General features: G+C 36.5%; 3 protein-coding genes and 1 long non-coding RNA gene across 9 annotated transcripts in view; all 4 read left to right on the top strand.

Moving 5' to 3' along the window:
* Positions 1-1251: 1251 nt before the first annotated feature.
* Positions 1252-6083, top strand: usf1l (upstream transcription factor 1, like). Of its 5 annotated transcripts, none has more exons than XM_019063603.2 (10): positions 1252-1475; positions 2180-2226; positions 2873-2991; positions 3072-3197; positions 3305-3452; positions 4185-4239; positions 4334-4392; positions 4532-4626; positions 4927-5055; positions 5287-6083. In XM_019063603.2, exons 1-10 carry the CDS (start codon positions 1399-1401, stop codon positions 5416-5418), a joined length of 987 nt encoding a protein of 328 aa, XP_018919148.1. In that variant the 5' UTR covers positions 1252-1398; the 3' UTR covers positions 5419-6083. The 5 variants fall into 5 exon arrangements, with proteins under 5 accessions (XP_018919148.1, XP_018919151.1, XP_018919152.1 ...); XM_019063606.2 differs by having other exon boundaries at positions 5332-6083; XM_019063607.2 differs by having other exon boundaries at positions 3320-3452; positions 5332-6083.
* An 11376-nt stretch (positions 6084-17459) lies between these two features.
* LOC109101449 (junctional adhesion molecule A-like) lies at positions 17460-24830 on the top strand. Of its 2 annotated transcripts, none has more exons than XM_042724056.1 (10): positions 17460-17762; positions 19621-19680; positions 19964-20080; positions 20212-20352; positions 20654-20856; positions 21375-21477; positions 23524-23635; positions 23750-23762; positions 23868-23928; positions 24060-24830. In XM_042724056.1, exons 1-9 carry the CDS (start codon positions 17720-17722, stop codon positions 23910-23912), a joined length of 837 nt encoding a protein of 278 aa, XP_042579990.1. In that variant the 5' UTR covers positions 17460-17719; the 3' UTR covers positions 23913-23928; positions 24060-24830. The 2 variants fall into 2 exon arrangements, with proteins under 2 accessions (XP_042579990.1, XP_018970356.1); XM_019114811.2 differs by having other exon boundaries at positions 17465-17762; positions 23524-23631.
* An 858-nt stretch (positions 24831-25688) lies between these two features.
* LOC109101795 (ubiquitin-associated and SH3 domain-containing protein B-like) lies at positions 25689-53320 on the top strand. Its single transcript, XM_042724054.1, has 14 exons — positions 25689-26273; positions 41969-42022; positions 42382-42568; positions 43262-43460; positions 43695-43864; positions 45242-45450; positions 45647-45797; positions 45894-46011; positions 46270-46392; positions 48040-48132; positions 48276-48420; positions 48611-48717; positions 49120-49229; positions 49967-53320. The coding sequence occupies exons 1-14, from the start codon at positions 26146-26148 to the stop codon at positions 50102-50104; spliced, it is 1932 nt and encodes a 643-aa protein (XP_042579988.1). The 5' UTR covers positions 25689-26145; the 3' UTR covers positions 50105-53320.
* Positions 53321-63130: 9810 nt separating this feature from the next.
* LOC109104804 overlaps positions 63131-72089 on the top strand; it is a 34299-nt gene continuing 25340 nt past the window's right edge. The window contains exon 1 of the long non-coding RNA XR_002020298.2: positions 63131-63408. This is a non-coding gene — a long non-coding RNA (uncharacterized LOC109104804). The remainder of the gene's footprint in view (positions 63409-72089) is intronic.

Below are 72089 nucleotides of genomic sequence, written 5' to 3' on the forward strand. Positions count from 1 at the left end.
GTTCTTAAGTCATTTGACGCTCATGTTTTTGGCATGATACAAATGTAATGCGGTAATCAGTAGGCTATTAATTTATTTTGTTGGAAGGTGACTTGTCTTGTTTGTTCTCCAGGTATATAAACAGGATACTGTGGTCAGGATGATGTACTATACTGCCTTTGCTACCTTTTTCCTGTTGGGTAATTTTATTTTTTTACATTCTTATCTTAGTTTTCACCACATGCTCATAGAATTATTTACTCTGTTTGTTTGTTTACTAAACCAGTTACATACATGTATTTCAGTATGATGTATTAACAATGTTATCCTATGAAAATACACAGGAGAAATATCACTGTCTAATCTACTGTATATTATGCCATACAAGTATTGTACCAGTTTTTAAAGGTTAAGTTGGCGTTATCATTTTCTAGGTGTTGCTTCTGCCCAGACTTCCCTTCAGCTTTCATTCTGTTTGACTAAGGACCAAAACCTGGACATGAACTGCAAGTTCACTCCAGCTTCAGACCCCAAGCTCCAGAAGACTTGCTACTATATGACGGAGAATAAGTTGGTTGGCTCTACCAACGCGAGCAACATCCCAGACAGCACCTTCAAAAACCGTGCCACTGTCTCTCTAGTGGAAAACGTGTGTAAGCTGAATTTGAAAGGTTTCTCAGATGACAAACCCAAAAATTACACCTGTTACATCAAACAAACTGCCACCCCAGTGTCAGTCTCTGCAGTCGTGGACAAGAGTAAGTGACATTTATTAGCGTTTAACACTTATTAGGCTAAATCTTGCTTTTATTGACTAAGTAGATTTTGCAGCTGAACTAGTAAATTATAATTGGCAACTTAATTGCTTGGCATTGACAAGGAAGCATACTTCAGTTGTTTTGTTTTTTGCTTTTCCAGGTAAGCTTCAGACTTGTTCTGCCTGGTGTGTCATGCAACACAGCGGAGCAGCACTCCTGCTAGCTTTCCTCACTGTCCCACTGTTGTCAGAGCTTCTTTGAGTCTAGATTGTGTATCTTGATACAACAGCAATCCTTAAACAACAATTTATAAGTCCTTTAGCTTGTACTACAAAGTAATCTGTTTTGTTGATGTGATATTTTGTTTTATTTTTTAATTTATTAATTTTTTTTAGCTCATGTCCATGACAATGTAAACTGATGTGGGATTTTTATTTTAATTTCTTTTAAGTGAACTCACTGTTTGACTGGTTTAAGTATGAATTCTAAAATAAAATAAAGGTTTTATTCGGATTGGGATTGTGTTGGTTTTATGAAAGATGTAATGTTTATTTGTTGCAGCGCTTTACAAACATGTCCTAATAAACTTCTTTCAGTATAAGTAAAATGATGACGCAGTGTATGGCGCCCTCTAGTGACTAACATTAAAACAAACTTGCACATGCGCAAGAAAAGGATATGTCGTCTGAACGTTTGCTGCTATCGACAAACAGGTAGCTCTCTATTAAATATAACTAGGTAATGCTTTTTGGGGGGGGTAAATAATATGGGTTATTTTTTGATTTATACATACAAACTTTTTAGCGGGACGGTTTTCACGCTCTTTTTTTTTTTCTTAAGTTAGCTCAAATGCTAAATGCTAATTTGTGTCATTTCTTGTTTTGCTTCTTGCCGAGTTCGTCGAAGTAATTCTAATGATCGTGGTATAAATATCACAGTTAAAAGTAAATGGACAACATATGTAATCAGTTCGTAAAATGAGCTATGTAACGTTATAGCTTTGCGGGCGGTTTCTCAACACATCGGTGTGATGGGAGTTTTAACGCAACGGCATAAAAATCTATAACACGTCGCCGACGCCACACACCTGCTATGAGTTGTTGGACATTTTTAAGAGCAGTATGTAGCCCAAGCTCAGTTGTGCAAGGTTTTTAAGTATCAAATCTGCTCCTTTGCTTTCCTGTTTTTTTTTTTTTTTTTTACTAGCTATTGTTTTGGAAGTTAATGTTTACGTTTGAGGACCTCGAAGTCTTGACACCAATTTGCTTAAAAATACGAAGCAAGTTTCACCTTCAGTATTAACGTTATACTTAAAGCCTATTTATTTTAAACACCTATGCGGTACTATATTGTAATATAAACATTTCCTAATACTTGGATATAGTCTAGCATTATAATTATACATTCCTTAATTATATATACATTTTTTGTTTCCTTTTTAGAAACCATAATAGTCCTGATCCTGAAGATTCTTCCATACTGCAAGACGGTGAGATGTTCAAATTGAACTGTACATAAGCTGACCATGATTGAACTGTCCCCTTTATCATTATGGGTGGTAGTGTTTAGGGAAATGCACAACATGAAAATGCTTGGGTGAAGGTCAGTCTTTAGTTTCAGTTTTGTTGTGACCGCTTACCGCCTGTATAGCACCATCTAGTGTTAAACACAGTGTATATATAGTACATGCACCTGCACATGAAGATACAAACTTTATATTTTCTCAAGCAAGTAAAAAACCCATCAGTAGATTCAGTAGGGTGGCCATATGTCCTCTTTTCTAAATTGCCTAAAAAGCGTGGGTTTTGGCTTTGTTTTCCTAATGTTTTCATACTTGCTATAGATTATGAGTGAAAAGTTCAATACCATGCAGGCATTGTGCATAATCGAGCAATCGTGGAATGTGAGAAAGGTGGGCTCTTCAACGAATAAGCAAATGCACATAATGTATGTTGACTGTAGAGAGAGCATGTCAATAGGGAAAAAAAAAAAGCCAAAACCCTGACATTACAGGCAATTTAGAAATCCCATCCAGGACATGCCTGGGGAAACGAGGAGGATGATGATCACCCCTGCATTTGCTGATCAAATACCTGATCTCTCTGCTTCACAAAATCTTCTTGTTGCTTTACCAGGTGTTGCTGAAACAGCAGATGACCCACTGGCTATCACAGCCATCCAGTCAGCTGCCGCATTCTCCACAGATCAGCAAATTAAGTATCATCTTGTAAAAACGGAAGGAACAGGGCGGCAGGTATGTGGCACATGCATAGTATGCATAGTAAATACAGATCATCAGATAGGATGAGTAAACCCTTGACCTCCATGGTTCAGGTGACATACCGGGTGATCCACTTGGCTGATGGGCAGGTAGAAGGACAGGCAGATGGGGCTGCAGCAGTCAGCGTGGTGACTGGGTTTCCCTCAGTAACTCAGGCAGCCACACCACCTGTAACCCAGGTATGTTTTTTTTTTCAACAGCAATAGAAATTTGAGCTTGTTGCTGAAACCGTTTTATATTGAAGAGGCAGTTGTGTTAGTAGGTGCTTGTGTGCATGTATTTATAGGCTGTGATCTCGCAGTCTGAGAGTCTAGAGGGAGAGACGTCTGAGACTCAATACTACTATCCTGCCACCATCTCTGACACAACAGCCAGCACCATGGTCACCAATCTCCACACAGCTGATTCGGTACTATCTCAACCAACCTCTGCAGGTAATGCCAAACTACATTTTCAATATCATTTAAATTCTAAAGCTTAGAAAGGACACATTATATCTGATCTACAGTGACAGTAAAGACATATATTGTGTTGCAAAATGTTCAGACATTTCTTTCAAATACAGGTAATTCTTTCTATAGAATCCTGGATAAAAATGTCATGGTTTCAATATTAGGTGGCATAACTGTTTTCAAAATTGATAATAAGAAATGTTGCTTGGAAGTCTCAGTCTAAAATCTCAGTTCGGCTTCGGAACACAATTTAAGATATTTAAGCCTAACGGTTTTCATCCAAAATATTTTAAATTGTGTTCCGAAGACGAACGAAGCTTTCACGGGTTTGGAATGACATGGGGGTAAGTGATTAATGACAATTTTCATTTTGGGATGGAGTATCCCTTTAAAGTTATTTTAAATAGTAGTAGTATTTCACATTTACTGTTTGAATTATATTTTATTTAAATAAATGTCTTTGTGAGCCTTTGCCTTCTTTCATTAAAACAATCTTACCAACCCAAAATGTTAGTGTACTTGATGTGGTTTCTAGGTATTCTCATAGTTTGTTGTAGAAAAGTGTAACAGTGATGGATTTTTTTCTATGAAAGTAGTTTCCTTACAAAAGGTAGCATTAATATATACAGCTAAAAAGTGAAAGTTACATGCTTTTAATTATATTTTATGTCTAATGATGGATAGATTCAGTTGCCTGCCTTCATTTTCTTTCAGGTCAACTCTATGTAATGATGTCACCTCAGGAAGTTCTAGCCACAACACAGCAGAGGTTGTTCTCTCATATCACATACATAAAACCACATGTCCTCTCACAGTATTCTGTCTCTTCTCAACGTCTTCAACGAATCCTATATTCTTCACAGTAAGTCGGGAACACCGCGTGCTTCCAGGGATGACAAGCGGAGGGCTCAACATAATGAAGGTTATTCTGTTTTGTTTGAAATCGGCAGCTGAATCTCATTATCCAATCCCTGCTGCTCTTTTTCATATTAGACAGAAATAGATTTATCTTTAACCGTGTCGTAGAGTTCTGTCTGAATGTAAGTGTTTTTTCCCCTCAGTGGAACGCAGGCGGAGAGACAAGATCAACAACTGGATTGTCCAGCTTTCCAAAACAATTCCTGACTGCAATGTGGATGCAACCAAAAATGGTCAAGTAAGCTTAGTTAGCACAAGCCACCAGCAGTGTCCAGTTTGAACGTTTTATTTAAAGGTATAATGTACAGTGTTACTGTAGAATAACGGGGATGCTATACATTTTTAATATTTAGATTTAGATTTTATTTGTTTTAGTTTTTGTTTTAATTTGTTTAAAATGTATGTTTTTTTTTTTTTTTGAATGCCTTTTATAGTTCCAATTTTTGAGTTTAACTTTTTGTATTTGTACACATTTTTAGTTAAACTAAATGAAAATTTAAATTTGTTGCCTCAGATTGTCTTCTGCTCTTCTGTGTAGAGTAAAGGTGGGATCTTGTCCAAGGCATGTGATTATATCCAAGAGCTGCGTCAGAGCAATGCAAGACTGGAGGAGGAACTTAATACTGTGGATAGACTGAGGATGGACAATCAGCTTCTTAAACAAGAGGTAACTTATCCACTTCAAATGAAAGTGTTAGTTTTTCATTTATTAAAACTGATATTGTAAGCATATTTTCAGAATACTTTAATGAACAGTACAGGATAACTACTAGCTTCCAGTACAACAACTGCTGCTGCTTATAGCATTTCCGAAGTCAAACATATAGCAGTTCTGCACTTTATGTTGGTGGGATTGTTTTAAAGAAATTGGACAACACGGTTTCATTTTCTCATACAGTCGGTCTTTCTCTCTCTTATGCCTGGTCTCCACCTACACACACAGATGGAAGAATGGAAATCAAAGAATCAGATGATCAGAGCCCAGTTAAGACAGCACGGCATAGTGGCAGCATCAATGGACTCTCAGTGAAGAACTGCAGATCAACTATAAGCTTCTCCTGCCCTGGTCTTGTCATTAATTCTGTTTATTCATGTTTGAAATTCTTAGCGTGGACAATCACACTTTTCTCTGTCTTCTTCACTGTTCACTTCACACGCAGCCTTTGATTGTTTCAGATTATTTGCAGAGTGGTCTGGAATCTTAACTGCACTGAAATTGGGTATAACTGTCAGATCTGTATATTTGTAGATCTGTGTCTAAAGAATGACCATACTTTGAAGGACTACTGTGATGGTGTTTGATATGGTTTTTTTTTTTGTTTTTTTTTAAGCATTGAAATGTTTACATTTTGGTTACCTTCATTGCGTTCTTTAAGCAGAATGTTATTGTTTTGTCTATTCAGTCGAAGTTACGCAATGCCTTGACAATCAACTTAGGCCAAAACACCAGCTTTAAAAGTTTATGAAATGTACACTTCCCAGTAAATTTAATTTACACAATGTCTTTACTTAATATTGTTTGATCAAATCTTTATTGAACTTCATGTTAAGTTTCATGACACAAGTTTGATGACGTTTTAAATGTTAACACTGGTAGATTTGTTGATTTATTTAACTCCGTTTGGTGAACAAGCACAAGTGCACCTATTTGGTGACGCTGGATCAGGAATAAAAATACTGTATATCAAAAACAAACAATTACAAATTATTAATCAAGCAGTTGTACTAGTTTGAACCTCATATACTATTATTAACGAGAGTGTGAAAAGGTTGGCTGGAGCAAACAAGCTTCTGGTGAAAACACGAAAAATTACAAGCTGGACATTGTTCTCTTTTGGTGTATGTGCCTAATAATGTGATACATCACATGCAAAGTTTTGTATGCATGTAAATTCATACCTAAATGAAAAATTCTTTTCAATAATGCAAGTAAAAATATTCCAGGTTAAATACAAAGGTTTATATAATGAAAACAAATTATGAATTATAAATCAGAATTTGTGAATTAAACCACACCCTTTGGAAACTTGGGAAGTTAATGTCATACTTTACTTTCAATCTACATTATAACGTACACATTTTAAAATCCTTGTAGGCGTACATACACTAATCAGCCATAACATTAAAACAACCAATCACGTAGGTCCTTCTTGTGGTGCCAAAATAGCTCTGATGCGTCGAGGCATGGACTCTACAAAACCTCTGAACATCTGTGGTATCTGGCACAAAGATTTTAGCAGCAGGTCCTATAAGTCTTGCAAGTTGTGAGATGGGACCTCCATGGACTGGATTTTTTTTGTTCCAGCACATCATACATTCTCAGTCAGATTAGGAGGCCAAGGCAACACATTGAACTCTTTGTCATGTTACTCAAACCATTGAACAATTTTTGCAGCATGGCTACTGCAATTAGGGAACACCACTGTCATAAAGGGGCGTATGTGGTCTGCAATAATGTTCAGGTTGCATTATATTATTATAAAACTTGTCTATATCCTCAAATAATTTTTATAACATTAAAAATGTTTAGCTTTTATTTGCAGTATCTTTTGATAAAGGTAATGGTGAAGAGGAATAGTAAAAAGAAGAATCATATCAAAAATACCATACACTTTTCTTTTGCTTTTATTCACTTGTCAACATTTCTAACCGTATGCTCGAATCACATTTTACACAAATGGATGTCTGGATCGACAACAACTTCTCAAAATATGACTATGAATATAAGCAATAATAATTTCTTGTTTCAGCGAGTTTCTTAGTTTTTGATTATTAAATGATTTAACACCTTTTAACCCTTATCCTCTCCTCCTGTAACAAATCCTTCCTTCCTGGTTCAAAATGATGCTACTGTTTATACTTTTTATTTAGAAAACTTAAAAAATAAAAAAAATAAAAACCTACATAAATAGTAATAATTATATATATATATATATATATATATATATATATATATATATATATATATATATATATATATATATATATAGTAATTATTACTATTTGTGTAGTTGTTTTTTAATTCAATATATTTATTCTCAAAATATTATGACTTTAATCTGGTAATATTATGTACAAATTGTGATTAAAAAAAGAATGGAATAATTTACAAATCTCATAAACTAATATTTTATTCACAATAGAGTATAGATAACATATCAGATGTTGAAAGTGAGACATTTTGAAATGTCATGCCAAATATTGGCTCATTTTGGTTTTCATGAGAGCTACACATTCCAAAAAAGTTGGGACAGGTAGCAATAAGAGGCCGGAAAAGTTAAATGTACATATAAGGAACAGCTGGAGGACCAATTTTCAACTTATTAGGTCAATTGGCAACATGATTGAATATAAAAAGAGCCTCTCAGAGTGGCAGTGTCTCTCAGAAGTCAAGATGGGCAGAGGATCACCAATTCCCCCAATGCTGCCGTGAAAAATAGTGGAGCAATATCAGAAGAAAAGTTTCTCGGTTTACTTTCTTTGCGTCACGCAGCGGGAACGTGTCGCGTTTCTAGCCAATCACACACAGGGTACAGGTAACACAGTAACCTATTAGCCTTTCAGCTTATCTAGTTTTGTAGTCGCCTAACAAATTAACAACTGCAATAAAGTTCTGCTAAAATAATTTAAAACCAGTTACCATTTTAATAAGATAAATAACTAAAATGTCTGTCAGCCATCAGCGATTGACGATGACATCGTCTATTGGCCCAACCCTAGCACATTTACACACCGAGTGGCAGTTATAGGACTTCCGGATTCACCAGAGAATGTGCTCTCAATATGTTATCAACAATATATATAAGTAATAACATTTTACTTTTCAAATCATACTACTCAGTTCACTTCAGTTGTCATTGCACTACAGGCCTTTAGATAACTACAGTATACTTCCATTATACTTTAATCTCACATTTGATCAGATCTACCACCTAAAAAAATTTTATATATAGGCCTAATGCAAGCAAACAAATATAAATCTTTAGCATACATGGGGCAGGCTGGTTGCACAAACATAGCCATTAACCTAAGTACAGTTGCATTTAAGAAGAATACAAGGCCATAAAATATTTTTTTTAATTAACAAATTGTTAGAGATGTTTAAAAACATTTTCTAAACACGGTGCAGGAAGTAAAGAAAGAGATAATTAAAAGAAGCAGTACAGCAACTGGGGGACAACCAAACATTACACATAAAAAAGGACAACAGAAAGCTACAGAAGTGTATGCAGAGTATTTTGGGGAATCCTTCGAGTCATGAGAGCAGGCCAATCTATTGCCTGAAACAAAAGAAGAAACATCACTTCCTATTTCCATTATCACAGCTCTGCTTGAGAGCAGAGTGTTGTTTTTCTGCTAGTTTTTCTAGCTACATTTGAGCTAACTTTGTTTTTGTTATATAGGTAATGAGGACAACAGCCAAGTACCAGCTGTGAGGGGCAGCTTGAGCACAGAGACCCAGAATGTCCCAAGCAAGATCACCGTAAACCACATGCTGGAAAAACAGTATGGTGTATTCATGTTGCAAGAGATAAAACTAAAACTAGAGATACAAAAGCTTGAATTAGAAATAACCAACTTAAAGTTGGAGCTGCAAAAACTTGGACAAGAACCTTAAATTGTATTCAGCATTGCTGCTCTGAACCCAGGACTTTATTTTATGTCATGATTTCAGATGTTTTTAATTTTGCTAATCAAATAATTGATTAACTAGAATGATCTAGCATTTATTAGTACCATGTTCAATATTTTCCATATATATATATATATATATATATATATATATATATATATATATATATATATTACATCCATTTGTCAGAAATAAACATTTAGATCTATTTTCTTCTTCTGCTTCTTCTGCTTTACCTTAAAGTATTTAAATTTGAGTATTTGGAGAATGGAAGCTATATCTAGAATTGAAAATTAGTTATATTGTTTGTATTTCTTACCTTGCAATATGGTGCAGAACAATGGATCTCCAAATTACCCCAAAACAACTTTCAGTAACATTTGATTTGGCATGCCTTGCCTTAAATAAATGTTTTTCTAAAACTGGTATGGATTAAAACTATACTGTTATTATAAATTCTGTTGTCAGTACGTTTATCCATGTAACATTTCAGCAACATTAACTTGTAAACATGCATGCAGTATGTGAAGTAGTCATTCATATTCCACATGATTTAATTGTGATGTTTTCTTTCATCGGCTCTACATGAAGACCATATCACTGTGTAATGGAGGACTGAGGTTTACCAAGGTGACACAAGCAGACATATTATGGCTGTGAGATGTCTGGCAATGGTGAAAATTATTGGTTAAGAAGATCCAAACAAGGTGTGTGCACTTCACAGCAAACAGAGCTCCCTCCTCACCTCACAGTGGCCAGGGAGGAGCTGGAGACCAGGGAGGAGATCGCCAATTTGATGACGAGGGTGGAGCTGGCAGATCAGCTGACCTGGGCAGAAACTGAAGACCAGGGTGGAGCCGGTGGATCGGGTGACCTGGGTGAAGATGAAAACCAGGGCGGAGCCACTGGATCAGTCAGGCAGCCATGGCAGAGCAGAAGACCTCCACAGCGGCACAGGCAGAGCAGAAGAGCTTGAGCTCGAGGAGCATAGTAGTAATGGCGAGATCAAGCCTCATGAAACATTGAAGCTTTTCAGCCAAGTGGTTCTCAAAAGGGTTCATTTCTCGGGGTATCATCTGCTCAAACTACCACCTAGCGGCCTAAGAGTGTAAAATATGCAGATACATTACAGATGACCTGATGTGATCTGTGATACACTGTATTTTCCGCCAGTTAAGGCTTAGAAATAATGGTGTAGGGGGAAAAAAAACCAATTTCCACATAGACTAATCTATTTATATGAATATAATATGTATTTACTAGTGGTATATAATGATTTTATAACATAATATAATATAACTGTGAAATAAACGTATTGGCTTGAAGTGAATGGGTGTGAATCAAGTCTTTGCTCATAATAGGCAGGAGGGACAATATTATTAGGCTACAACTGGAAAGTGGCTGGGTTTAACAGGGCAGGGGAATGTGAATTTACAAGATTTGAACCGCTTCCTAAACCAGTCAGACCAAGCGAGGCTTCGGGCGTTATCAATGACATTGAGTCTAAAGCAATACAAGCATCGATACTCACTTCACTGAAAGCTGCAGGAATCTCTCGACTCGCACTCCGAAGCCTCGGCACAGAATGTAACATCAGCATAGCTCTCTCTAAAAAATGTTTAGGGGGTTCTGGAGTTGCCAGGTTGGATTCTCCTCCACCCCCTCCACAGTGAAGGAGGATCCGCTGAGTTGGAGAGTGAGCTAAAACTCACAGAAGGTCCCTTGAGGACCATAACTGAGTAGTTGTGATTATAAATGTTTAATTGAATCCAGTAAGGAGTGAACTGTGCGGAAAGTGAGTGTGGTATGACAAGTCCAAAAACTCACGGGTGTGGTCCTCAAGGGAAGCCTCACCCTGGCGCATGAGGAGAAGCTGCATACCTGCTAGATCCTAATGGTGAGCTGTTGTGTAATGTTGAGGAGAAGCTGGGGAAAACAGGCAGAGGCTAGGATCTATGAGCAGGGTTTTTAATGAGAAAATAACAAACAAACAGTAGGCCAAAACACAGGGAAACATGGAAAATAACAAGGTACAAAAACTAGAATTACAAAAAACAAAGTAACAGTTGGAACTCCGAAAACTTGGACAAGAACTTTAAATTCCATTCAACATCACTACTCTGAATTCAAGACTGTCATCATTTCAGATGTTTTTAATTTAATTAATTTAATTGTATATACTGTAAGTGATTTACTAGAAAATTCTAGTATAGTCTAGTATTTTTAGTACTATATGTTCAGTATTTTCAACTACAATGTTTTTTAAATCAATCATTTGTCAAACAAAACATCCAGATCTATTTTCATCTGCTTCTAAACATTAAAGCTGGTTCTTCAAGCACCCCCGGGTCTGAAAATGCACAATGCAAATATTTTTACCTTAAAACATTTGAAAAACTATAGGCCTAGTGTCATTAATACTTTTGTTGTCTTCCAGTTTATCGTTATAACTTTGCAGAAGCATTTACTTTTCATTGTGATTGATATGTAAAAAACATGGATACTGTATGAGAAGTAGTTATTCATTTTGCAGTTGTGATGTTGGGGGATGTCATTGCATTGTATCTGTTTTCTTTCGTCAGCTCAATATGAAGGCCATATCACAGTGTAATTGAGGAGGACTAAGGTATATTGAGGTGACACAAGCAGACACTACAGATTATGGATGTGAAATGGCAATGGTGAAAATATACTTGTTAAGAAGTTCCACATGAGTTGTGTGCATTTCACAGCAAACAGAGCTCCCTCCTCACCTGACCTACAGTAAGACAGTAAAAACATAAAGGAATATTCCAGGATAAATCAGGCTTATATTCTATGATAATATGAAATAAAATAGTTCAACAAACTATTTAAATACCATAAATAAAAACGTCCTCCTCAGCCCAAAAACAAACTATCCTGGAACAGCTTGTTCCAAAATGGTTAGATGTGTGTTATCAGGAAATCATACATATTATACAGGTGCATCTCAAATTATTATTATTTTTTTTGTAACTTATTTCAAAAAGTGAAACTTTAATATATTTTAGATTAATTATATGTAAAGTAAAACATTTCAAAAATCAAGTCAAAAATCCAGTATCTCAGAATATTAGAATATTTCCTAAGATCAGTCAAAAAAAGTATTTGCAAAACAGAAAAGTTCAAGTTCTTTAAAGTTTGTTTATTTATGCACTCAATACTTGGTCGGGGCTCCTTTAGCACAAATGACAGCATCAGTGAGGTGTGGCATGGAAGCGATCAGCCTGTGGCACTGCCGAGGCACTATTGAGCCTTCAACTCGTCTGTATTACTGGATCGACTGTTTCTCATCTTTCTCTTGAAAATATCCCATAAATTCCACATGGGGTTCAGGTCAGACATGTTGGTTGGCCAGTCAAGCACAGTAATAACATGGTCAGCAAACCACTTGGAAGTGGTTTTGGCACTGTAGGCAGGTGCTAAGTTCTGCTGGAAAAGGAAATCAGCATCTCCATAATGCTTGTCAGCAGATGAAAGCATAAAGTGCTCCAAAATCTCCTGGTAGCCGGCTGCATTGACTTTGGACTTGATAAAACACAATAGACCAACACCAACAGACGTCACGGAACCCCAAATCATCACTGACTTTGAAAACTTCACACTGGACTTCAAGCAACTTGGATTCTGTGCCTCTCCAGTCTTCCTCCAGACTCCAGACCTTGATGTCCAAATGAAATGGAAAAATGTACTTTTATTTAAAAAGAGGACTTTGGACAACTGTTCTTTTTCTCCTAAGCCCAAGTAAGATGCTTCTGATGTTGTTTCTGTTTCAGAAGTGGCTTGGTAGCCCTTTTCCTGAAGATGTCTGAGCGTGGTGACTCTTGATGCACTGCAGCTTCAGTCCACTCCTTATGAAGCTCTCGCAAGTGTTTGAATCAGCTTTGCTTGACAGTATTCTCAAGCTTGCAGTCATCTATGTTACTTGTTCACCTTTTCCTACCCAATTTCTTCTTTACAATCAACTTTGTATATGCTTTGTAAATATGGACAAACCCTGCGATTGGGTTGTTTTCAACCAACAGTTGGGTAAAATAATACGCTGTAACGCAACCGCTGGGTCAAAAACAACCCAATCGCTGGGTTTATCCATATTTTACCTAGTGCTGGTTTGTATTTAACCCAGCGTTTTTTAGAGTGTGTATGTGAACACCCACATTTACATGAGGGAGGAGGAAGACAGACAGAAACTATTATTCTTAAACACTTGAAGCTTTTATTTGATGGCATATAACTAACAATAACAATAAGTTCCTTCTATAACACTTGATGGACGGAATGAATATTGTTCTTTCAGTGAATTGACATTTTGATTTGAAAAATGGACACAGTGGCAGTAAAAAAAATCATGGGCTACATTTTTGTATTAGCCTATACTGTTCAACAAATAAAGAAAGTCAAGTGTCAGAACAATATGTTGCATAGTTTTTAAAGACAATCTACAATATATATAAACCTAGACATACATCTTTATAGTGTAGGCCAAAGTATAGGGTTTTTTTTGTTATAAAGTTTGTCTTTATACTTTGTATATGAATATAAAATATATTTATGCAAAAGAACTCAATAGTGATTACAAAAAATCTGTGTATGTGTGTGTATTCATTTGTATAAGATGTTGCTGAAATGATTGCCTACAATATGTACTAACAAAATTTTAAAGCAGAAAGCATGCCTCTGTTTTTAGGGTTAAAAAAACACCTCTGAAGCCCAACAGCTATCACTATGGTAACCAGTAACCACACAGCTGATTTAGGCCCTCCCCTATGAGAAATGCCAAACCACATTTACATACTGTGGTTAGTTTTTGTCAGTGAGAAGAGTGCTGCTGGAGTCATGTTGTTCTACTCCGCAGCTATACAATTTTTGGTAGATTTTCTGTCTGTAAAAAAAAAAAAAAAACATATCTAAAAATATTTAAAAAGAACAATCAAATATACTTTTCTTTTATTTTCCAGCACCTGTGTATTTTTCAAAGCATTCACTGACAACATAATTTTTACAACTTCATTTTCTCTGGCTCCACAAGTTTTCCCCAAGAGATGTCATGCAAGACTCTCAGATAAATAATTTCATTTTCCATTCCTAGCATTTTATGTGTTCTTTATGAGTTCCAGCTATTTTTTTTTCTCAGCTAAACACATATGTGGGGACAAGATCAGTTTTATTCATATACTGTAATGTCATAAAAGAGATGTCATGGTTCATGACACAAATTTGTAAAAATAAGACCTTTAAAGTGCGATATTGAATATCATTTTAACAAAGTGTATTAGTTTTTGACTATTAAATAATACATTACCAAAGTCTTATTTAACAAGACCCATAACTCTTCACTCCCCCCCGACAGATTTGTTCCTGAAAATCTTATCTAGAATTTATCTTGCCAAGTATGCATATAAAATTCACAATACGGATGTAAGCCACGGTTTGAACTCCCAAACCGGGTGTATCCTAAGTAGTTTCAAGTAGGGCTCGCTGCAGCCTGCGGTGGACATCCAACCCCGCCCACATCCAAGTGTGACGTCAGAAGTCACGCCCATCCCGACACAACCCCGCCCACGTCCAAGTGTGACGTAAACGAAAGCCACGCCCATATCAAATACGTCTCCTCATGTGATTTCCCCCATAGATATACATGATTTCCCCATCCCCGTACCTGGAAACCCGGAAGTATGTTGAAACAATTTATGGAAGTTAATGGGATCTAAATAAAATAATATTGTCCTTCGTTTTACTAATACACGTTTTCTTATTTTTGTAAAGGATGTCTAGGCTAAAATGGCACAACTTAAATCTAATATATATTTAATATGTCTAATATACGGAGCTGATTTTGTCATCATAACAGCTCCTAAAACGCTTATGTTGATTAAAGTAGGCTTATTGTCAATTAAAACTTTTAAACCTTACCTTGTTCATTTATGTAATGAGATAAATTCACATTTATTAAAAAACAATTTTGACCTACCCAAGGCAAAATTGAAATGCATCAAATTTAAAGGGGACAATTAGATTTTGGTATTGTAAAAGTATGCAAATTTATTGTAAAAGTTGGTATTATATAATTGTCATTTAATTTTCTAAAGGTTTATTCCACTTATCATAAAGTTTTAACATTTGAATGATAGAATCAACAGTTCCCCATATGCAGTAGGCTACACATACTTAGGCTGAATAAAGATTGCATTGATAGATTATATAAGTAACATGACATTGACCTTCAGGCCTTGTTCATCACAACTTGATATGAAACATGTCCAGGTCCTCCACATACTTAAAGATGAATGAAAAAGGCATCCATTGTTTCATTGGGTATTTTTATATTTATTATTTTATAAAAATAATTACATGTACAATTTTACAAAAAATTTTTTAAGTCTCTTCTGCTCACCAAGCCAGCATTTATTTGATCCAAAACACAGCAAAAACAGTAATGTGAAATATTTTTATAATTTAAAAGAACTGCTTTCTATTTGAATGTATTTTAAAATGCAGTTTATTCCTGTGATCAAAGCTGAATTTTCTGCATCATTACTCCAGTCTTCAGTGTATTAACATAATAATAATAAAATGTTTTTTTAGCATCAAATCAGCATATTAGAATGAAGGATCATGTGACTGGAGTAAGTCACCTTTGAAATCACAGGAATAAATTTCATTTTAATAGAAATATAGAAAATTGTTATTTTAAATAGCAAAATATATTACAAAAGCAAAATATTAATACAAATATTTTAAAATTGGACTGTTTTTGCTGTACTTCGGATTAGATAAATGCAGGCTTGATGAGCAGAAGATATTTCTTTAAAAACATTAAAAAATCTCACTGTTCAAAAACTTGACTGGTTGTGTTTAACAAAAGGTATGCTCCAAATATTATAAAGTCTGAGCAGCTGAATGATCAGATAAACAGTTCTTGACATGCAGTACACACACATACATACATAGACTACACAGAGAGATTCCTTGCTTTAATATATCCTCAGATTCTCCCTCCAGGTAGTCTTTGATGGCATTCTGTTGATTTTTACTGTCCATCTGGAGAACGGCAGGCCCTGTCACCTCCCCACAGAATAACCCACGATGACTCTGTACCACGCTGGACCAATGTCCCTTACAAACTTCCACTTTATGTCCTCTTGTCGCTCCTGTTAAAAATAGAGAATACATACGTGTTGGGGGTATATGTGTCCACTAAAAATTATTTACCTCATCCTTCTACATAAACATATTTATGATTTTAAACCACAAAAATCAATCAATATCTAAAGAAATGCTCTCACCATACCTCCAAGCACCACTGCATGGCTTATGTGGTCCTTCAAGTGAACTGTAACAAGTAATTTTCTTCACTGGTGAAACTGCAGGAGGGACCCCTTAACCCGGGAGAACTGCTCTGCATCAGGCTTGGACTGAAAATGTGTAGAATGCTGTAAAACATGACAAACAAACATGATGTGATCTTTTCGTTAACATAGAAGAATACAAAGATAATCTGTGACATACACAGAGTTATCCAGCAAGACATAATGAAATGATGCGGTTGCCCAACCAAGTTACTGTGCATGGGTACTGTGATCAGAGTATATCATTAAAGAGGTTATATGTATGTGAGTGTTTTGTGTGTGTGTGTGTGTGTGTTGGTGGTGGGGGGGGGGGGGACAGGTAAGTACATATGTGTAAGAGGGATGAAGTGTGTGTGTCTGAGTGGGTAAGATGAGTGTTATGTGTGGAGGGGGAGGGTATAAAAAATATTGCACATTGATTCATAATTGATTTTATGTTGTAAGACTTGTGCCTTCTATCTATCTATCTATCTATCTATCTATCTGTCTCTCTATCTATCTACACATGTATGTATGTATATATGTATGTATTTGTGTGTGTGTGTGTACGCATGCATGCCACGAATACATACATGTGTGGATAGATAGACCCCCCAACATAAAAACACTCATCTCAGCCCCCGCCCCCAAACACAAACACACACACACACACACACACACACACACACACACACACAAACAAACACACACACACATATATATACAAGTATATTTGTTGCTAGCAATAACGTGCCTGTGTGAAGTTGAAATTAAAAAATACTGTTGTTTATGCACGTGCACACAAATGACGCACACGTTCTTAAAGTTGTCAACGTTTGGTAAAGACCAAAGATATTTTTTTTTACTTACCGACACGGCAAACAACAGCTTCTTTTTTAGCGGTTGGCAAACAATACAAATTATCTTCTTATTGATGCTTCTTCCTGTTTCAAAATGATTGAGAATGTCACGTATTTTGACATGGGCGTAGTCTGTGACGTCACACTTGGATGTGGGCGGGGTTGGATGTCCACCGCACGCAGGGCCAGGCTGCAGCGAGACGCTCCTCAGTAGTTTGTCTTATTTGCACCTGCGTTTCCTTTGATGACGTCACGCAGCGGTGTACAACCAATCGCACGCAGTCCAGGTAACACAGTATCACCCAGGAGGGCGTTTGGTTTCAACCTTTCGGCTTATCTTGACTCAGCTGGGCTTTGCGAGGGCAAGACAAATACAACACTCCCTAAAAGTTCTCGTCAAGTAATATAAAACCAGGTATTTTTTTTAATTTATTTTTATCATTAAAAGAAGGAATATTTTGGAAGACATTGGAGCATTTCAAAGTGGATATGTTGACCTTCGTCTTTGTTTGCCTCTCTGTCTCAGTCACAGGTAGGAATCCATGTTTTCAGTGTTTGACTAATGTTTACATATCATTTTTATTACGTCCTGTCATTGACTGATGTCTTCTGTGAAATATTCAATCTATACTTTTAATATATATAAAAAACTGTTAGGCCTATATTGCTTAAACATTTCATCAGCGATTTCTCACATTTATTAAATTAAAAATACATTATTATTTGCGTAAAGTGTAATTTAGCGTTTTTTTTTTTAGTATAGGTCTGCAAAAAGAGAAAACATTACTTTAGCCTATATCTGCCAAATGTGACCTTATTTGACCAGTTCCCTAAAGTAATCGTTATTTTGAAAAGGTACTTGTTGAGATGAATGGTATTTCCGAGTAACCACTTGAAGTCGAACCGGTTTTAACTTTAATATAATTACATTCCGAAGCAATGAATCAGTGAACCGAGTCAACTAAAAGCAGTTCGAAATATGATTCGATAATGCGCTTCATGCGTAGCAAAATTGGGCATATCTGCTTTTGCTACGGTAACTAATTGTCCTAACTTAAGTTTTGTATTTAGGTCGAATAGAAACAGCATTTTAAATATCATTGTATTGCTGTTTAAATGTGAAAGAAGGCCATTCACGGCTCGACGGTATCACCTGGTCTGGAGAACCTGTATTTCCACCTTACCCATCCCCCATCCGAAACCCGAGCTCCACAACCAGGAAATTGTGACAGCTGAAACGCAATCAAGAACAAGTGACCAAAAAGAAAGAAATAAACAATTAACAGTAAAGCCACAGTATTTTAATAAGTTAATTTTTTTATATATTTTTCTTATTGAATATTATTAGTAGTCTACCAGTAACACTGAAACCTCTAGGCTAATTCTTGATAGCATCAAGAATGCGCGCATACATACAACACAAGGCACATAAGGCTACTGTTGAGCAGACAGAGAAACTGTGTCATCAAGAATTCAGAGTATTTGAGTATCGTGTTTGTTTATAGTTGTTTCCATCCAGTACACATGGGAAAAACTTTAAGAATGGCAAATAGTCTTACAAAAGTAATTGTTAGAGCGACAAGCAATGTTTGTCAATGAATGTGAATTCGTGGTATATTGGTTGTTTATCAGGTTTTTTTTTTTTTTTTTTTTTTTTTTAGAATAGCATTTGGAAAAGCAGTTGTAACTGCCCTAATGTTATAACGTTTCTGGCTTTCATCTGTTGCATGTCTACATTTGTGGTAAAATAAAGAGTTCAGTTCAGTTTTTTGATGAAACCTCGCGCATTTTGCCAGTGTCACAGTTATTGTTTTAGCAAGTCTGATGGCTTTTTGAAATGGACGACGGACCTATATAATAGACCTATAATTGTTTCTCCTCTTTGTCTTGTGACCCAACATAAGTGCAAGCTTGTCCTTTGCTGTCATGTTTGAAAGTTTTGAAATTTTGAAATGTGTGTTTGAAAATGTTTAAAACACATTTGATATCAATCTGAAACATTTACAGTTGTGCCAACCTGCTAAGGGTGTCCAATGTGTCCATAGAACACATTACACGATTATATGGGATGTGTGTGAACCTACTTTAATACGGTTGAAGAGTAATCGGTTTCCTTTAATGCTAAAAATGTTCAGCATTTGCATAGTTTCACGAATTATGTAAATTTATTTTTGGAGCTCTCTAAATGAACAGGGTTCTATGTCATGTTGCATTAGTTTGATTGTGTTTGTTAGATAGAAAAATAAGTGGTCAGCCTAGATGAAGATGATGTCTGAGCATCATTTCACTCTGGATACAACTGTTAATGCAATTTATAATATGTTTAATGTGATTAAGAATTATTTTTTATTGATGTATTAAGGATTGAGTCCCTCTCTTTCTGTCTACAGGCCTGCATGCGTTTACGGTTACTGTTGCTAATCCCTCAGTAAAAGTGAAAGAGAATGAGGGTAAGTTTCATTTAGCTTTTTCTGTTTGTTTGTTTTTTAAATTATAATTATTTTTATGAGTCAGTAGGCAGCCAGATGTAAATAATAAAGAAAATATAATGTAGTGTCTGCATAGGTTTTGAATAGTAATTAAAGAAAAATAATTTGTGATGTGTTAGAATTTACTGGGGAGCCTTCTCTACTGGCTGACCTAAGGACAGGTCTGCCTATTTTGGGAGATCCTGGTTTAAGCATTCATTTTTTGATGTGAAAAACATTTATGCACAAAGTATTACTTTTTTAGGAGTTGACTTGAAATGTTCCTACTCTGCTGACTTTGGGTCATCACCCAGAGTAGAATGGAAGTTCAGAGATCACAAGGGCTCTCAAACATTGGTCTACTTTGATAACCAGCCAACTGGTATGGATAAAAACTTTACTGTTGTCATCCAGTTTCTTGTTATAACCTTGCAGTAGCATTCTCTTATTGTTTGTTGATGTGTGAAATGTGAATGGAGGAAAATATATAGCATTGTGCTTTTTTTTCATTAGGTAAGTATGTAGGTCGTATCACCAAGTATGAAGGAGGAATTAGATTTAACAAGGTGACCCGAGCAGACACCGGAAACTATGACTGTGAGGTGTCTGGTAATACTGGATATGACGAGAAGACCATCAGACTCACAGTCCTTGGTAAATCATGTTGTATGATAAACATGAAAATGTACTACCTGAGACCTGTCACTGATATACATGTCATCATAAATCACAACAGCAAAAACTTCTGTCTCATCCTCATATCATTCCAAACCTGTATGCATTTATTTTTCTGTTGAACACAAGATATTTAGAAAAAAATTATACATACTATGAAAGTCAGTGGGGTTTGGCCTTGTTTATATTTAACAGTGAATAGCATAGAATATTGCTTTGATGAAATGATATAATACACCAAACAGTCTTGTCATTCTCACTGTAACTCCCTCCACTCCAGTGCCTCCTTCCAAGCCTGTATCCAGAATCCCTACATCAGTCACAACAGGCAGTAATGCCGTCCTCACCTGCTTCGATGTAGATGGTTCCCCTCCATCCACCTATATTTGGTACAAAGACAACACTCCCCTCCCTGTTGATCCAACCAAGTTCCCCAATTTTAAGAACCTTACCTACAAGTTGAACAGTAACACTGGTAACCTGGTGAGTGTTCATCTACAATATTAGAAAATACAGAATAACAAGCATATATAATGAGTGTGTGTTTAATTACACAAGTTTGTTTCTGCGAAAGGATAAAAAATAAAAAAGGATAATTTAGGCTATTTATCTCACAATTCAGACATTTTGCTTGCATTTCAGAATTTATATCTCACAAATCTGTCTTTTTTCCCCTCACACATTGTTGAATTTTTTGACTTTGTCTTGCAATTCTGACTTTAGCAATGGAATTGCAAAGAAAGAAGTCAGAATTAAGAGATGTAAACTCAGAACTGAAAAAAAAAATATAGAAAAAAATTAGAATTTTCACAATTACCTATTTATTTTTATATCCTGTGGTAGAAACAGGCTTTCATGATATATTTATATTCACAACAAATGACGTTTCAAAAATTAAGAACTATATATTTTATAGAATTTAAATGTCACTTTGAATTTGTCATTAGTTTGGTATTGTTTTGGAAGAATATAGATTATATTTTATTTCTTTGTGTGATCAGGAATTTGCCAGTGTGTCTAAGTTGGATACCGGTTCATATTTCTGTGAGGCCAATAATGGAGAAGGCGTCCCTCAGCGTGGAGATGCAGTGCGCATGGAAGTCCGTAAGTCAGGGTTCTTATACAATAGGCAATTTGACTTTTAGTATTTTAAGGGTCTGGATAAGTATGGGAAAAAGAAAACCGTATGGACAAAATTTTTGTGTTTCCAGATTAGTGCCCCTATTCTGTTGTCTTAAATATTCTGTGAAGGGCATTGATGGTTTCAGTTTGCATCATGTTTTTGAAACATTGACCACTGTAGCCAATCACAGACATGTCTGTTGAGTGAGTGAACACAGTGTCCAATCAGATGAGAAGTTAGAGAGTATCCACTCACTATTGTTTGAAGTACTGGAGTTTAAATTCAGTGCTACGGTACCAAGAATCAATAAATTTTACTGGTGTACAGACTGCTGAAATTTTGTTACTGTGACAATATTAGTTTCTAGTATTGTGAGAGTATCAAATTGTGAATTTAGTATTGCGAATTGAACCTTTAATTATTACACCCTTAATTTAATTTAATTTGTTTTTCATTAAGAAATATGGTCTGAAAAATCTACAGAGATGTCTGGAAATTTGAGTCAGAAATTTGCAGAATTTTGAAATGGAATATGTGTTTCCCTGGTATGTAACATTGTCATTGATTTCAAATAATAACTGTACTTAGATTTCACTGCATTATAAAACTTTAAAAGGCTTCTTTGATATTGTCACATTTTATCAGGTGTACCTACTCAAGTTTTTAAAATGCAGTTAAAAATACAAATTAAAAAAAAAAATTCTTTGTAGGACAACAGATCTATGTACAGAAGTTTATATAGAGGAATACCCCATGTTTTGGGGAGTCATTGAAGTTTGCTACTGGAAATTCAGTACTGTTGAAAAATGCTACCTTAAACTTTCTCAAGGCAGAGATGGTAGTCCCATACAGTAGAAGTCTGTCTGACAGCACACAAGAAACTCAATGAATAATTCTTGATGCTGTAGATTTGGTCTCAAGTTATTTTCTTTCACAACTTATTGGTTAGGGGGCTAAAATAAAGGCCTGTTCCAGGGTTTCCAAGGGTCTTTAAAAAGACTTTAGTTGTATCAAATTTAAGGCCATAACAAGTCTTAAATGGTACAATAAAAGTCTTACTTACTACATTCATTCATTCAATCATTCATTCATTCTTCCTTTCTTTCTTTCTTTCTGAATTTCATTTTGTTTGTAATGCCTGAAAGCATTCATGAGTGCAGTGGTTACAGGAGAAAGCACTTGTTTCTGCGTTCCAAAAGTGCCACCTACTGGAAGGGAATGAATTCGCATTTTCAATAAAGCAATCTGCTCTTTTTGTTTAATAGACCGATTTTATTTTTTCCCCGCAGCAATCACTCAGTTGTAAATATGAACCGTTGGATTGGTAAACAGGTTAATATGGCTTAGTAAGATATAATTGCATGTTTTAAATATAATAATTGATACTTTTGACTCATCCCATTTTATCAAATTTGTTTTCGTGAAAACCTGTATTTGAACTGTAAATCATATTTTTACAGTCATTGTTTGATTACATATGTTACAGATAGTGCCCTTTCCCACTCATATGGTGTCTTAAAAGTTGTAAAAAGCCTAAAATTGGATTTTAAAAATCCTGCAGAATACCCTGTGTTCACCCAAGGACAAAAACTATAGCTATAAATAGCTATAACTATAAAGTTGTAATAATTATTCAAATTCTATGAAAATACACATGACAGAAATCACTTTAAGATTATTTTTCCAGGTGAGGAACGATAAGATCATTGTCAGCCAATAAAAATCACTCAAGGATTTAGAGCAGCAGACAACATAACTGCAGTGCATGCTGCTTACAATAAACAACATTATTGTACACTTGTGTGAATGCTGATGTAATTATTTTTAGACTTGGTGCAAACTTAAAGCAAAGCCTTAAATGCCACTCTTTGGCTTGGCTTGAGAATTCTCAATTATTCAAAAAGCAATATTTTTGACTTATGACTTTCTAAAAAGAGAGAACCAAGTATGATTTTTGATCTTTCTGGTACTTACGTCTCTAACAGATGTCTTGATTTAGTTAATTTTGATGTTTTTCTTTGTTATAGGTGATCTAAATGTTGGGGGCATTGTTGCGGGAGTTATTGTGGCTTTGCTGGCAGTTGGATTGCTCCTCTTTGGTCTCTGGTATGCCAAAAAAAAGGGATATCTGCCAAGTAAGTTCTCACTGCATAAGTGTATGTGTTTGAGAAAGAATGAGAGAGAGAGAGGTTAACTATAATAATTAGAAATTCAAAATGATTGACTTATTTGCTTATGTTTTTTTTTCCACAGAAAAAGCAGAAAGGTAAGAGTTGTTTTTCTTATCTGTGGCACATATAATCTCATTTCTGATATATCATACTATATATAAAAAAAATATTATGTAATAAATATATATGATCTCTTGCAGCAAGACAAAACAACAAGCTGTTTATACACAGCCCAGAACAGATGATATGGATGATGGTGATGTAAGTACAATATATCTTAGTTGTGTAAATGATATTAATCAGGATTTTTTTTTTCAATAGTTGATTCTACCAACAGAGTAGTGGTAATGCTAAAATAATCATATTTACACTGTTTTGTGTATCTGTTTCAGGGGGAATTCAGACAGAAATCATCTTTTGTTGTGTAGTCTGTGCTACTCTGCATGAAATGTGGAGATTCAGTGCCTAGATCAAGTTCGTACAAATCAGGATCAGTGTGTATGTGATGAGAAATGCCTTCCTACTCCGCTTTCCATGCTGGTTGACCATAGAAAAATTCAAAAGCTTTAAAGCAGCAGTTGTAAATGTGCAGATTTAATTTTAGGAATCTAGACCTGTGTTTCGGTTTTGTTGAAATGAATAGAAATGTAATTTATTGAACTATGGTTAATCTGTGAGTGGAACACAAACCTAAAGGGTCTAAGGTCAATTCTCTATTAATAGAATTCGCTTTGTTGTTTAGTTATGTGTGGACTAAGATGTCCAATGCTGTTTTAACATGACTCGCACTATGAGATGGAAACTTCTTGGGGAAGAGAAGGTACTATGAATGTTCCCCCATCAGGATATAATGTCCCCTCTCCTTTATATAAACATTTGCTGTACATTGCAGTCATTGATATGTGGTTTGTTTATGTCACTGGCTTTTTTATGATAGAGTGAATACCTTGTGTGTTTTTATGTGTTTATACCTTTTATGAAATGTAAATAGATTTTTCTGTCTTTTTATTGGATTTTTTTTAAAGATTTGAAATTGTGCATAATTAACCTCTCTGAATAGTTAATCTGGGAACAAATTACAGAAGCCCTTTTTTCCCTTGTGTTTGATTTTATTTTTAATGTGTGACTTGATCCCATTCTTCTAATAAATGAAATTTACTGAATATGACTTAATGAATATATAAGATGTTGACATTTCTCTGGTTTTCTGTCTTTCATGCAGAAAACCCCTTGTGAACGTTAAATTCAGAAGTGTTATTTGTGGTTGCCTCAGCTGAACAATATGACTCTGATTCTGGGAAATATCACTTCTCTATCACGTAGGATGTCATTAGGAATTAGTGTATTTATTTCACATTATTTCTAAACGTTTCTAAAAGATCAGAGGCGATCTACGATGTTCCGAATATGACCGCTAGGTGGCTGTGTAGGATAAAATATTTTGCACAGCTTTCACCCCCTTGAAATTGTAATAAAATAAATAGTTTTGATTGCATTGATGATCACAAAATTCTAAATTACTTCAGTTTAATTGTCCCAGTATTAATATAGAAAGATATCATGCTCACATATAAATTTTTAATACAGTAGAATAATGCAGTAACCATCAGAAAATAAAGCGCATGTCAGCTGTACTACATACAAGGCAGCTTTGATAACAGTTAATTCACTGATTTACCTAATGTATGATCTTTCAAGATTTGATTTTGCTCTCTTTTTGTGGGCTGGCCACATACAGTCCCTTCACATTTTTAAAAATGTAAGCGCTTATCCTCCAGGCTCCACATGATGCGTTCTACGTGCTACCTGCACGCAGTTACATAAGAGCGTTCAGATGAATGTGAGCAGACGTCAATGACGATGATGATGCTTTTCACTGAACTGCGCTGCCTGCCATTAGAGCGCATCTGCTCAGATGCTATTGGGCTCAACGTCACCTTTCCAAACTGCGACTTTAAGGGTTGGGGGCGGGGCCTGGCGGACCCCGTCTGCTGATAGGCTACCTCCGCTTTCAGTCAAGCCCCATTCATAAATAAGTCATGTCTAGGAGGAACCAATGTAACAAGTATTGATAGTTTTCGCACGCGACGCGCCCGCTACAGCATTTCTAACTATACCCCGAGCCGCGTGTGGCTCCGGCGAATTATATTTCTTCCCCTGGCGGACAGCGACAGCGGTGTTTATCGATACGCGGAGCAAATGAGATTGACTTCCGACTGGTGACCCCTTTCTCAAACTGTAATGACATGAGCGCTCCAGCAGGAAGCTCAAATCATTTTGTGTTTAGAAACATTGTAGCGCGTCCGCCAATACTCCTGTCTGTCCGACTGTGAGGAATAATGGAGCGTTTTTGAACAAGCCTTTAACGCAGATACTGTAGCGCTCAATCCGATGTTTTAAATGTGTGTAGTGTCCGTCCATTTGGACGCATCAAAAGTAAGCAATTCGCTTTTCTGAAGCCAAATGGAAAGCTGAACCATGGCAGCAAAAGAGGACCTATATGCCAAAGTGGCTCCACGGATGCAGCGGCAGAACCGGCCAGGAACTGTCAAACATGGAAACAGTCTGGATGTTTTGCTGTCAATGGGCTTCCCTAAAACCAGGGCGTAAGTACCAGAGTTTCATCTTTCCCAGATCTCAGGCATCACGCAGCTGCAAGCACAGCTGTAAACGTTAAGAACACAAACGCTTGTGATAAGAGCACTGCCAAACCGCTTGGAAATACGGCAGATATTTAAAACCTTTAGTGCAAGTTGCTTTTCTAATGGCGTCGGTCTGGTTGTGTTATTGATTAACGTGTGGAAACGGGCTCAGTTGGCAATGGTTTACTGTGTGTAAAGTTCTTTTCCTGTTGCCTCATTAAGCCGTTCTTATAAGCTCGTCGTACATGTTCTGGGCTGCATCTGTCCGGACAGGACATGTTCTGCTACCAGCGCTTCCTCGAGCGGATGAGGTTGGCAGAGCTGGGAGGTCAGAGCAGAGAGCACCGCTGTCCATATTAGCGTTGTGTCAGCGCATCCATAATTGCTGCCCGTTATTCTTTTACAGTTATTTTCCTGGCATTATGGCACTTGAACATGCAATCGTAAGGAATCTAACAATAACGATTCTACGAACTATTTCTCTGTCCCTTTAACAAATCAGAATTAAATGTAGTAGTGCAGTTCTAGCAGATGGAGTGTTTGCCCAGACTTTTAATTGCTTTTTCACAGAGCTGTTGTTTGGCACACATGCGATCTAATAATTGGCCCTAACTGTTATATAACATTTCTAAACAAACAAAACTTAAAATAACATATGGTATGTCGTTATAACGTTAGTCAACAACTAAAATTAACTAACAATGGGCAGTTCATTTGTTACAGTATTGATTAATCTTTATTAACGTTAGTTAATAAAATCCAGATGTTGATTGTTAGTTCAGGAATAATAAACAATTTTAAAAGATACAACATTTGATGTAATTTTAGGCAATTTTATTTATATAGCACATTTCACACATAAGCGTATTTCAAAATGCTTTACATAAAAAGGAATTAAAATAATCATAAACATCTGTTGCATAGATGAAATGTAGTAAATGTTGAAATTAACTGTTTAATAAGTGCTTTAAAATTATTTTTCATTGTTAGTTCACGTTAACTAATTTTTGCTAATTAACCACAAATGAAACCTTTGTGTTGCTACATTTATTTATTTATTTATTATTTATTTGCTTGTCCGTTTAAATTGGTCACAACAAAAGCCTTAAAAGTGCAGTGAATGTTTTTTTTTTTTTTGCTAATAAAAATAGAACTGTTGAGAAATATCATGATTCACACTTACATAGAAAACAGTCTTCTAGAAAAGTAGTTTTATTTTATGTGAGTGCGGGTTGCTCACTAATGCCAATGATAATGGTGCCACCATTGCATTACATGACCAACTTTGTCATGTAGTTGACAGTTGACTATCACAATATTAATATACTTATAGCACTTTGAGCAGCTGCTCAAGAATGAGCTGTCTACATGTAAACAAAAACAAACTGAGTGAACTTTTAAACACTGCATAATAGTAACAGTTCATGGTTCAGTTTAATTGAGTCAAATCAATTCAGTAACCACTCTGACTGATTCATATGTGAATGTAAAAAGAACCCGTCATTTGTTCGGGAAATGTACCACACTTGGTGTGCTGTGCTGTTTGTCTTGATATGGTAGGCATTGCACAGCCACAGAATAGCGATGCAGGAAACACTTACTGAGACTTTTTTTTTGTGTGTGTGTTTCAGTACACGATTGTCATAAGAATGCACAGTATGCAAGTCATTGTGCTCCAGTAATATTTTTTTAATGGAAGTGGTTCGGAAAGAGATCAATACAATTAATACAATCAGCTCTTTACAAAAAGTGATGTCATACCATATGTGGCACCATACCTCTTTTCTCGATACAGTGAGTGACTTGATTTAGAAGTTGCCAAAGCTGAACATCTGTGCTTCCCATCACTGTACTGCATTGAGGAGGATGGTTGGAGTAAGGTATCTTCAACCAACCATGAAGGCTGCATTAGGTTGCTGTCAGTGAGGAGCTAGATTCTCATTCATCAAAATTACAGTTCATCTCTTCCTCTTTTAACCACACATATTTTCTCTCTCCTGTTTTCTCTCGGTCCCTCTCTCGTGTATTTACTTTTAGCTTGGGCTTAATCCTGCAGTTTCCATAATCTGTGCGGAATCCTCCTTGCCTCTGTGTTATTACGGTTTTGTGTCGAGATTGGGATTGTACAGGCCAAATGTTGCGTTCATGTTTAATCCGAGGAGAGTGAACAAAGGTGAACAGGTCAAGATGTCTTTATTGTGTGTTGTGGATGAATCTCAGGTTTGATGCAGATCGAAATCTTTGTCCCTGTGGAGACTGTTGATGTTGTTTGTGGATTAAGCACTTAACATGAGAATTCTAAACATTTGGCCAAATATTTGCCATTTGCTGACATTGGAAGCAGTGGTATGCTAGTTTTCTAGCCTTCTGTGGTTAGTCCGTCTGCTTCTGACAGCATTTAAGAGTTTGTTCAAGTGTTAGATGTCAAGTAGTATGTATATGGGTGGTTGGCATAACATGCTTTTAAATGTGATGAGTGTAATGTATATAAAAGATAGTGATAAGCCATGGTGTATAGTTTTGGATAGATGGAAAGCAGTTGACCATGCCCTTAAGAGGAGAAGGAGAAAGTGAAGATTTGAAAATAATGTTGTGATCAAAGGAAAAAGAAGCTCTGTAGTTCAGATAGTTGAAATTTAGTTAACCGTTTGTTAAACACTAATTAATATCACCAGTTAATTGCATGTGTCATATTTATTTCAGCAATTGTGACCTTTTTACATTTGTATACATCATCTGCCATGCAATATAACCGTTGAGACAAAATTAAGTCATTATATAAAAAGCATTTCTTTATAAGAAATTCATGCCTTGTTTGTTAAGTTTTATTCCCCCCACTGTTTCTCATTTTTTATGCTTAATTGCCGACCCACATGTAATTGTAACCCACAATGAGAAAGTATTAACACCGGTAATCTGGTCAAGATAGTGATATAACATTCACTGAGTATGTTTCTGAACAGAAAGTCAACTGGGACCACTTATTTTGAGTAGTCCGAATATAACAGATTACGACAGTTTCAGCATTGAAGGGTCTTGAAAGGACAAACTGTGAATTCAAATATTTGACATTTGCATCATACTTTCCCTGTTCTAGTACGTAATAGCCTAAACATGGCTACACATGCCAGGAGACCCCATCAGTCTTGCAGCTGGAATTGTCAGTGAGATAGATGGGCGGAAGACTTTGTTTTCAGTGGGAAGATAAGTGAAATGTTTTAATGAATAGCTATTTTATTAGAACACTTTTGTAGAAGAGTTTTTGTTTTCTGTTGCTGTTACATTCCATTGATTAAGTTGCGTTTGTTTAATCTAAATAAGTTTAGTTTTACCTTTACATGATGTTTGATTTTTCTGTTTCAAACCTGAGTATTCTTCATAATCTATCTGTCAGATCATAAGTATATAAATTGTACTGCAGTGTGCTCTTTGAAGTGTATTTTGAAGCCCTTTATGTATTGTTTTACAAGCACTAGCTCTATATTTTAATATTTATTCTGGACAAGAGACTCAGATGTGACATCGATGCTTAGTTACCAGTGATGTGCAACAATTGGGCTGGAGGTTATTGTGAAATGAAATGATAAGTTAAGATGCCAGCATGTATGTTAAACCACTGAGACAAAATAAGACCTCTTCCTCACCACCGCACCCTGTTTATGGCATCAGCTATAGCACTAAGGTAAGATGCTGTGGGTAACTGGTTTAACTTTTAGGTATTGTGAGACTTTTAGTTATATTTCTACGCTTACAAACTTAATCTTCTAACATTTCATCCATATATATACAGTGGGGTCCAAAGTATATATAGGCTACACACACAGATTAAATTTATATCGGAAAGTAATTGTCCATTCTCATTTCCACTGTTTTCACATTTATATTCCTTTTTTATAATCTAACACTCAAAGTTATTCTTTAAAAACAGTTAAAATTGAATAACACTGTTGCATTTTAAATGTAGCAAATCTCAGAATATGTCAGTTTTCATACTGCACATTATAACACTGGTTACATGAATTTGTAGCTTTTAATTATTTAGATTTTTTTATTTTGACAACAGTGTAGAATTGTAATGTTTATAGATTTTGCATAATAAACAGAAAATAATTATTAGCTTACATGTATTATATATGTGTAATAGTCTTTTTGTTTAAAAAAAAACACATTTTTAGTGTGATCTCAAACATTTGGACTGTAATATTTTGCCCCTTAAAGACAATTTAATTTCTGTGAAGTCAGAAATATACAGTTTTCTGAGAGAATGATGCAAATTCGTATGTAAGTAGCTAGGTCGTTTGTGTTTTGCCACAGCTGTGTTGTAACCAAATGTGTAAAAGTTTTGAAACATTGCTTTTTTTTGGAGGTTTCCGTGTGAGTCTGTGGGAGCCAAACTTATTAGCAGTCTGTCAGTTTGTGTGTGTGTGTGTGTGTGTGTTAAGGTCAGTTAGAGTGGGAAGCTCTCATACATTGGGTGGAAACACTGATGTTTCTGTGTCCCGGCTGCTTAGGGACTCTTTCCAGTTTCGCCTGATGATGCAGGAGTTGCACAAATTTTCCACTAGAAAAAGGCAGAAGGAGAACCGAGAGCAAGGAGTTTTTAAAGAAGAGTGTGAGTCTGAAATGTTCAGTTCAAAGAACACAGCATTGTGACAAAATTCAAAGCTGCTTTGAGTTTGAAAAGTTCAGTTTCAAAAGTCAGATGGTGGTATTTAATAGTGGCAATATTGAAGATAAAGAAAATCATGTTTAAAAGATAGTTTACCCAAAAATGATGATTCTGTCTTTATTTTCTCAACTTCATGTCATTCCAAATCTGTATGATGATGATCCTCTGGTGAAGATTGTGCCCAAATTTGCAACCAGATCTCTGTGAGTCGAACCCAAGAAGCAAATGAGTCAAATTCTCAAACAAATCATTCAGACCTTTTTGGTAAAACAAATCAACTGATTCATTGAAAAGATCGGATTAGAAAGAATGATCATTTACAAATCAAATGTCACTACTCCTCTCATGAACTCATCAATGAGACCTGATTTTATGTATCTCAAACAAAACTATCATATGGCTTTAAAAGAATTGGAATAATGCACACTTGCATATGGACCATTTTTGTGGCGTGAGAAAGTTTTATTTTTCTTTCTTTGTACAAACATGAGGAAGAGCATGGAAGAAAGAATTTATGCTTTTGTGTTAATTGGGAGAATGTAAGTCATACAGATTTGGGAGAACATGAGAAAATTGTCACAATTATCCTTTTTTTTGGTGAACCAGATGCAAACAGTATATTTGGGATACATTTATATGGTTTGTGTACGAAACGTACTCATAGGCTTTGTAAGAATAAAAGCCAAATGTGTTCTGGGTTTGGCCTTGTGTTGGTGTGCACGTATTTGTACATGAGTCATGTGTTCTGGCTGTCCATCACCTGTGGGGTGTGTAGATTTGCATCTGCTCTCATTTTTTGATTCTGTTGCATCGACTCAACAAAGCTGCCTGATCTTCATTATATTGTAGTACATGATCATATTTGTCCATTCTCGGATATTCAGTAATAATCTATGACTCAGAGTCTCTTAATGACAACATAGCCTTTGCTTTGGGTGTGGAGTCATCGCATGATGAGCCTCTCTTTTGGAGGAAATATGGGAAGTAGGAAGGCCATGGCAGTGTGGTATCTAGAGCCTTGAGCTGAACAGAAAACAGTCAACCCTTACTGTACCACCAAATTTTTGCAAACAACTGGCAGTTGGATAAACAATAAAAGATAAAAGTTTCAAAATGTAATGTTTAGGTTGATTTGTCTTAAAAAATACAGTCTGTTAATTCCTGATGTAAAGTATTTAGATCTGCTAAACCTGAAAAAGATAAGTAATTGTATAGACTTAAGTAAGTAGAAAGTAACTGTACAGACTTTTTTACATAAGGGTTAATATTTGTGCTTGACTATAGAATGGAAAAATCACAAACAAGATCTCTCTCATTTGTTTTTTTCCTATACACCAGTGAGATTAAATGAAGAGCAAATGGAATCTTTTTCTGAAGTCTGTTGCTTATCAGAGTTGCGTGTGTGTGTGTGTATGTATGTGTGCCGTGTGTCTGTGTATATGTGTATATGTATGTGTGTGTGGCTGTGTATTTTAGCTTTGATGTGATGTTCCTCTTTTGCATAGCTAAATCTTTATATCTTTATATCTGTCACTCTCTTTCTTTGTCTCTATATATATATTTATACTCACTATGCCGTTCAAAATATTTTTTTGAAAGATATTGATACTGTTATTAGCAAGGAATTAATTGATTAAAAGTGTCAGAATGAAGTGTCAATCAAAAATGAAAAAGAATGTATCATGAAAATCGTGAAAATTTTTGAAATGTATCACGTTACTACAAAAATATTAGGCAGCACAAGTGTTTCCAGCATTGATAAAAATAAGAAATTAGTGTTTTTTTTTTTTTGTTTTTTTTTTAGCAGCACCAAATCAGCATATTAGAATGATTTCTGCACCATGTTAAGGATCATGTGACACTGAAACTGGAATAATGGCTGCTGAAATAAAATATATTAAAACATAGAAAAATATAACAATTTTATATATTTTTTAATCAAATAAACAGCCTTGGTATTTGTAAGAGACTTCTTTTGAAAACATATAATCATAATGATCCCAAATCTGAATGGTAGTGTACATATATTTCTATTTTCTGTTTACTTCTCTTGGAACAAATTGTAACTTAAAAAGATAAATGGGAACTTTAGTAAGTTTCCTGAGCTATACAAGAGCAATCACTGAGAAGTAATATTTTCCTCTATTGAAACTGTCTCCTACTGTGTGTTTTGTCTCAGTCTATCACCTTTGGCTATTATTTCCTACGAATGCAAATACATGAAATCACAGCTCCAGACCTTTCTTTCCTTAGCACAGGTTTTAGAAGGATTACAAACGTCACTTAGTAACTTTGTTATTGATTTAGTTAAATGGACTTACTTTGTTACTACTTAACTGAATAAAAAACACTCTGTTCTCACTGTAAGTGAGTTTTTGAAGTTGTATTTTAAATAATTTCATAAATTTTCAATTTATAGTATGTCTTCAAAATGACAATTTCATGTTTATGAACAGTACTCCTACGCTTGCAGACTCCTTGTAAACTCACAGTGCAAAGTTTGTCCTCTAAGAGGAAGTGCCCCATTTCAGGAAGTGGTTTGTGACCTTTAGAGAGCGCCGTGGCTGCTGGGACATAAAGGAACCCATATGTGCTGAGACACAGAGACGTGGGTGTGGAAAGACACATGCACGCTCAAAACTTTAAATGTATTGAGGTACATGCATAGACATATATGCATATTGTAAAATACAATGGCAAAAGTTCACAGCAATTGAATCAAAAGAGATACGTGAGAGATATGTACACAGCCTCCTCTTGTAGTCGCAGCAAATATGAACCGATATATGTATAACCGTATATTGGACTGAAGTGTGTAGTGTCAGGTGTATTGTACACTGAAAGAACAAACAGACAAAAATACATCTCTGTATTGCCTTGATGTTCTATCCTCACATTTATTCTCCAATTAAAATTAATTTCCATATAGTGAACTTAAATATTCCTTTAAATATACCAAGCTAACTGTGGTTTCCATCAAAATACCACAATAGTTGCTACAGAAACACTTAACAATATGGTCCTATTATTTAATGCATTAACTAACATCAACAGTATTTATAAAAATTTGTTAACAATAGTTAATAAAAATGCTACTGTTCATTATTAGTTCATGTCAGCTCAGGTCAGTATTAACAGATACAGTTTTTTATTTAAATGATGTATTAGTAAATGTTAAAATTAACTATATGTTTCCATGTTAGTTCACGTTCACTGTAGTTAACTAATGTTAACAAATAGAACTTTATGAAATTATTACCAGTATCATTGTTATTGTTCAATTAATTTGAGATCCCCAAACAATAAGTTTATAAAATCTCTCTTTTGTTTTAACTTCTTTTATGACTTCTTACTAAGTGATCATCATTTTTGTTGTTGTAACTGGAATTTTGGTGAAAACTAAGGGAGCTTTGGTTAAGTGTTAGCCAACTGGTGTTGTCTAATGGCGTGATAGGTCATTTGTTTAGAAATTAATAAACTGAAGGGTTTACATTTTTGCAGTTCTGTCAAAAGATGTTTCTCTACTCATATACACTGTCTCTTCTGGCTATGAATAAACTAATGCTGAATAAATCATAGAGCAGACATGAATAAATCATTTTGAATAATCAAAAATGTTTGGGACATAATGTACCGTAGCTTCTAAAACTGGCTGTATTTATTCAGTTCTGTTATAGAAAAAACAACTGTGGTAACTTTTGTACTTTGGCAGAAACCAGAGTTTTCATTACTACATGTAACTTGTGTATTAGCTGTAGTTAATTTTGCATAATTATCAGAAATGTGTGATGTAATTCCAGCTAAATAAGTAACTTTAACCATACTGTAAAAATACCCTGTTACATTTACTGAAGAAAAGGTATATTTAACAACTTATATTTCTTTAAGTGATATAATTGTAATATACCAATCTATTTGAAATACCAAAATCTACACCATCAGGGTAACACACTTGACTCTAAAATAATGCAATAAATAATGTACATTACTGATACTAAAAACAAAGCTGTTTAAATAAAATATAATGTAGGTGATATATCACGCTGGAACTTCTGGGAATGTCCTTTTTACTTTTTTCACTGTAAATTATACGGTAATTTCTAGTTTTTATTTACAAAAACATTTTACAGTAAATTATGTATAATGCAATGTTAAACCATTTACAGTTTTTTTATCATATGGTAAGATAACGCAGTTAACAGTTTTTTTTTTTTTTTTTTTTTTTTAAACAGTGAAATGCGTGGTTTCTGTATTGAACCCCTTACAAAAAAAAGTATTGTGCAAGTTCCATGGTAGAGTCATGATATATCAGACAGGAATACCTTGGTACTTTGATATATTTAGTACTGAATAAACGTACCGCATAATTTGCATGGTTATTCAATACAAAAGAGAGTATGTTTAACCGTTTTGTCAGTGCCAGTCTTCCTTCACACTACACACAGACAAGCATTTTGAATTGTTTCTACAGTTAGAGTTACATCTCTTCTGGTAAAACCCTTGTGCTGATTATATTTGAACCGAACCGAACACTGAATCTGAGAATATGAGACCGAAACACTACAGGGTCAAGCTCAAAGTTTCCAGATGATGAGCTGTAATGGAAGAAGCAGCAGTGTGATTCTGATTGTGCCTGTGGAATCTAGACCTTCATACGTCTCGTTCTGTCTGTCGTGACATTTCTAAATGGCAGAAATTGTTGTTAATTGTTCAGTCACAGTGAATCATGTTTTAGTCATGCACACGCATGTTCAAACCCATGGTCACACCTAAAAACCATAGACACACACTCTTTGTCTCAAAGAGTTTCTAGCTCAACAGTTTTATAGGTTTCCATCAAGTCAATTTTCTTACTTGTTCAACAGTAATTCACTTATATAAGCTGTTTTTTTTTGTTTTTTTTTTGTTACTGCCTGAGTTACATGAATAAATCCTATTTTTAATCCCCACTTTATGAATCTTGTGATTCTTCCTTTATGCCCTGTTGGTCTTTTCTGTGTCTGTCTACATGAACAGTGTCACCATCTGCCCCGTCTCATGCACCCTAACCAAGTGAGAGAACACTCACAAAAGCTGTGAGTGTCTTCCCTGTAGTTTTAACATAATAAGCTGTTAACTAGCGGGGCTGAGAACACGAGACGAGCGTGAAAAGATCTTTACGGCCAGCCAGTCCTGTTACTTACAGAGGCAGAAGGGCTTATTGTCGGAGGATAACAATTGTGCATGAGGATATGTGCACGGAGGGAGAGAGCAGAACAATCAGAGACATCACACACTGCATTTGTTATTCTTTCCTCTCATTTTCTCTTTGTGGGTTGGAGGAGAACTAAAAAGAATGGAAGAGAAAGAGAGATGGTGTGGCAGTAAGATCCAAAATTAACACCCTTCGAGCGCCAAATGCGAGTGGAAATTTGTTCTGGCAAGTGAAATGGAGTTGCTCGCCGGTTGGCTGGTAACTGATAAAATGCATGGTTTAAATCGAAATGATCGTCTGACCCTCACTGAGGTACGTGATGTGGGCAACTTTTACCTCAGTGGAAAATTAACTAGAGGTTTTTGTACTTCAAATTCCCTTCCAAATGCAACTTCTATTTTGTCAGACAAACGGTTTTAATCGAATGTCGAAAACATTGACATTACTTAAAAAGGTAATAGGCCATTTGGTATGAGCAAATTAAAATCGTAAGCTCTTGCTGTTAAACTTGTTCAAAGGGGTCATGAACTGAGAAACCAAAATTCTTTCTTTCTCGTTAGTCTAAAAACAGCTTATATTGTAGGCAGTCTGCCAAAACGACAAGTTGAGGAATGTGCCACTCTATGATGTAATAGTGTGGATAAGCACCGCCTCCGCAAGAAGATCAACATCACTGCCTGTTTAGCCCCGCCTACCGATTTGCGCATGTAGTGTTTACGAGAAAGGCAAATGCACAGGTCTATGCCGAAACCAAACATTAAAAAAAGGCTCAGAAGACAACAAGATGCTGTGCATTGCCAAGTTTTTTGCATTGCCTTCCTTCTGATCCCAGCATTGGGAAAGAGTGGATAAACTTAATTTTTAATGAAGATCCAGACCACGTCAGTAAGAACTCGGTCCTTTGTTCACTTCGTTTTACCATGGATTCATTTACAAACAAAACACAATTCGACACAGGATTTTCAGAAAGATTAAACTAAAAACTAAAAGACTAAAAAACTTTGTTTTGGTGTATAGTAGCAACTCTACAGGCGTATATAACTATAATTGCTAAACAAACTGAAAAACAAGTTAAACCAAATAAGGTCACTATTATATAATGTTAAGTGGGTTGTCTTAAATGTGAGACAAAAGTGTCCAGGATCTAAAATGGGCATTATTGTCTGATGAAATCCCCTCATTATTAATATCACTGATGTTTCACATGCTTATTTGTACTGAGGAAACCCCGTTTTATATCTGTGCTTTTGTGTGTGTGTGTGTGGGAGGGTGTTGCTCTGTGTTGTGCTGAATGGGAATACATGTTAACTTGCTCCTCTGTAAACAGGAAGTGACTATTTCCCCATAGAGTTTGGAGATTGGGCCAAAGCAGTGAAAAAAGATGGCGCAAATATGCACAAACACTGACTTAGAACCAATTCTCAGTACATATGTTATACATTTTGAACTCCACCTCTCAAGAAAATGCTACAAGGGCTGATTAACAACAGGCAGAAAGATTAAAAAAAAAAAAAAAAAACTAGATAAGAGTGCATATTTTTCATGTATGAATTGTCATATTCAACCAAACCCACACACAAAAGCACACCCAGACAAATGTACTCCCTGGACCTGCCTCTTCATCCCTTTCAAATGCTGCACAGGAAATACAGGTTATAAATAAATCATTGAGTTCCTGCCTGGAGCACTGACCAGAGGGGAAGGGAGGAGGAGATGGCCTGTAACACAATACAGACACATATATAGAAGCTGATGGATAATCAAACAAGTAAAGTGCGCTTGCGTGTGTGTGTGTGTGAGAGAGAGAGATTCCGGATGCAGAATGATTTTCACTTCTGATTTCACATGTGCATTGGGTAGACTAAATATACGTGCTGTTTAACATATGGGCTCTATAAGAGTCGGTATGTGTGTGTGTGGCCTCACTTGTGTGTTTTTGTGGATGTATGTGTGATGAAAGTTTGAGTGTGTGGGTGGAGTGTTAGATTTGGGGTGTGAAGAAGTCTTCAAAGTGCAAATGTGGAGTTTGTTCAAATGCTGCTTGGAAACCTCTGTAAATCCCTTTGATTAATGTGGGTTTATATGTTAGTAATATTCACCCTATTCAACAACTTCAGGCCTATGTTGAGGGTTCTTGGGAAAATATTTTCTCAACAAAAGCTACTGTTATAGTGCTTTTACATATTAACTTCAAAACAAACCAGATGGTTGAAGTTTCATTGTGGTGCTTCTGCAATCGGATAGGGATTTTTATGCTCCACCAATAAACACCTTGTACAGTGACACCCGCTTGTGCATTTTTATACAACAGGGCTTTTGTCATTAACTGTAAAACTCGTCCTTGGGTAGGTTTTTTTTTCTTCAACTGTTTAAGGAACCATCTTTGTTTTATTCCCATTCATGATTTGTGTACGCGTGACTGCACAAGCATCTGAAGTTGATCATGCATGTATAAAAGTCTGAATATGTGTCTCACCATGCTTGGATGTCATAAACCATGCCATATGGTGAGTGTATTGTATCCGGAGTTTGTTTGTGTGTGTGTGTGTGTGTGTGAGAATATGCACACTTTGAACATAATTTGGCACTACATACATGATTGCATTTCTTCATATGTGTTTAGCTGGGGAATGCATACATCTTTGTGATGTTTTTCGGGGTAATTGTGCATATATGTTTATACACTAATGGACATATGGCCGTGCATCATGGGCTTCCCCATCTCAGCATGCATTGTGGTTTTGGCCCCGGAGGGTTAGTTGGCATGATGGCCATTTTCTCTGGGAAGCCAACTAAATATAGAGTAATTGAGCGATGTGCATAGACTGTGAACTGGATTACTACACACAAAAAATGCACATACTATTGACTTCTAGTAATCTTCAAATTTAAATGAAAGCGCACAGAAAAGAACTGGGCGAGTTAAAACTGCTTGAATGAGTAAACTGGCAAGACAAAACATGTGCAAACGATAAACTTTCACTCTTTGATGGTTAAACTTAACAGTTAATCCGCAAATCACATGATCACATGCGTGCTGAACCGTGGGGCCTGGTCCGTACGGATCACGGATCATCTACGATCCGTTGCACCCCTATTTGTAATAATATTTCATGATATTATTGTTTTACTTAATACTTTGTTGTCTCAAATGGTGGAGGATCTCTATTATACATCACTTTACTGCATCTGCAGTGAACATGAATGTAAATGTTGTTCGTTTGCTTATAATGCACTAATACGCATTGTGGAGCGCAGATAACCAAAGGCTTCCTGTACTTTGAACAGTCTGCATAATCTGCATAATTTCCCTCATCTCTGACGCGTGACTTCTCTGTTGTTGTGTCTTGTCATGGTTTTTCTGGTGAGATGTAAGGGAAGCATGTCTCTATACATTCGTAGTGAACTGTTGCTCTGGTTTCTTGGTATTGTTTCATTAATCCGTCGCTGAGTAATTTTTACTGATTCTAAGTTAGTGGAAATTGAATGTCTGTGGTCACATGAGACTGAATGAACTGCCAGGTTAATCATGTTTACACTGATTACTCATTGCTGATCAGCAGACCAGCCCTTTCTATTGTCTTTTAGTCAGTTTTTCTTTCTGCTTTGTTCAAACCTCAGACTACGTTTTCAGTTTTACTGTGAGGTTTCAAACAGATTCACGCTGCACAGCACCCCATTTCCCCCCGGAGAGTGAGACAGTGTGTGATTTTTAGAGCTTTTATAAAAAGACACTAATTATAGATTTAGAAGAAAATTTAATCTGCTCAGGCAAAAAAGCCTTTGAGATGTCAGCTGACACATGAGGAAATGACATAGTGAGTTTAGCGTGACCTTAGATTGGATTATGTGTCATTTTACAGTATAGATGCGAGCTTTGGAAATATCATCCTACACATGAGAAGATTATGTGCAATTATCTGTACAAAGTAATGTACTTGCACTAATTGTGAATGTGTGTGTGTGTGTGCCTGTATTAGAAATGGCCTTGTACAAATAAGTGGGTCTGTGACCTTAAATTATTGTACCAAGTGTAAGATAGCTTATAATTACACCTTTTAGTTCTATATGAAAAAAAGCGAGAATATAAAGAGAACTAGAGGCAGAGAGAAGGCTGTGGCGAGTGTTTTATCAACTGAGAGAGATAGCACACATTTCCTTTTTCATCGCAGTTGTTTAAACCACAGACAAGTGATATTATTTTCCACTATAAACTTTTTAAGCCAGACACCTGCTAAATGAGTCAGACAGAGCATTTGTGAGATGTTTAGTATGTTAATAAGTTCAGGGGTTGCTCTTTATGCATGCAAAACAAAACTTAAAAAATATACACTACACTACTAAAAATGGAGCTGTATTTATTTAATCACAACATTTTAAATATATTTTTTAAATGCTAATTATATCTGTGATGGAAAAGCTGAAATTTCAGCAGCCATTGCTTCAGTGTCACATGATTCTTCAGAAATCAACTTGATATGCTGATTTGCTGCACAAGAAACATTTCTTTTTATCACTGTTGAAAACAGTTGTCCTGCATAATATTTTTTTTGTGGAAATCATTATAGATTTTTCAGGATTCTTTGAATAGATAGTTCAAATAACAGCGTAAATTACATTTGTTTGTAACTATATGTAATTCTTTGCCGTCACTTTTCATCAACTGAATGCATATCTGTGTCTATACACACACACACACACACATATGTATGTGTGTGTGTGTGTGTGTGTGTGTGTGTGTATGTGTATATATATATATATATATATATATATATATATATATATATATATATATACATACACACACACACACACACACATATATGTGTATATACACACACACACACACACACACACACAGATACATGCATATATACATACTCAGAAACCCTCCGACACAGGATGTAACAATTTAACAAATAATTTTTAGTATCTGAGAAAGAAAGAGATTGCAGAGTGATAAGAGAAACATAAACGACAGCTTATATGGTTTCGTGTTTATGTAAAAAAAAAAAATATTTGACCGGTTAGAATCAAGTATTCCAGTGAACTGTTTATTATATATCACTTGTTATTATTTGTATATAAATAAAGTTGGGTCCAGAGGTCTGAGACCACTGTTAAGAATGTCTGTATTTTTAATTGTCAGTATAATTGTCGATTGAATTGTCTTTTGTATTTTGAGAAAAAAATAATCCGTTTCATATTAATTAATATTTGATATTTAAAGTATTTGTTTTAACGAGAGCAGCACTTTTGCTTCTAGAACTCCACAAGTTAGTGAAATTGGATCTTAGATTAAGTCACATAATAAATGAAACAAATTTGCTTATTTAATTAGTGACCTATAAACAGTGCAGAACCTTAAATTCTGTGTGTTGTCTTTTGTGCCTCACTGCATGTGTTTCAGCTCTTCTTGTAGGTGACCTTGGCACACATGACCCTCTTTAAACTAATCCAGAGAATTAAGCCTCCTCAATATTCATAAATGTCAGTAAACAAGTGATTATCCAGCTTTCCCAGTGTTGCTCTGGGGAACAAGGCATGGTTTAGAGCATTATCACAGAGTTTGTTTAGCCTATGTGTGATTTCATGGGCGATAAACGATACGTTTCACATACAGAGATAGAAACAATAAAGGGAACATCTTTGTGATATCAGATTTAGATCTTTTTAGAGAAAACTCCTCAGTGCTAATGTACTGATAAACATCCTCCGGAAAGGATGCCATTGATTTTGTGACCAGTACAGCAATCGAGCTGATGTCTTTCTCTCTCTCTGTCCTTTCTGTTACAGGCTAAAAGCTCTGGTTTCGACTGGGGGCAGAAATGTACAAGCAGCCTGTGACTGGTGAGTGTGCACACCCACACACATACGCCATAACCCATGTCGTTTTTGACAGCCGTTCATTTCAGTTGAACTGTGCTGAGCCACAGACACTCTTTAAGCTTTGAAATGATAATATGTTGCATTTTAACTCATGCACAGACACATACACTGAAATAAAACATTATACCATCAGGTGGGCTCACATATAATCATGAACTCAGCTTCATGTGCACTTCACCTTTAATGGTTTACTGCTGCCCTCTGCTGGCAGGGAGTCAGAATTTTTTTTCATTGATATTTTTCTAAATTAATGAAATTAAATTTATCATCCTTGATTTAAATCCTAAACTGCTCACCTGTTCATAATGTCTGTTTTGCAGGTTGTTCTCTCATGTGGATGACCCGTTCCTGGATGATCCTTTACCCAGGGAGTATGTGTTGTACCTGAAACCCAGCGGTCCTCTCCTCAACCAGCTTTCCAACTTCTGGCAGCAGAGTCGCATCACATGTGGCAAGAACAAAGCCCACAACATCTTCCCTCACATAACCCTCTGCCAGTTCTTCATGGTCAGAGCACTTCATCAACATATCCAACCATATCTTTAATGTTTTTTGTTTTTTGCATGGTTATGGTGACCCAGTAGTACACAACACAACAAAATATCCACAACACATCAGAAAAAAGCCAAAAAGCCAACACAATGGAATTAGCACAACACAATGGAAATAAGCTACAACACAACTGAAACAAGTTGCAACACAAACGAAATCAGAACAACACAATGGAAACAAGCCGCAACACAAAGAAATTGGCACAAAACAATGAAATTACTCCTATGTGTCGTATTTTGGTGATTTCGTTGTGTTGTGCACTACTGGGCCACCGTAGCCCTTGGAAACTAAAAAAGTTTATAGTAATATATATATATAAATATATATATATATATATATATAGTAATGCTGTGGAATATTATTACACTTTAAAATTATGTTTTCTAATTTAACATGTTTTAAAACTTAATTTATTCCTGTGATGGCAAAGCTGTTACATGACCCTTCAGAAATCATTTTAATATGCTGATTTGTTGCTCAAGAAACATTTCAAAACAGTCTTTCTGCATACTGCTATAAAATTGTACTACTTTTTTTTTCACGAATCTTTTAGAAAAAAAAAAGTTTTTGAAATGTTAATACATTTTTTAATGGTTGTGTATGTAGGACTGTCTCTCTGTAAGACTGTATCTCTCTCTGTCACTGTAGTGTGCAGATGGCAAGGTGGATGCCCTCTGTGAAGCTCTGCAGGCAGTGGTGGGTCAGTGGAGAGGTCGTTTCCCCTCCCCGCTCCCCCTAGAATTCTACTCGTCCTCAAACTTCATTGGCCTCTTTGTGGACGAGAAGGTGGCTGAGGTGATCAAGAGCTTTGCAGCAGACTTTGCCACTGAGGCGGCTTCCAAAGCAGGTGTGTGTGTGTGTGTGTGTTTGTTTGTTATTGGCATGCTTGTCTATACCTGATGATGACACAGTGGAGCAATAGTCTTAATTTTCTGTCTTTGGAGGTGCCTTTCTACCTCTTTTAAATCAATTTTAGTGTGCTCTACTGGTTTTGAAGAAAACAGGCATTTGTATTGCCAAAATGGCTCATTAAATGTAAAATAAAATAAAATCTTATTTCTCTCCCTTTCTCTCTCTTTAGATGCTCATGTGGAGCCCCATAAGAAGCAGCTTCATGTAACTCTTGCCTACCACTTCCAAACCAATCATCTTGCATCATTAGAAAAACTTGCCAAAGGTGTAGACATAACCCTGGGCTGTGATTGGCAGGCTGTACTCTTGTCACGGGACATCCGATTTGCCAATCATGAGGTAGTCAAATTGTTGTTATCAATTGTTTCTTTAGCTAACATCCTAAATATTATATTGTTTTCTTTTAAGTAATTTTTCCCATATCATTTATCATCATTTAGTATAGAATTTACCATTGCTGATACCAAATATATTTTCCATCTAAAGTCTAAACTACATTGATTAATCTGTATCCATACAATAATTTCAGTAATTTCCAAATTATAATTAACATGGACACACTTAGTATTAATACACTTAGAATTAAGTATTAAAGGGGTCATATGATGCGATTTCAAATTTTCCTTTCTCTTTGGAGTGTTACAAACTCTTGGTGAATAAAGAAGATCTGTAAAGTTGCAAAGACTAATGTCTCAAATCCAAAGTCACATTCTTTATAAAAGTTAACACTCGTCCACGCCCCCCCTGAAACGGCACGTTCTAACACGCCCCCACATATCTACGTCAGTATGTGGAAAGATTTGCATAACGCCGCCCAGATGTTCGCACAAAGAAAGAAGGCGTACCTTTTATTCTCGTTGTAGTATTGTTGTTGCCGCCGCCGCCATGTCGTATAAATGCTGTATGTTTCACTGTGAAAGCGAAACGACTTTGTTTGGCCTTCCAAAAGAGGACGATATCTGCTTTGTCATGCCTGGAGCTGATCCGTGCTGGTCGCTGAGGAAATACATCAACTTTGCACTGTGGAATGGGCTTTCACCGTGGACGAAGCGGCGTCCAGCCCGGGGTCGTCACATGTGGTTGCCGCACGCACAAGGTACGCTCCTTCGTAGAATCTGCCTCAAGCCGCCTGCCTCTGCTCACTCAAGGCCGCGGTGTGTGACGCTGTTTCATTGAGACAGCGAAACTACTTTGTTTTTGCCTTCCAAAAGAAGACAGGACTGGAAATCATGTTTATATCCCTTTTATTATGGGTTTTATGTTTATGTCTTGTCGCTCCGGCCGGACAAGACATAACGTTATGTTAAGAGGCGTAACATTTCCGTCACACTCTTGAGGCATTTGGCCAATCACAATGCACTGGATAGCTGGCCAATCAGAGCACACCTCCCTTTTCAGAGCGATGAGCCTTGTAAAAATCGACTCGTTTCAGAAGGCGGGGCATAGAGGAGAAACAATAATGTACAGTATGTGGAAAATAATGTGTTTTTTTAACCTTAAACAGCATAAACACATTTCATTACACCAAATATGTGTTTTTTTAACCTTTTTAAGAGTATAATATTTTCATTTTAATATATTTTTGGTAATATGGTTTGATGAATGTTTAATTAAAATGCTCTTTTCAGTAATGCTGAAAGATCACTAATAAGTTTTCTTATCATATACTGACTTTTCAGCTTTTGTGGCTTATTAACTGTCTCTCTCTCTGTTTTAACCCTGCGGGTGATGTACCCTTATGCGCCTCAGAATGATGATGAACTGGAGCTGGTGCCCGGTGACTTCATATTCATGTCATCTATAGAACAGGCCACTGCCAGTGAGGGCTGGGTCTATGGGACCTCGATGAGCACAGGGTTGTCTGGGCTACTGCCAGAAAACTACGTCAACAGAGCAGACGAGTGTGACACTTGGGTCTTTCATGGGTAAGAGATGTCATGAAGTGACTAAAGCTGCTGGTTTTTAAGAAATTAATGCTTTTATTCCGCACGGATGCATTCAATTCATCAAAAGTGACAATAGAGCATTTGTAAGGTTACAAAAGATTCATGAGGCTGTGGTGACAGTATGTTAGAACTAAAAGCAGTAAGTAACATCTCATCTCTTTACCTATTATCTTAGGTCTTTTTCTTTCCTTAATGGAACCCCGCCAACCAATATCAGGGGTGCAGTGGGTGGGATTTTTCTTGACTCACACTTGGACGGTCGTCTCCTTGATGACCCCATGCCATTGGATCCCCCCAGTCTGAGCGTTATATGTCAACCTATGCAGGTAAAACTATAGAGAGGGAGTCTTGTGTTCATGTGACAGAATGTGAGTTTTTTATGTATAATGTTTTATTCAAATATATATATATATATATTTTAGATCCTACGACCCAGTCAGTCTCGTTTGCCTAAGAGAACATTGTTTGTGTGTCGCCACGGTGAGAGAATGGATGTAGTGTTTGGGAAACACTGGATCTCTCAGTGCTTTGATGCCAAAGGTCTGAGCTCAACTTTCCAAACCAATTTTTTAACCTCTTTGTAGTTGTTCCCAAATCTGGATTTATCAGCAAGTTTTAAAATTGAACTGTTATATTAAGCCCTAAAATATTTCATCAGCTACAAATCTTAAAAAGAAGTAACTGTATCCAGCAAATCATAGAAAGTCGTGGGAATGTATTGGCCAAAATATGTGAGAATGTTGATGTCTAATTTCTTGATGTTTGTTCTTTTGTGTATATTTGCTCTGTCTTTAACAGGTCGGTATGTGCGGTCAAACCTCAATATGCCAACGAGTGTCCCAGCGAGGAGTGGGGGGTACAGGGACTATGATAAGGACTGTCCTATCACTGTGTTCGGATCCACACAGGCTCATCTAGTCGGTTAGTCCCTCACCACTGTTAAAGGTGTAGTTCACTTCCAGAACACAAATTTACAGATAATGTACTCCCCCCCAGTGGTCAGGTGGTGCAGCGGTCACGTGATACAAGTCGTAGCTCTCAGAAATCTCTCTATTCACAAGTTGTAATTATGAGTTCTACAAGGACGCGAACGCTTTTTACAAGTTGGTATCTCATAATTACGGTAATTATGCCGTAATTGTTGTAGTTCTGTAGTTCAAACTGACCCAGCTCTCTGTTCCTAGTTCTATCTGTCAGTGGATCACCAGCTTTCTGACAGATAGGCAACAGCTAGTGAGACTGGGGAAATTCATGTCCAACAGCTGCTCCACCAACACTGGTGCCCCTCAGGGATGTGTTCTCTCCCCCCTGCTCTTCTCGCTGTACACCAACGACTGCACCTCAAAAGACCCCTTTGTCAAGCTCCTGAAGTTTGCAGACGACACCACACTCATCGGTCTCATCCAGGACGGTGACGAGTCTGCTTACAGACAAGAGGTTGAGCAGCTGGCTGTCTGGTGCAGTCTTAACAACCTGGAGCTGAACACGCTCAAAACAGTGGAGATGATCGTGGACTTCAGAAGAAACCCCCCTGCACTCCCCCCCCCACTCACCATCATGAACAGCACTGTGGCTGCAGTGGAGTCATTCAGATTCCTGGGAACCACCATCTCTCAGGACCTGAAGTGGGACAATCACATTGACTCCATTGTTAAAAAGGCCCAACAAAGGCTGTACTTCCTTCGCCAGCTGAGGAAGTTTAACCTGCCACAGGAGCTGCTGAAACAGTTCTACTCAGCCGTCATTGAGTCTGTCCTGTGCACTTCAATAACTGTGTGGTTTGGTTCAGCTACAAAATCAGACATCAGAAGACTACAGAGAACGGTTCGGACTGCTGAAAGGATTATTGGTACTCCCCTGCCCACCCTTCAAGAACTGTATACATCCAGAGTGAGGAAAAGGGCTCAGAAAATCACTCTGGATCCCTCACACCCAAGTTACCCCATCTTTGAACTCTTGCCATCTGGCCGGCGCTTCAGAGCTGCAAATACCAGGACAGTCAGGCACAAGAACAGTTTCTTCCCCCAGGCAATCTACCTCATGAACAGTTAAATGTTCCCCACTTATACAATAAAAAAAAAAATGTGCAATATCCTTATATTTATTTGTTACCCCTTCATCCTAGTACATCCCTGCATCTTACTCAATCCAATTCCATTATCATTTATAGCACAATTGTTTATACACTTATTTATCTGCAAAGGGTTTTTATTTTTTTATTTTTTTGACTGTGTGTTGTTGTCTTTTGTGTACTGGAAGCTTATGTCACTAAAACAAATTCCTTGTATGCGCAAGCATACTTGGCAATAAAGCTCTTTCTGATTCTGATTCTGATTCTGATAGTTCTTGAAAAAGGATTTTTTTAAAAACGAAATATCTCCCTTTGGAGTGGACTTTGAGATTTGTAACTTTGTAGATCTTTTTATGCCCAAACATACATACTACACACTGACTAAAATTCAAAAAGTGAAAAAATATAATAGAATCCCTTTAAATATGAAATGTGTAATTTCTTCTTTGCTACTGGCACTATCATGTGTTTACTGTATGTGTAATTTGTTTTTACAGGGGAGGCTCTCCTGGAAAGTCATACAGTGGTAGACTTTGTATACTGTTCTCCATCTCTGCGCTGTGTGCAAACAGCTCATAATATCCTCAAAGGTAAAACAGCACCTCCTTTGCTCTTTCATCTTTCTTCCGTTCATTCACAAATCAGTTTTTACTGCATTAGACATGCCCATTTACACCCCTAAATCAATTTCTTCCCATGTGCCTCTTTCTCTGTTATGGATTGTATTTCTCAGGTCTTCAAAAGGATGGGAAGACTAAAATCAGAGTTGAACCGGGGTTGTTTGAGTGGACTAAATGGGTGTCGGGAACCTCATTACCTGCCTGGATTCCTCCTGCAGACCTGGCGGCTGCAAACCTTAGTGTGGATACAACGTACAGGTATTTTATTAGATGAACTTATTCAATGAACTATACGTGATTTTTGCTACACTTTTTGGCTGTGATGTTTCTGAATGATAGCATTATTTGTTGTTTATGTTTTTGTTTTTGTTTCCTTTTGATTTCACAAATATGTTCTTGCAATGAAACAAATGTTTAATGATCATTAAGTCATCTTGTTCCCATCTAGACCTCATATTCCTGTCAGTAAACTGGCCGTGTCTGAGTCCTATGAAACATACATCAGTCGCAGCTTCCAAGTGACGCGTGAAATACTGTCAGAGTGCAATAATCTGGGTAGGTCATGAGTGCTAGTACATTAGATTTTTTTATACTGATTCAAATGTGTTATGCTTTAAGACATTTCCCCCCGGTTTCACAGACAAGGCTCAAGCTAGTCCCAGACTAAAATACATGTTTGAGCTGTCTCACCTGAAAATATCTTGCTCTGACATATCTTAAAAATATGTCAGTGTCATTGTTCTATGTCAAGATGCACACCTGTAATGTTTTCTTCTAAGACATTTTTGTAAAAGTTGCTTAAATATCTTAATTTAACTAAGGTCTAGTCCTGGCTTAAAGGAACACTCCACTATTTTTGAAAATAGGCTTATTTTCCAACTCTTGTTTCTTTAAGCTAAGCCCCATTTGTGAAACCGGGCCATTATGTTTACCATCTTTCCATGTGGTGTCCAATAGGAAATACAGTGCTGATTGTGGCCCATGCTTCCTCTCTGGAGGCTTGTACGAGGCAGATACAGGGACTGACCCCACAGAACGCTAAAGACTTTGTGCAAGTGGTCAGAAAGGTTAGATCTCTTGTGCATCTTTTCCAAATATGTTTTTTTCTCTTTTTTAATAAATACCTTTGGAATGTGAATATTGCCTAATTTAATCCCTATATACATACTGTACATATATACATAAAAAGGTATATATGTAAATTACATATTATATTTAATTTATACAAAATTTAATTTGTAAATAATCATTCAAAAAAACTTTTGCAAGAAATTAATAATTTTGTACAGAAAAGACGCATTAAATTGATCAAAAGTGAAAGTAAAGACTTTTCTTTGTTACAAAAGATTTATATTTCAAATAAATACTGCAAGTACTGTTCTTTTGAAATATATATTCGTCAAAGACAAATGTAACACATATCTAACAAGATATCAAGTAGCACAAAGATTTTTGACATTTTTCTTGAGCAGCAAATTAGCATATTAGAACGTTTTCTGAAGGATCGTGTGACACTGAAGACTTGCTGCTGAAAATTCAGCTTTTCCATCACATGAATAAAAATATTAATAAAATGAATTCATTTAATATTCATAAATGAATCATATTTTTTTACTAAATAAATTCAGCCTTTATGAGCACAAGATGCTCACAGAAACTTTTTAAAAATCTTAGCAACCCCGCATTTTTGTGTAGTAGTGTATACCTACATATTTATTTTGGTTTTATGTTATATATGATAATTGATGTATACAAACTACTGTAGATATTCTCTTTCCTTCCATTTTTCCTGTCTCTCTCACAGATACCTTACTTAGGCTTCTGTGCTTGTGAGGAGATGGGTGAGACAGGCGTTTGGCAGCTTGTGGATCCACCCATCCTGCCCCTCACCCATGGGCCCAATCACAGCTTTAACTGGAGAGAAGCACTGCTGCAGGACTGAGAGGCTCTGCAACTTTTACCCTCACTGCTCTTCCTCCAAAGGCAACAGAGACGTGCTTACAGTCACATCATCACAGATCTGCATTATAGCACTATAAACAGCTCATGCTTCCATAGCCACGTTCTTGCCCTGCTGCAGTACACCTCATTGACCCTGTCTTAATATATAAAGCATAAGAGCAGTAATATTTGCGATAGATTTCCATAACGTGCTCAAACACCATTTTCCGGCCTATAGACAAGCTGCAGCAGAACACATGCATCCAACTGTAGCCCAGGCGAAACTAAAAATCCGAATGCTTCAAACACACACATCAAACACAGGATGTAATACACGGCGATAAACTCAGGTTTCCTGCCTCAGTGAGGAGGAAATAGTGCGAAAAAAGTTGATGAGTCATCATCCAACACTTCCAAAATGGATGCCGCTGGGTCTCCGAACCATTTGTAAACTCCATTTTCCTAAACTCTGTAGGGGAATGGGATTCTCCCTTTTACACTGTGAATCAAATAGGCATGCACAACCTATTGCATCAAGATTTCCCAATTACACCTGCTACAAGCCCGCTCACCAACCTCCTGAAAGCACAAGAATATAATCTGGCAATCAGATAGACTGAGACCAAGCAGCTTTAAAGTAGTGTAGAAATGGATTTGGTGGACAGCACATTCGTCCTGTGCCTTGCTGTCATGCTGCTACTGTTAAACACTTTGCAACTATAGGACACTTTGGGAGGACTGTTAGTTAGGGCTTATTAGAAGACAGTATTTAAAGATGTACTGTCATGCTTTTCGCATGTAGGGTTGATTTTTAAAAGAGGGAGATGATAAACCCAGTAAGAACGTCATCAAAGGCAGTGCCACAAATGGTTTCAACTTCTCAAGCAGCAGCTTAAATAATGTTATGTGCAGCTGTTATGCTGAACGGCGAGCTTTACTTTCTGAGCACTTGAAAAATCGAACCAAACAGGAAAGAATGCTTCAGCAATGTAAAGAATTGTATATTAATGCATAACGTGTCTGTATATACTAAGTAACATAGTAAAATCCATTTGATGTGTTTCACCTTTAAATGGAAAAAATATAATTGCATTTATTTATGTATTCATAAGATAGTTGTAAAGAGAATATGTTGGTGCTTCAGTTTTTTTTTGTTATTTCCTGTTAATGGAATAGAGAAATCAAGCCATAGCAAATGATGATATATATCACTATATGATGCCGTGTTTCTCTCCACTCCGAGCACTTACATAAGCATATCTGTTACGATTACTGTAATATGCCATCTGTGTTCCCTGAACTTCATAACTATTTTAGCCCACCTATGGTTTGGCATTTAATGATGATAAGGAGGAGGCATGCATAATGAGATGTGCAATGCAGTGCACAAGCTAAAGAGGTTTATGGGATTTTTTGTTATAGTTTTCAATGTGTGCACATGTAGTGCATTTACTTAGATGTTATGTTTTTACTTTTTTGCTTTTTTATTGAGTTTTAAGAGTTGATCTCTTGCCTAAATGATTCCTGTCAAGGGATGAAAGGGATAGTTTTACCCAAAATTTCTTTCCAAACTTGTTTATTGCATTTCAGACATAGAAAAAACAGACAATGGAATTGTCAATATGAATAAATAAGTAAAAGTACAACAACAGATACACCAGATCAATTGTCAGATTTTTCTTTTTTTTTTTTTCACTTTTTTTAATACAGTCTAACATAGTGAAATAAGATAATTTTTCTCCTGCTGGTTTAGCCAAGTTAAGTTGTGTGTTCATAGATCACAATTGTGACGAGGCTATGTATCCATAGCCATGGTATAAACCTATTTTGTATACATTCAGGCCACACTTTCCAATATACTGAAAGCAAATGAGGGCTTGTGTGCCTGTGTATGACTACTATACTTTTTTTTTATTTTATTTTGAGATGGTTTCAATTCATAAAAGTTAATAGAAATGACCTAAAATTAATGATCCAGCTGCATTTATAGTTAAAAGCCCACTCAAAGGGAAGGAATACACAAAACCATTAAGTTGAAATAATACACAAGCCTTTTGTTTTTTAGGTGTTTTATCCCTTTCAAACTTTTCAGATTACAGGGAGTCTAAGACAAATCTGTCTTCATTAATTTGGCATTTTCCAGCTCAACAGTAACATAGCCTTCTAAATGCTTCCTACTCACACATTTATGTCAGCTCATGTCTTTCTGTGGAGATTTCTAATTAGCCAAGCCAGTGTAAGTGTGTGTGGGTGTGGTTGAGTGTTTGCTCATGTGCTAGAAGATGAAAATGCTGTTCTGCCCATAAAAAAATAATTACCTTATTAAATCATCCTCGTCTACTATAACAACATGTCTACCGTGAATAGATCCTTGTTCTTCCAATGGCCACACACAAGCATAATGTGTATCAGTGTGTATTACCACAGAGGGTTGAACGAGTACAGCTTGACAAAAGCTGATTCATAACTGTGTTTGATTCACTGAGAGGTAATATTGTCACTGTATGTTTTCAGAAGCATGCTATGTGTGCAACTTCTTCTGATTGTTTGGGAAGGGGGGTGGAATATGAGGCAAAGTGCTTCATTGATTTTTTTTTTTCAGAGGCAGAATGAATCATTTTTAATGCGTATACTTTAAGCATATTCTGACCAACAATTAGCATTTTGGCCATGAGTGTTTGTGTTTGTCCTGATGCTCTTGAGAATCATGAGATGTTTTATATACCCTACTGATCAGTGACTGGGGAAATCAATAAATATACAATATCTAAATACAAAATAGTAAGAAATATAAAACCAGTGTATTACAGATTGCTATTTTAGCTGTTGTTATTTTAATTGTTGTTTGGTCTTTCCTGAAATGAGTCATGTTTAGTTTATATACAACATTAGGGTTTTATTTAGGTCTTCTAATTTATTTAAACTTATTCAAGTTTTACCTTGGGGGCATTTTAGCAGCTTGAAAATTATCCTTGCATGCCCAAGAAGAAAATGCAAATGTAACACCTCCATATAGTGAAAAGTTGTACATGAATTGACTGCACAAAACATACGTTATAGTTCAGTGCTCAAAAAATTAAATAGATTACAAAAGCATATGTGACATTCCGCCACAAAGCTACCTTTTTAATATGATTGTTGACTTTTATTTTAAGACTTGTTTTAACGCGTAATGTTTGTAAAGCATGTTTGCGAATAAATCTTTTGTCATCCTGCATTGAAGAGTTCTGTCATTGTGTTACACTTTACATTTCACTGTAATATTGTCACTCCAATAACATTACTAAGTACACAAATAATACTATTGAAATGACTATGGGTCTCTATACAGATAGCTTGTTTTTAAAGGCTTCTTGCTCTTAAGGGTGAGTAGGAGCCTTTGTGGCATAGTCATTTTTAATCTAAAGCATATATGATTATAAAAATAATCATCAACAATTCAACATATAGGGCCTAGTATTTTGAGGTTATGTTTTCAGTCACACGTCACTTTTTTTGCGTAAAAGATGTGCTCACAGCTGATAGGTTCAATAGCTGTATATTGGACCAATCAGATGTGAGCACACATTTGACGCAAAAAAAAAAAAACTGATTTGTTTCTCTCCCTCCAAATTAATGCGTGCTTTATTTTCTTTATAATAATCATATTGATGTGTAAATGTGTTCACATTTTTCATATATTTGTTTCGGATAAAAAAAAAAATCGCGCGGACTGTAACACGTGATTGGCTGTTAACTGGGAACGTGATCGGTTTGTGCGCGCGCGTTCGGGAAGTAATCGCAAATGCAAATCGCAGTCAGCTTCTGGAATCAGTAACGCTTGCAATGTAACATTTGTCAGTGATACACTAACATGACAAGAAAGTGAACTTTTAAAACGAGTCCATCGTTGTAGCCAATAACACTGACAAGTCCGGAGTTTATTAAAGCAAATTGTGAAAAAAGTTTTTTCGATTTGCCCTTCGACTGATTGACGGATAGCATCCGAATATTCATTTCTACTATCAAACAGGTAAATCCTACTTTTCACATAATGTGCTACAATATACACAAAACACAATGAACCAATTGCTTGAGTGATGCTGTTGTGTCAAGTCTTTAGAAAGATAAGCACATAACATCATTGGATGAAATATTGCTGAATGGATAGTGAAATATATTATCAGTTTCGCTTCTGAATAAAGCAAGCTGAAATGCATTGATGTTGAATTATTTTGCTAACGTTACCCATTTTATTAGTACATCTTGTCATTTTTACTGATCTACTTTATCTATGCCTCATACTTTCGCACTTAAAAAACGGCCAACGGGTTGGAGGTTAATGAGATTTAAAAAAAAAAAAAAAAAAAAAAAAAAAAATGGACTAATGTGCTTCAAGGGTCTCTGAAAGGTATAGTTCACCCAAAACTAGTTACATAGAATAAAATTAAATAAATAAATGGGTTTTAAAGAATGGCAGACATTTTCGCGATATTTTCTCTATTTTATGAACTATTCCATTACTACAGCAGATGCATGAAATACTCCTAGTAGCCACTAGATGGCACGCTGTGACTCCAGTTTCTGTGCTGCCTGAATGTATTCAAATCAAGTGCTACCAGGCAGATGTGTTTTCTTCTGCAAGTTGTTTTTAGTATATATTATAACATTACATTACATTACCATAACATTTTTTAAATATATTACATAAAGAATTTTGTAAATAAATAATTACAATTACAATAAGATTATATTCATATAAGATAAGTCTCTAGTAATATCAGTTTCCGGTGAGGTTTATTTGATATAGCACCTTTCCAGTGCTTAAGACATTTTCTAATTAATAAACATTTAAAAAAACGATTGGCAAAGATGGAAATTTAGCCCTGTGATGATTTTTTTATTAGTTAGCATACTACAAAATACCTCCATCTTAATTCTATAATTCCATGCATTGAGTCAAGCTCATTAAAACAAATCCATCTAAGATGATTGATAAAGCTGGAAAAATGTAGAAAAATTCAGCTACTTATAAGCCATTCAACACAGATACATATTGATGAAATTTATATTTAATAGAACTTGTTTTAGTCAATGTTCATGTGCGTTTATGTATATTTAAGCTGTTCTGCACCATCTCATTGATAGCTTATAGTATATGTACTCTGTTTTTATCATCAGAAAGTTGAGTTCTGTATTACAGGTCAGCTATAGCAGTGGTTCTCAACCACATTCCTGGAGGACCCCCATCACTGCACATTTTGCATTTATCCTTAATCAAACACACCTGATTCAGGTCATCTGCTCATTAGTAGAGACTCACAGACTTGTAATGGGTGTGTCAGACAAAGGAGACATGCAAAAGGTGCAGTGTTGGGGGTCCTCCAGGAATGTGGCTGAGAACCACTGAGCTATAGGACAAAAGGAATTATGGTTAGCTTTATTAGACGGGGGGTAGGTGATCGGCTGGTGCAGAGGGCTGACGTACTTAATCTCATACTGTTAGGTACTTAACACAAATCTCAACAATACAAGCGCATCAGGTAACACTGAGTGAATTTATGTGTTTATGGGTAGCTTAGTCAATCAAAGGTGAACCTCTCTCAATTGCCTAAGGGGGCCTGTAGCCTCAAGACATCTCAGAGTCAACATGCCACACTGAGAGTGCTGTAGAGTACACCTCCGTTCTCAGGCTGTGTGAATGTGTGTGGTAGTAATCATAAGACTGGAAGGAAAATGCTTTGGCTGTGTATTTTGTGTTGTTCTGGTCTTCTTCATTCATTATACTGTATGTCTTGTAGGTTTCGTGTTCCCCACACCTACACATCTGCTTTGTTCTGCTGCACAGGGTTTCTACAAAAATATGGAAATGTCCGGAGATTTTACATGTGTGTAAAAAAAAGTTTTGGAGAGTATTAAAAGCTCATGAAAATGATTGAATTTTTATTATGAATATGCATTTCTCTAGTTTTTATTTGCTCAAAATGATTTAAATGGCTAAAATTGCTCCTGTGTATAGTAAAGCTGGTAACACTTTACAATAAGGTTCCATTTTTTAAGATTAGTAACTTAACTACATTATTTAACATGAAATAAAAATGAAAAATACTTGTAAAGCATTTATTAATCTCTGTTTATATTAATTTCAACATTTACTAATAATTTTTTTTTTACAATCCAAAGTTTTATCTGACTAATTTTAATTTATGGACCTGAGCTAACATGTAAAATGAATATATATATATATATATATATATAACATATGTATTACTTATTATTAGTTAATATTAGTTAATGCATTAATTAACTTATTATTAGCTAAATGCATTAGCTAAGGTACCTTATTGTAAAGTGTTACTTTAAAGATTGCTTGCAAGTCAGCTGTGATGTCTGATTTTTGAATGAGTTGATCTTTTGAGACTTCAATTTAAATGATTTTTAAAAATAATTCACAAATCAGTCTAAATAATTCATAACTCGATTTGAATTTGAATTACATTTAAAAATCATTTTAAACTGATTCACAGATGAGCTTGAATGATTAATTGGTGAATTGATCTGAATTTAAATGATTTTTAAAAATCATTTAAATTCTGAATGATTAGCAAATAATTATTTCATTAACACTAATAATTGTTTAAAAAAAAATTCGAATTCAGATTCATTTGCTAATGAAATGATTGATCATTCAGATGAATTTGTCAATCAATAATCATAAATGCATGGAAGATTCTTGGAAATTCATTAGTGAAAAGGTGAGGGGACTCTGACTGCAGCTGTGAAAGTCAATGATGTATGCATCCTGATGTTTAGGTCCAGAAATGACCAATTTCTAGGACCATCTCTATTCACATAGCGCAAGCATTTTTTCCATCAGCCATTTTTTGGGTTGGAAATGATTAAATGGTGATTTCTTTGTGGGTCAATGGCCTGAGGGAGGCCATCAGAAAATTGTTTCTTACCTAAGTCCTTCTTTGCCACCGTTAGTTCACCTTTCTTCTGAAGGGAGCATGTCTAAGTCTATGTCGCTGTGCACAAACTCTGTCAATCCTCCATCTCTAGTACCACACACACAGACTAACACACAGAGTACTTGCTTCTCTCACACTGCGCACAAGAGCTCTTTTGTTCTGTATGTTTCTCATGCCCTTTGACCTTAGGTATCAGTCGGGTGCCCATTGGGGTCTAAGAGGTGTTCCCTACTGTGTGTGTCTCTTATTCGCACACACAAACCCTGACAAAGAACTAGAGAAATTGCAAGAACAGATAGCAAACTCTCTGAAAGAATTATTGACACTAATCTTCTTTTTCTTGTTGTCTGAAAAAGTAACACGATTCTGAACAATTCAGCAACTGAAAAAATGTTTTGTTGGGAAAGGAATGAAAGTGACATTTTAGTGAGCTGGAACATTGTGCGTAGGCTGCGGTTTACGTTGCAGACAGACAATCCTCAAGTGAGGATCTTACTGACCTGGATCTATCTGACCTTGTCTGGCTGCAGACATCACCAAGCAAGCGCTTTCCGAAGTGACAGAGTTTCTTTTTCCTTCACTAAACTCATATGAACCTCATATTCCCTCGTGATTTATGAGAAAATAAAAAAATGGGCTTTGCCGTCTGATGGTGAGAATCAACATGGACATGGCGATACAATATTATGTTTAATTCTGAATCAACCATATATTGAAACTTAATGTTGATATTTTGTTTGATTTTATTTTTTAAAGAAATTAGTACTTTTATTTAGCAAGGATGCATTAATTTTATCGAAAGTGACAGTAAAGACTTTCATAATTTTGCAAAATATCTCTAATATTTCAAATAAGTGCTGTTATTTTGAAAGAATCCTGAAAAGAAATGTATTATGGTTTCCAACTGTTTCCAACATTACTAATATCATGATTTGTTACTTTGAATCTGCATAATAGAATGATTTTTGAAGGATCATGTGACACTGAAGACTGGAATAATGGCTGCTCAAAATTACAGGAATAAATTACATTGTAAAATTGTAGTTATTTTGAATTGTAATAATGCAATATTTCTTTTTTTTTTACTGTATGTAAATGGACTTGCTTAACCTTAAGAGACTTGAACTGAACTCACTGACCCCAAACGTTTGAGCAGCAATGTGTTTTCTATTCATATGGACATATACATACACAAACCCATATATCATGTACTGTATATATACCCAAATCATCACAGTGGACTCCGCTTGTCCGGCCGATTATTTTTTAGACCATATTTTAGAATTACCCACAGAGTGTCACCCCAGCTGTCCTCAGTGTTCGGCTCATTGCTATGAATCAGCAAAGCCAGCAGAGCATATTACAAAACACAGACAGAATGTTCTGTCTGCTCGCTGGATTACTGGAGCTATTTCCAGATAGCACTCTGTAGTTTTCTTTCTGCCACACATACACACATACAAGGTTTTTAAGGGCGGCCTGCCTCTGGGGACAGCTGTGCCTCTCTGAGTGAGGCTCACTGAGCCATGGCTCCTATACATTCATGTGTGAAAGCAATGATGGCTCTGTATATGTCTATAAATACAGAAGTGCTGGCCAGTCTTGGGATGCATGAAGTCTTAGATCCTAGATTGCTGTTATATTTCTATTGTGTGCTGGATCCTGATGCTTTATGCATACAGCAAACATGACCCATTCAGCCCCGATGAAAGACCCTATCAGATCAAAAGAACTGTGAATGGCAGCACTGTGTTCAGAGATGGTCTTGACATAAGCTCTGGGTGTGACCATGTTTGCTGTGTTTGACTGTGGGACATTATGTGCCTTATCTGCTGTCATATAGTTAGCCTGCATGCTATATATGTGTATATATAGACTCGCACACAGTATGTAAATGTGTAAATGTGGGTCAGGAAAAAAAGAGGAGATTATGTGCAGACAGATCCGCTCTTGGTGTCAGTGCTGTGGGATATATTAGATTGAGGGATTTCTAGGACAGACACCAGAGAACATTCAGATTGCCCCTAACCACACACACACAGTTCAGGATGTTCTCATTCATTCTCCATATGCGCTATATGTGTAATGATGCTTAGTCCTGACAATAGGGAAAGTGAAGTGACGTGTGGCCAAGTATGGTGACCCATACTCAGAATTTGTGCTCTGCATTTAACCCACACCGTGAACATACACCCGGAGCAGTGGGCAGCCATTTTTGCTGCGGCGCCTAGGGTTCGGTGCCTTGCTCGAGGGTTTCACCTCAGTAGTGGTATTGAGGGTGGAAGAGAGCGCTGTACAGTCACTCTCCACCTGCAATCTCTGCCGGACCTGAGATTTAAACCCGCAACCTTCGGGTTACAAGTCTAACTCGTTATCCATTAGGCCACGACTGTGCAGGTGCAGTTTAGTAATCTACATTATCACTTAAAAAGTCAGGCACACTAGCTATGTTTCCATCCAAAGAATGAAATTTAACTTATGCGCAAAACTGGAATATTGCATAAAACATTTTCCATCCAACAAGAACAAAATCGTCACTTCCTGATAAACTGGCACTATATATCACTAGGTAGGAAAAGCCACTTAATATAATAATTTTCATGCATGATGAATTACTTGTGCCTCAGAGCGAGCAGATGAAACACAATAAATGCGGTTAATGCTTTTGGAGGTGGATGGCTGCTGTTTGGGAACCAATTGTGTAAGACAATTATACAGAAATAGGCTACTTTGATGACACACTTCAGAACAACCAAAACAACATTTCAGATGCTGTGCAATGAGATCGGTCCACTGAGTAGTCAAGTTATCCCATCCTATTGTGCAAAGTCACATAACTTTGTTGATCCACAAGGTAGAATTTATTCGAGAAATGATATTCCATCATAGTATATGCACATTCTTTCTTATAGGATAAAAAGTTTATCCTACTCAGTTGTGCGCAAAAATTTTATGCCAGTTTTTAGAATTTATGTGCATCTTGGCATGTCCATCCAGCATTTTTTTTATGCGATATCCTAAAATGCGCACAAAAATAGGTGGATGGAAACATAGCTACTGACTAGCTCTACATTTGATCACATTCTAGAGAAATAATATATTCCACATATTCTGGACTTTTTTTGGGGGGGGGGGGGTCTCTGGTAAAACTAAAAAAAGTTATTGTAAATTTAATCATATGTGTCCAACATTTAACTGCTTTTAACTGCAACACAGACTATTGACTATTTTTCTTTTTTAGGCATAGCTATTATAATTTGGATCAGAGAGGATGTGATGGGAAGATGATAATGGTATTTGAAGACAAAGATGGACCATGATTGATTGGGGTGAGTATGAAATCTCTGGGCCTTATTTTAACAATCTAAGCGCATGGTCTAAAACGCTCGGCACAGGTGCACTAAGGGCATTTCCGAATCCACTTTTGCTAGTATAAAGAAAGGGAAAAACTGTTGGCATTCCCGCGCATAGTCTAAAAGGGTTTCCCCTATTCTCTTAATGAGTAATGGGTGTGTTTTTGGGCATAACGTGCAATAAATCTATCAAAGTCTCATCTCCCATTCCTTTTAAGAGCGAGTTGTGCTCGTGCCATGGTGGATTCGCTATTTAGACGGCGGAATTTTAAGGTGCACCGACTGAATGCGTCTCCAGAGAGCAAACGGATCTGCTCATGCGCGAGCAAATAGGTAGGCCAATTCTGATACACGCAATGACTATCCATTATGACATGTATGACATTATTATATTTATGTAACCAACACAATAATATTCTTTTACACTGTAATCCTTTAATTTTTAATATTTGGCATGTTGCTGCTGCACATCCCTGTGTGTTATAAGCAAAGTGAATGCGCGTTGTGGACTCGCCCAGAGATGCATTTTCTACTAACGCACACTTTAAATAACAAACAAAAAATTTTGCGCCATTGACTTTAGACCAGGTTTGAGTTGGTCTATGGCACAGTCTATTTTCAGTTCCTCAAAATAGCAATGTGCCAACAATGCGCCTGAACACACCTCTTTTTTAGACCAGCACACCCATGGGCGCACAAATGGGTGCAAATGCATTTGCTATTTAAACAACACGTGCGTAGGATTGGAAAATGAGAACTGCGTCGGGCTGAAACTAGCAAAAACACTTGCGCCATGCCTTGTGCCACATTGCGCTCAGTGCATGATAGGGCCCTCTAACTTAAAGCTGCAGTCCATAAGTTTTGCCTCTTTGTCGACATCTCTGTTTGAAAACCTGCACTGCAATTGCACTGTTTGTGGAATTCTCTTCCTTGCGTGGGTTGTGCGCCGGCATGGCTCCAGCGCAGATGAATCTAATGTTTTGAGGAGTATGTGTGGCAGTCAGTCACCGCACTGGTGTGGATATTCACTGTACTCCGCAATCACAGATTCTAGCCTATGTCTTGGAATATATGACCCAAATAAGAATTTTCACCAGATATTGTCATCTGAACAAGTAAGTAACAAGTCTGCCACGTTTGTTCTGACCAACTGATGAAAAAAGCATTGCAATAAATCGCGCTTAATGTTAATTTAATCTAAAGATCGGTTAGCTCATATCACATCAAACCATGCAAATTATTAATGTTAACAACATCAGCATTGCATGAATATGTATGTATAGTGTGTATTAGCTTGTATATTTCAATGTCTGTATGGTCTAATCTCTAATTGTCATACCATTCGAATTTCACATTAAGAAATTCTTTTAACCCAAAAAGCTAATTATGCTCCCTTCAAACTGGTTGTCTTTAAAATACAAATCTTGTGTAATCCCAGGCTATCTGTAATCAGATGAACATTTAAAACTGGAATATAATTTAATTTCATTCACATGTGTTTCATAAACACATAATCCATTCTGGATTACAATCCACCATCAAAATAATAAATTTAATTATTCTAGCTGCTGTGAGAAAAGGCTATAAACGATCCGCCACCTGCAGGATCCTTATATGCACTAGCCTAGTATCCGGGACAACTTCTTAATGTTTACAGACGTGACGTAATGACTCATGCTGTGATTTCTCGAGTTTACTTTGAAGTACTACTCGTATTAGTAAAATTTGTTGTAATTTTTGTCTTGTGAATCAGCTAAAGTAAGGCGATAGTTTTGAACACTGGCTGGTTATGTACTTGCTCAAATATTGATATATTTAATATTTCGGATCATTTTAACCAAAAAAAGTTATGGACTGCAACTTTAAATATGAGCTCATATGCAGGTTCATAGGTTCTGTTTGACTGTTATCAATGTTCACACAAAAAGTTTGGAGTCTTTAAAATAGTGATCGGAAATCCATATTGAAAAGGGAATTCTTTGATAAGAGGGAAAAACTAGCAAGTGTTTTGACAAATCTCTGCGACGCAGAGACATTTGTGACCTGCATGGACCAAATTTTCTATTGGTAAGTTCTCTTTATTGGTTCTGTGTTCCTGAATATATACAAGTAGAAAAATTTCAGAAAGTGTAATCTAATCCTGTCAATCAGAGCATGGTCAGAACATGATTATGATCTTTTGAAGTATGTAATGTACTATATACTGTATATGATCTATCTTTGTGGAATAAACCAATATACTGTCTTTCTGGAATAAAGCTCATTTTAAATAAAGCTCAGATTTTTGCTTTGCTTGAATGGTTAGTTTCATGCTATTTCGAGCTTGAATGGTTAGTTTCATGCTATTTTTATACTTTTATGACTGTTAGTTAGTAAAAGAAGATTAACATGTAATCTACATTATTAGTTTTCTTCTTCCTTAATTTATTTTCTCGCCCATGACAGCAAGTAAGCCAGGAATACCATTGGTCCTTTCTCAAAAAAACACAGACATGGTATATCAGACATATACTGGCATAACTCCACACTGCAGGGATGCAAACTCAATACAGTGCAAACAGTAACTTTTATTTCTTCCTCTGTTTCACACACGCACACGCGCTGGAGTTGCAGTGGACTTTGGACTGTACCAGATGGCTTCTGCTCTGCTACAGGACTGCATCTCTGAGAGGGGAGGGCAGGAGAGCGGAGTGGAGCGGAGCGGAGCAGAGGAGGGTGGGGGGTGGAAGAGTATGCAGAAAAGTGGCAGTGGTCTTTTCACTGAGCGTTCGTGTCTGGAGCGTTGACTAGCTTCTACCACTCTCTCTCTCTCTCGCTCTCACTCTCATTGTTGATTAGGGTGGAGGTTGAAACTGGATTTAACTGACGCTTAAAGAAAGAAAGTAACGTGAAATAGAGTAGCATAACAGAGCATGTGTTGTATATGTTTTTTTAGATATCTCTGTATGAATATAAAGAATGTTTACTGCACGGAACGAACAGATGAAGTTGTGGAGTTGTAGGTAAGTAGATTTTTGGAGTCTGGCTGCTTGCTGTGTGTGAGAGTGTGTTTGTGAGGTTAAGTTTGGGTACCATAAGCATGTTTTTTTCAGTACAGTTTTTCAGTTCATGGGAGGGTCCAATGTTAGCACACAGGTTTTTTTCATCTAAACACATGGCGATTTAAACTTTTATCTGGAAGAATGTAACAATATACCATTTTGCCTGGATTAGAATCTGTTCAGAGGACCATGCTTGTGCAGATGTGTTCAATTTGCACATACATATCTGAGAAAAGTATTGTTGACAATATGTCTGCTGTAAAATCAGTGAAAAATATTGTGTCCCATCTACAGTTTTTACTACACACTTGAACAAATATCTGTATGTCTAATATTTTGTATGCATGTTTGTGTGTGTCAGTATACAGTGTACTCATCTGGAGTGTTCGTATGTGTGTTAGTGGATTTGTATTAATCCTGACGGAGGGTCTGCTCACTGCTGCAGTGTATGATGGACTCAGCTGCCGTCTTTCTCCTCTGTCTCATCTGTGTCTCCTTTGTTCAGACATCCAGACATCTACTGCATCCAGAAATAGAGACTTTCTCTGTCTTTCTCTCCCTGGTGTTTTGAGGGGGCACACACACAGAGACACAGTTTCAGACGGCATCAAAGTGGTTCCTCACAGCTGTCTGCATGTGCTGCCGGTTGATTGATAAGCCATGTGATGTAAGATTCGTTCTTCTCGCTTCTAATCCATACAGTTGCTCATCAGTAACTTGCTAAAGGGCTTTGAATTGTTTATGCTCATGCTGCATTAGCGTCATATGTGCACAGCCTGCAAAAGTTGTCCGGTAACTTTCTGCACAAGCGTGCGCAGGTTCAGCAGTGGTTGGGTGGTAATGTGCAAGAGAGTTTGAAAATTTGCAGCAGGTCCAAAAGGATATCCTCAGGGAAAACCACCTAAAATAGCCACACTTTTTGAACTTGGTTTCAGTCTCTTATCACAAGTTTTGTGGTTATGGAGAATGAAAGAATCTGTGGCAGATAAACTGATAAACGAGGGAAAGAAAAGGGAGGGGGTTATATAGATTGAGAATGAAAGAGAGGAAAGGGCTTACTAGGAAAAGAGACTCATGCGGTCTTTGCATGCCGTGAATTCTTAGTGGCTGACCCCTATGGAAAATAACAACAGGCACATGTGAAGGTCATCCAGTCATCATCCTCCCTTCAAGCTGACCGCTCGCACACACACAACTAGTCCTATAGTGGACTTTCAACACTTGTTTTACTCGCAAACCTGTCTGTCAGCACTTGATGAAACCATCTACTTAAAGAGATTGTACAGAGAAAATGAGAAAAGTGGACCAAAATCAAAGAGGAGGCATCTGTGATTAAAAAGTGGTTCTTGTTGTGTCTGATTCAGTCTGTTCTCCTCCCTTTCCTCCTCTTTTTGATCTGATTAGTTCTCACGTCTTTGCTCTGCTGGCTCAAACCGAGGAGCAAGAGGTCATGCTGACTCCCATTGTGTGTGTCAAAGGAGACGATGAGGTCATGAGGGACTATGGTCCTTCAGAGGTCAAAGTTCAGATTACGGGCAGGCTGTGCTCTTGGTGGTTAAACTGAATTAGATGACAACTGGAGAACCCATCAGATTAGATTGCAATTACTGTATGTATTTCTTGCAGATCTGTGAATATCCCACACATTTTTTTTGATGACTGAGTGATGCGTGTTGGCAGATGTTGTAGAAAGTGTGTTTTATTTGTTGTTAGTGTGTCCGTGGTATTTTTGTAAGTACTCTCCTCCCCTTACCTTTGCTCCACTTCTGTCTTCCTGTGTTGTTGCGCAATGCCCGAAGTTTTCACACTCTGCCTTGAAAAGAATAAATTATCTAAAGCACAGCGTTTGTGTATAATAAATGAGAAATCGTCTAAGGTGCATATATGATCTGCTGCTTTCTAAAAAGCGACACATGAACATCTGCTGAGGTATATGCACCCATTTATGTCAGTTTTTTCCAACACTCCGGTCATTTCATGGCCCCTGGCCGTTCATTTAGTAAAGTTATTTAATTTACATAGCAGGCTCTGTGAGGTGAATTGGAAGCACTGCTGGGTTCACCACAAGATTTCAAAATCATTGTTGATAGAGTGTAACTTGACCTCGGCCAATGGCGTCGCTCAGAACTATTATAATCCCTCCCACATGTAAACAATGGCATGTTGCCCAGAGCAACTGCCAAAACCGTCATGCTTCATATGAACTGACCGAAAGTACCTTTTCCCACCTCGCTCTCTCACTCTTACTCGTATTCTCTAACTCTTTTTCTGCTTTTTTCTGTTGTTAGTCCATAGGAAGACAAAGAAAAGAAGTGCACCTGTGGCCAAAGCTCTTTTGTGTGGGCATATGTATTCTCAGTTGTATTTGCTTTGATTAAACAAATAAATACATATAATTTTTTGTTATTGTTAGCTCAATTTACTGTTGTAATTCACTTTATAGTCCCTTGAGGATCTGTATTCTTAACTTGTTTAGTAGTATAGAAGTAGAATTAGGCTATATTATTATTATTTAGATAATACCAGTAATAAATGTTATAATTGCTTATCATAATTGCTTTTGTCCTATGTGAGTAACAGAATACAAACCAGCTCTTAACCACTTGCCTTTATGAAGAAAAAACAAGATCAAGTTGCTCAATCCATAATTAGCAAGTGCTTTGCATTTTGCTTGCTAAATTCAGAAGAGAAGAATGTGCCGACTGAAGCTCATCTAGCCGCATGTGTAAAGTTGACTGTCCGAAGCATTAAAATTCAGTTCTCAGTTGATATATGTAAAGGAGCAAATAAGATTGTTTGAGCTAGATGAAGTCTGACAGTCTGTATTTAAATATAGAACAGCAACGATGCAGGCAATATATTGAGGACTGTATCTGGTTTTCGCTTTGCCAATATGAATGATCCCAGATGTGTTCAGCTTCTAAATGTTCATATGAACACTACCATTCAAAAGTTGGGGTGGATTAAATGTTAAGTGTTAAATGTTTTAGAAATAAGACTCTTCGGTTCAACCTTGAAACTATAAAAGTGACTTATTTAATAAAAAAATAAAAACAGTGATAATTGTGAAATATTGTTGCAATTTAAAATAACACTTCTTTCTAATATCTTTTAAAATGTGATTTATTCCTGTGATGGCAAAGCTGAGTTTTCAGAAGCCACTACTCCAGTCTTCTATGTTACATAATCCTTCAGAAATCATTCTAATATGAACATTTTTTCTTATTATGAGTGTTGAAATCAGCTGAAAGCTTACGATTTTTGTGGAACCTTCAAAAGAACAGCATGATGAAATAGACATCTTCAGTAACATTATAAATGTCTTCACTGTCACTTCTGATCACTTTAATGCATTCTTGCTAAATAAATTATTCATTTCTTCTATAAAAAATCATGAAAAATGAAAAATAAAAAATCGTATTGACTGAACTTTTGAATGGTAGTGTACCTTAAATAAGTACAGCTAATCTAAGATAGTATTCTTATGACAAAAGCTAAAATGGCACAACATATTAAGTACCACATACCATAAGAACGTAATATTAAATATAAATATGGAAAATTTGGAAAGATTTCTCTAGACTCTTACAGTTTGCATTTGATGCACTAAACAGAAGTAGACCTCATTATAATCGGCTAAACTAACATTAATGACGCAAGTAGCTGACAGATGTAAGAGCTGTAAGATCAGAGGAGAATGCAGAAGAAAACAGGACAGATAAACAGAGAGAGTAACTCTGATATGGTTAGCCGTGTGGTAGAGGAAGAAAGAGAGAGTGAGACAGAGATGCCTAGGGCTAAGTCTGACCCAGCTGTGTAAAAATACCATCTATTTCTTCATACACTCACACACACACTCTCGTCTACTTAAGATACTGTTTATCTCCCTGTGCCTTCAACCAAAACAGGAACACAATTCTCCATCCAGAAATAGATCAGAAGTAGTGTGCTGTAAATTACGCTATAGAGTTCTGACAGTGTTCTTATAGGTTTGGCTTGTTTTTTATTAGATTATATGGGTATTGAGAGGAGGGCTGCTAGGTTGGCAAAAAGATTTGCTCCTGCAACAATTATTGTAGTTTATGATTGTTAATGGTGCTACAGGGATTGGAGAAGTGCATCCACATGCATCCCAGAATAGTCCAAAGAATGACAGGAAGTGGGTTTCCACAGTTGCAGTACGTGTGACTAGAGACCGGAGGAGTAGAAACTGAGCAGCTTGAGCTTGACTGGTACACACAGATTCTTGAGGGACATTTGACAAATGGTGTGTCAAGGACACAAAGTTCTGCTTTACTGCTTTGCTCTTTCTTCATTGTATCACAGAGCTCATGTGTGTATGTTTATGGTTGTGTATTATAAGCGTTAGTGATGCAAATTCTCACATATGAAAATACAGTCTGACAGTCACGCAAATTAGTATTTTGTATTATAAAATGTTCCCCTTTATGTGTGTTTTTTTTTTCTTTCAGTACTCAATGACAACAATTGGTACTATATGCACTATTGTAAATTATTAAAATTTTTTATCATTATGCATGCTCATTTCCCATATTTTTACATTAGGATTAGCTGTGCTGTCATATAACACTCACTTAAAGTTCTTTTGTCTTTAAAAGCACTATTAAATATAAATCTTAAAACGAATATTTTTAATAAAACCTCAGAAATACACTGAAATGCATTTAAGAAATACACTGTGCATGTGTATTTCTCAGGGAAAATAAGGAGAAGATATTTGATAATTAGGCCTCGGAAAATAGAATGAGAATGGTTCATAATGACTGAAATAACTGACTCCTAATGTTTTGACAAATCTTTGTAGTGTGTAGTTATTTTCTGAAACTTAGGCCCATATGAGATTACTAGGGTATTTTCAAAGGAGTAAAATCTGAGAAAACGGTTATATTCTTATATAATATTGTTATATACACTGTTCTGTGTACATAATAAAGAGATCTAATTTATTTATTTTTTCTATGAGAAAAACGCAAAAAGAGAGCAGCGAACCGAATTGGAAATAGCACACTCCCGGTTTCTTTCAGCTTCCTGCAGCACTGCTTTAGGGAGGCACCACAGAACACGTTCCAGGCATTTTTCTGAGTACTAAATCCAACCACAGAGAGAATTCACATTCCAGTGTTAATTCACAGATTAATTTCGATAAAGTAAACTCTCTCTTAAATGTCAGAGCACAGTCTGATGTTTTTCTGAATCATTTGTTTATAACATTCTTTTGTAAGTCTTTTGTGCTCCCTTTGTTATGCAGACTAATGTTGCAGATCTGAAACGGTCACCTTGCGTTTGTTCACTTTATGAAGCAGAAACGTCTCCTAACACATCATTAGACTTCCAGCATGCCTTGGGAAAACATGAGAGTGCCTCTCTGTGTACATTACACATGACAGAATGAGACTGTGTATATGAAAGTCAGCCAGGGCAGTTGAAGAAAGCTAAGTGACCGCTGTGTTTATTATACTTTCTTATGTAGAAGTCCAGAGAAGCATGTGGTAAATCATGTACCGGTGCTCACACAAAAGTCACACTGTACTCAACAGTTAAAGTCAACATGAAGTGCTGTTCACAACATGTTAATGTATAATGTATATCTCATTATAGAAGTAACAAGATTTCAGGTTTATTTTAACAGTTCAGTACAGTGTGTATTGTGTGTATTTCTGAGGGAAACATAATACTCAATCAGAAAAATGTGAGTTGGAAATTTTTTTTGTTGGAAATTGACTGGATGATGAAAAGTGGGGTTTACAAACCAAAATTAAGACAGTTAAGTTTGCTAAAACAGTGCTGAAGCTACCTTGCATAAGTTGTTTATTAACATTACCCACTAGGCCTTATAGTGACATCTGCGGAAAGGGAGTTGTGGAAAGTTGTTTTAGAAGAAAAGAAAGTTGTTCTATATTTTGGTTAAATATTACAAAAACAAACCGTTTTTTTTTTTTTCTTTTGAAAAACGTGCTGATAAATTGATCATAATAAGACCAGGAGCATGCAATGAAACACTAAACAGAATACATTTTGATTGACTTCAAATGCTATTCTGGCCAAATTTAGACCTTTAATGCATCTGGTTAAAGAGAAATCTTAGAATGGCTTGTATTTGTCAGAAAATAAGACAAATGTGAGACTGGAAACCCAACTCCCCTTATGACATCCATTTCAGTGGAAACCGAGAAGCCAGAATACCAGTAACAATGAAAGAGCTATGAGTTCCCTTGAAAAGGTAAATGACTGAGGTGTCCGTTCTCAAGCCAGAAAGAGAAAGAACAGGCCTGGAATGTAGCTTGACAGGCAGCGTGTATGTTGATACAGTTTCAGAACTTCTGGCACAGATTCATTGAGCAACTCGTTGAGGGGTATTTTTCTTCTTTTTTTTTTTTTTTGTTGTTCACTGGTCATCTAGAGCCACAGAATGTCTCTAATTTGACCACATGAATATTTTCAAACACAAACAGTGTCTGGGACTGTTTGTGTGTTTTCATTTAGGTCTGTTCCTGAATGTTTGTTGTAAATTCAGATCTAGTCCATGTACAGCATGATCAGTGTTAATGGACGTGTGACTTCATCCTAATGGACAGAAATTATGTGTTTACGAGCACAATAATTAGCAGGGGGTCAGTGTTTTCCCTGCATTTATCTGCTGCTAAAGAAAGGAAGGAGCCAAATGTGTGTGTGTGTGTTTGCTGGCGGTGTCAGATGGAGAAGGCATGTGTGTTTCCTCCCAGAGAGGCCTCTGCTGAATGTATGTGTGTAGGCATGTATATGAATGAACTTGTTGCACTGCAGTTTCCAGGGTCACAGGGTGCAGCGTTTTTAGAGCGGCACTGTATGTTTACAGTGCTCATGCACATACATTCAGAGAGACATACATTAACACACTCACCTACCCAGAGAGGCCTCTTAGGGTGGAAAACAAACCGCGGCTGTTTTGTGCGGTTTGTTTCCTTGTGATGGCCAGTTAAAAGTATATTCTGGGTTCAGTACGAGTTAATCTCAGTTACAGTGTTTGTTTAACAATGTAATCTAAATACGCTATGCATAGTTTTCTGGAAACTGATGGAGTAAAAAATTACTTTTATAAAACAAATAAGTTGAAAGTTTGAGGCCAAAGAGAAAAACAAAGGACAACTACAGGCATTTTGACTGTAGTGAAATACAGAAACAGTCGAACTGTCAAAGGCTCTATTGTCTTTATTTTGCTCTGGACTCAAGACATCCGCATAGTTGTACATCTCCGTGGGGCCTTTGCACAGCTGTGTGTGTGCATGCGCAGGCGTCCTCTTACGCAGTATGGGTTACAGTGTAACTGTGTCAGTGTTTTCTCTAGGAAGAGTGTTTGACTTACAGGCTGCTAGAGAGGCCCTTTTGTTTAACTTAGTGAAGAGGATCATCCTCAAAGCGAAGACCTTCAGCAGTACTGTAGGGGTTTACACTGTGGTGTAGTCAGTGTATGTGCTTGTGAGAGACTGTGTGTGTGTGAATGTTACTGTGTCTCTGCAAGTTTGTTCAGTGCCTACGCTCCAAGGAAACAGCAAGCAGTGAAGTGGCTCTGCTCAGTTATTACAGTTATTAGCTGTTTACATGCAAGTGGCAAAATTAATTTAGGCAGAAAAATGGAATGTGGCAAAAACATTTTGTGGGGAAAAAAGACGTTTCCATCCTCATGTTCAAGAGAAAAAAAATCATCACTTCTGTGGAAATTGGCTGCTTCCTTTCAGAACTGTTTGGCAATCATTTTTTTGACACAGCCATTGGCTCCAACATTTCAGAATGACCAGAGAAACATCTTTACTTTTTATTCTGAGCAAATTATTCAGTTACACAGATTTGTTGTTGCCAAAAAAAGAGACTTTTGCAATGCTTCTACGACTTTTTGGTATTTGATTTCATCATATTTGATCTTCTCACTGAAAAAAATACTTTAACCATGAAGCAAGCATATTTTTTAATGTACATTTCTTTGTGCATTTTGGTATTTCCAAACTCTATTTTTTTTTAATGTAGTGTCCCTAAATTTACAAAAACACATGAAAACATGGCCCACCTTTTAAAAATGTGTTAAATATGGATCCCATGAAGAGTTTGTTGCTTCTTCCCAAAAGACCAAGAAACTATTTCTGCTCGTTTTCTTGCAAAGGACTTGAACACACATGTCAGTAACCAAAAACCCTTTTCATTTCTCACTGTAATAATCACTCACAGCTTGCAGTGACTCGAACCACATGATCAATAACGCTGAACCTAAAGACCTCAGATCCATGGTCATAGTTCAGAATTCTGGGTGAGGGGAGTCTGCGAAACAATACTGCCCTCTTCTGGAAAGAGAGAGGAGAAAAAGCAGCAGAAAAGGCCAGCAACAGATCAGAGACACTGCTCTAAGAGGAATAGAAAGCTTTGCAACAGATGTGCTCTTATAATAGCCTCTAATGGAAGTGAAACGCACCCAACCAAAATAGTGAAATCCAAATAGGTTAAATCCATCTTCAGGAAAGTAACATGAAATTGAGATCATCCCCACACTCTTCTGCACACTTGCGAGGCACAGGCGATTTTTGATTGCTTCTTTGTATCTGTCACTGAACTTTTGTTTTAGGGAACAATCAAAAGTAGCTCATGAATTAGTC

Source organism: Cyprinus carpio, chromosome B5 (genome assembly GCF_018340385.1).
Source record: "Cyprinus carpio isolate SPL01 chromosome B5, ASM1834038v1, whole genome shotgun sequence".
NCBI classification, from domain to species: Eukaryota; Metazoa; Chordata; class Actinopteri; order Cypriniformes; family Cyprinidae; genus Cyprinus; species Cyprinus carpio.

Bases quoted from the DNA above. Each gene is read 5' to 3' on its own strand.
- usf1l (XM_019063603.2), top strand. From the start codon at position 1,399: ATGCGCAAGAAAAGGATATGTCGTCTGAACGTTTGCTGCTATCGACAA. The intron at 4,627-4,926 runs GTAAGCTTAGTT...TCTTCTGTGTAG, and splicing joins ATGCAACCAAAAATGGTCAA to AGTAAAGGTGGGATCTTGTC. The intron at 5,056-5,286 runs GTAACTTATCCA...TTTCTCATACAG, and splicing joins ATCAGCTTCTTAAACAAGAG to TCGGTCTTTCTCTCTCTTAT.
- LOC109101449 (XM_019114811.2), top strand. From the start codon at position 17,720: ATGTTGACCTTCGTCTTTGTTTGCCTCTCTGTCTCAGTCACAG. The intron at 20,081-20,211 runs GTATGGATAAAA...TTTTTTCATTAG, and splicing joins CTTTGATAACCAGCCAACTG to GTAAGTATGTAGGTCGTATC. The intron at 23,929-24,059 runs GTAAGTACAATA...TATCTGTTTCAG, and splicing joins ATGATATGGATGATGGTGAT to GGGGAATTCAGACAGAAATC.
- LOC109101795 (XM_042724054.1), top strand. From the start codon at position 26,146: ATGGCAGCAAAAGAGGACCTATATGCCAAAGTGGCTCCACGGATGCAG. The intron at 42,569-43,261 runs GTCAGAGCACTT...CTGTCACTGTAG, and splicing joins CCCTCTGCCAGTTCTTCATG to TGTGCAGATGGCAAGGTGGA. The intron at 43,865-45,241 runs GTAGTCAAATTG...CTCTCTGTTTTA, and splicing joins TCCGATTTGCCAATCATGAG to ACCCTGCGGGTGATGTACCC.